The sequence below is a fragment of the Myodes glareolus genome, chromosome 23, assembly GCF_982192425.1.
Source record: "Myodes glareolus chromosome 23, mMyoGla1.1, whole genome shotgun sequence".
Classification (NCBI taxonomy): Eukaryota; Metazoa; Chordata; class Mammalia; order Rodentia; family Cricetidae; genus Myodes; species Myodes glareolus.
Window position 1 is genome coordinate 18,612,338 of NC_142048.1, and position 72,089 is coordinate 18,684,426.

At 38.4% G+C, this 72,089-nt stretch overlaps 1 protein-coding gene across 1 annotated transcript; it reads right to left on the bottom strand.

The window, feature by feature from the left end:
* Positions 1–15,881: 15,881 nt before the first annotated feature.
* Positions 15,882–43,895, bottom strand: Hpgd (15-hydroxyprostaglandin dehydrogenase). Its single transcript, XM_048455761.3, has 7 exons — positions 43,555–43,895; positions 43,212–43,335; positions 39,462–39,568; positions 33,733–33,829; positions 20,162–20,238; positions 18,608–18,771; positions 15,882–16,855 (listed from the first exon to the last, which is right to left on the bottom strand). Exons 1-7 carry the CDS (start codon positions 43,645–43,647, stop codon positions 16,717–16,719), a joined length of 801 nt encoding a protein of 266 aa, XP_048311718.1. The 5' UTR covers positions 43,648–43,895; the 3' UTR covers positions 15,882–16,716.
* Between the last annotated feature and the right edge of the window lie 28,194 nt (positions 43,896–72,089).

Below are 72,089 nucleotides of genomic sequence, written 5' to 3' on the forward strand. Positions count from 1 at the left end.
GAGGGCTTTGCAAAGTCGATCTATGCAGGTGGCCCAGCCTAATGTCAGACCTGAAGGTGACAGTTCTTTCCCTGGGTGATAATTATGTAGGAAAAAGCATAGGGCTTTATTTAAAAATCAAAATCGGTCTGTCATAAAGGAGCAGAGCTCATACCTAGAGGGAAGGTTCAAAAAGTGGCATGACCTTGTGCTATTTGAGGCTTTGAGACATTGAGAGAGAGACCTCAGAAACTGGTCTGTTTATCAACCCAGAGGAGTGAACATTGGCATATATGGGAGGCTTAGATTCCAGACTCAGCTATTAGTGAGTCAAGAGACTCTAAGTATGTCATGAGGATATTAGGCAATCTGTTAAAAACAAAAACATTATGCCTAGATGTTTTAAAGGTAAGATATTTTAAACCCCTGGTGTTATCCACTTTTGTCACTAAACTAGGAAAGCAAAGCTATTTGCTGTAGTTCTAATTTTTTTTCCTAGTCCATCTAAAAAGTTGATTGATTTTTGAAAATGTGGTAGAAAGGTGGTGAGAAAAGTGTTGTGTGGGCTAAAGAGGTGGATCAGCAGTTAAAACCACTTGTTAGTCTTCTAGAGGAAGCAAGTTGGTTCCTAGAACCACGTCTGGTGGCTTACATCCACGCATAACTCCAACTATAAGGGATTTTGTTGCAGGAAGGCTGCTTGTTCATTTCCCAGCTGCCCAGACTCCCAACATAATCACACAGAAACCATATTATTTAAATCACTGCATGGTCCAGTAGCTCTAGCTTCTTATTTGCTAACTCTAACATCTTAATTTAACCCATCTTCATTAATCTGTGCATCACCACAAGGTCATGGCCTACCAGCAAAATTTCAACATGTCTGTCTCCAGCATTGGCTCCATTGCTTCTCCCTGACTTGCCTCCTTTCTCCCAGCATTCAGTTTAGTTTTCCACACTTAGCTCTACTCTGCTTTACCATGGGCTCAAGACAGTTTTTTTAAAATAAGCATACAGAGGGGAATCCGACATCAGAATCTCATGCCCCTTTCTGTTCTCCATGGACACCTGTGCGTGCACCCTCACTCAGACACACATATATACCAATAAACAATAAGAAACGTGTCTTTTAGCCTTGTTGTCTACTGCTGTGAGGCCATCTGAAAGTAAGCATAATAAAGTATTAATAAACTATCATGAGTTTCTTCACTGAAAAGGGTGAGTTTAAGAAATATGAAAATATTCAGCATTTTTTTCCACAAAGAATTTTATAGCTTCTGTAATTTTTCTTTCATTATCTTTAGAAACTTGCCAGCATATTGGTGGTTAGAAACTTCATTTCTTTAAGACTTCAACAAGTACATCTTTTTAATGTTGGCACTTATACAACCGATTTGCCTATTTGAAAGTAGAGGGTTTTTGAGAGAAATAAAAATGAAAAACAAAAACAGTTTGGCCTCATGCTCTTTTCTCAAGGTCTTCCTGTAACTGTTTCACCTATCTTTTTCAAATAGGTTCAGAGTTTCTGGTTCCGAGGTGGCACATGCTTATCAACTGGTGGCCGAATATGGTAAGACTGGCAACTGAGCTTGTGTAACCGACTTTCCGGTCCAATTTTTTTTTTTTTGCCACCATAATTATGAATAACTCACATAGCTCTGTAAATGATCCCTTGTTTTCTGAGTCTAGGATTCTATGTTCCACCCCATTTGATTTAGAAGCTCCAAGTTTCTTTCTTGGATTGCATTACTAATTTGTAGGTTGGGAACAGGGGATGTGGAATAAATAATGAGGAAAATGCAACCTCTGTAGCTCTTATGACTTCAGAAACTTTGATATTTTACCACACTTAGTTTACTTTTGCCAGAATCCCAGGAGGAGGAGGAGGTCAGGCTGCTGGCAAAGGAGATGATTTGAAAACTAGAAGCCTAAACAGTGTAGTGCAAATATTTCCTGATTAAACAAAATAAAAAGAGAAGGTCAGCACCTCAAACATGGAAACATGTGAACTTATTCTGCTGAAAGATTGGCTCCACAGTTCAAATGAGGTTTGCATGGTCTCTCTGGAAGCACACCACAAACTAGACATATATAGTTCAGGTGAGGTTTGCATGGTCTCTCTGAAATCACACCATAAACTAGACATATAAAGGGAGACTTTTCATTTCCAAAAATTTCACACAGGCTCATGTTTCATTAATGCTAGAATTTTAAACCCCAAAGTATTTTCTTAAATTGTATTTTAAAAATAAAGCATTAGATTAATATAAAGTTAGAGTAATTTTATATTTTAATGTATTATCCCTTCTTTTTCTTTCTTATTTTGGCTTAGAAAAAAATGAAAACAATTACTTTTTTGAAATAGTTTTTCATATACCATGATATCCTAGGATGGCTAGGAACGTTCTCTGTTTTGGGAGAATTTTTTTTTTGATTGAGTTGAACAAGGGCAACAACAGAAGACATACAAAAGTAGATGAGGCAAAGCTCTGGAGGGCTCAACCCCACACAAAGAACTATAGGCAACTGGGGATATGTTTAAATTTCTCATGCATCTGTCTTTACCTCCCTAGTACTGGAACTGCCACCACTAACTAGTTCATGCACTGCTGGGGGCAGGTCTACCTTCATGGGTGCTGGGAAAACTCTTCACCAACTGAGCTCACCAGACCAAAATACTTATTTTTAAGACCTTTATTCTAAGAAAAATAGCTTTCCTAAAGTGATTTTTATAAATATTTTCTTTCAAACTACACTACAAGTAGCTGGAAGTCAATCCAAAATCAAATCTATTTGATGTGCTAGAAAGAAAAAAAAAAGGCAGCAAAGGGGTAACAAATTGGGAGGAAAGAAAGAGAAGGGCTTTGTTTTTCTTGTAAAAGTAAAATTTATTAACAACCACCTGAACCAGCTTCAGTTATGTCTACATGCGGTCATAGTACAGATTTATCCTCTTTTATTTTTCCGTGACTTGAGCAGAGCTTCATGAAGCTGGTTAATTTCCAAATTGGATGGAAAAATGCAGCAGTGAAGTCAGGCACGTGTCTTCTGAAGACAGACTGCCAAGACCAGCAATGACTGGTGGGGCGGGGCAGGGTGAGGGCTGGGGAAAGGGAGTAGGGAGGGGAGATTGGAGCTTCAGAATGTGGTGTCTCTTCAGGTTGCTTGTGGCAAGCTTCTGGCTGGCATTCACATATAGTTCTAGAACATGTTCTTATTGCCTTGCCAGTGGTCGGTCTCTGGGTTCGTGTTCATGTAAATAAGCAGTCCGAGTGTTCACACGTAAAGTAGCTCCATTCTCAACACAGGACTGGCATTGGGAAATGGTAATAACTGAGGCTGGACAGGAGATCATTTCTATCACTGCATTACCCACCGCCTCCTGGGCTCATTGTTTGGTCCTACTCATATCTGCTTCCTTTGTGAGTTCTTGTGTCCCAGAACATGTTAAACTTTGGATTCCACTTCCCTAGGCTTCTTATCTCTGCTGGGAAGACTCTGATAAACTAACATCTACTGAATTGTTTAATGTCAAATAATAGCTACTATCTTGCCCATCGAAGACTGTGGTTTTACATGCTAAGAGCATTCAGAGTCTCAACTTGAATGAATAAGGTTAGATATTTTATGTAACATTATGTAATAGTGAAACTGCTTAATAGAGAGAACGTTTTAGACCAAGTAATATCCAAAAATGATTCATTCCCCTTTCTGGACATGCTCTTCAAACCTGGTATCAAGCATTTACAAAATGTAGATGGTTTGACTACTAGACATACAAACTTAGGTTTTATACTTTTTCTATTGGACATAATGCTTCAATAAGTAGGGGAATCACTTTTCTCTTTGAGATAATAATTTAATTTCATTTGGATAGATACCCAGAAGTGAGATCGATGTATCATTCCCAATAGGTTCATCTACAATGTGATCACTACACTTTCACAATCATGGAGATTTGGGAAATTTGGAAGAAAAAGACTGCTATGATATGTGTATTTTAGAGGGCACTGTGCTCATGAAGTCGCAACAACTTAGTCACCCAAACAAGACCAGCACAATGGCAATAGTATTTCACACCTGGCAGAGTAGAAAGAATGCTCACAAGGACTTACCTAGAATGAAGGGCTCTACCCAGTTGCTGAAAGAGGACTATATGTCTTCTGCAGAGAAGAATCCTCTCTGATAGATTATCCAATCCTAAGTGGAAAGCTCTAAATACATACACACATGTGAAACACTAAATTGATTTAGCAGGACATTTTACGTATTATACATACGCTCTATATTAGATAAGTGTGTGTAAAATTAAGGAGGAGTTAATCAGTTTGAGAGGGAGGAGAGGGACGTGAGAAGAGTTGGAGGGTGAAGGGAAAATGATGTAAATACAGTATTCATGTATGAAATACTTAAAAATTAAAGTAGATATTTAAATCCTGGTAATTAGTGAACATGCTGTGGTGAAACCCATTATTTTGCATGCTAATATAAAAGTTAATACAGTATTTTAAGAGATTGGTAGTTTATATGAAAGATTTACTTTTGTTTTTGAATAAAAATTAAAATGCATTTATTTATTTATTTATTTATTTATGCAAATGTGGGGGGTATGTGTGCTGCACTGCATACATGGAAATCCGAGGATAACTTGTAGTGTCAGCTCTCTTCTACTTTGCAGGTCCCAAAGGTGAAACTCTTTTTGACAAGCACTTTTGCCCACTGAGCTTCTTGGAGACTTGTTTCTCTCAGTTGTTAACCATATATATATACTTTGCTGGAATTCTTTGCCTACCTTATAAATCAGTTTTATATTTTCATTTTTTTTACTCTCAAGTTATGTGACTTCTTTATGGATTTAGAATATCAACATCTTATCAGAGCTATAGTTTATGAATAGGTTCTCTAATTCATATGCTGCCTTTTAATTTTGCCAATTGCTTCCTCTGTTTGGCAGCAGTTTTTAGTGTGGTGTAGTCTTGCTTGTTTATTCTTGCCTGTGTTACCAGTCCTTTTGATATCCTCTCCAAAACAGTCACTGCTAGATTAGTATCAAGGAGCTTTTCTTCTTTGTTTCTTCCTGGAGTTCTGTGGGTTTGGGCCTTATACTTCAGACCTTAATCCACTTCAAGTTAGCCTTTGCACACATTGTAGGACAAGGCTCCTTCCCAGCTCTCCTTCTTCCCTCACTCCATCACCCAGCCTCCAGTACCAGCAGGCATTACCTGGGACCACTCCAGGTACACAGGCCAAGGAGACAGATAAACTAACTCCAAATCTTCACCCGTCTCTCCTAACCTGTAAATAAAATCCCCCAGTACCATCCCTAGTTCTGTAGCAAACAATCTCCAGTGGCCTCACCTTCATCCCTGCCCCATCGCCAATGGATCACACATAAATATCTTCCCCTCCAACTGCTAACCCACTGGTCACAGTAGCCAGGAAAGTGGGTGGACAAATTCAAAATCTTTACCCTTTTCTTTTCTCCTCTAAATGCAATCCCCAGTCTCACCCCCATTGCTGTGGCAGACCCCTTGTTGTGGCCTCTCCACATTGTCTTCCTCCATTTTTGAAGGGGCTAAACAGATCTTAGGGGAAATTTCATGCTTTCTTCTCTTTTGTGGAGTCTCTCAGCTCTCCATTCCTAGACCAATTCCATTCCTAAGTGTCAGCTCCCAAAACCTAGAAACAGATTTTTTTTTTTTGGAACCCCCAATAGGAACATGTTGAAGGAACTCAGAAGACTATTCTACCAGAATACACACAGCCACCACACTCTCCTAAGAACCAGAGAGGAAACAGAAACCAAGGAACAAAGCATCCACTCAACAAAGACAACCATATATCAGCACCTAGGGTTACAATCTTCCCAAACACACATGCCCAGCTGCCAGTGTAAAAACACAAGAAATGACAGTATAATATGTCTCCATTAGATCCCAGAAATCTACCAATGCAGGTTGTGAATAATTGCAGCATATCTGAAGCACAAGACAAAGACCTTAAAATTGCCTTTATAAATATAATAGAGGCCCTTTAAAGAGGAAATAAATAAATCCCTTAAAGAAATCAATGGAAACACAAACAAGCCAAAGAGGGGAAAGACACATACACATTTACAGGCAGGCCTATTAGGATAACACTTGAGGTCTTAATGGCGAATTTAAAAGTCAGAAGCTTTCTAAAATGTATACATATATGAAGGTCTAACTGAAATAGATTAACCAAATAATTGTAGGGAGAGAAAGAGAAAGAGAGAGAGAGAGAGAGAGAGAGAGAGAGAGAGAGAGAGAGAGAGAGATCCTTAATTGGACATCTTTTGTCAACCAAATAAAACTTCCAGTATTGGAACTAGGTTACAACTAATTAAATTGTTGATCAAGACTATAGGTTGCTCTTAACAAAGTGATACCAGACTTCATCGCTGAAGATAACACCTGTACAATTCATAGAACATGAAGTCAAACTAGTGCTTACATAGATCCTTCACCCACTACAGGAAGGTATTCTGCATGCTGCCAAAGGAAAAAGGTAAACACAAACCCATCCATAGAAACCTTTGATCTAGATTAAAGGTGGTGCACACTTTAATCCCAGTACTTAGAAGGGCAGGTGAACCTCTGTGAGTTTGAGGCCAGTCTGGTCTACAAGAGCTAGTCCCAGGACAGGCTACAAAGCTACAGAGAAACCCTGTCTCAAAAAGCCACCATCACTACCAAGAAAAAAACCTTAGATCTACAATACTGTCCTACACACAAGTTGTGATAATGCAGTGTTGGTACAAAACTTATGGCAGTAACCACCAATATCGGATGCCCCAGACCCATTCTGTAAGATGGAACCCAACTTACAACCAACACTGTTTGGGTGACCAAGAATGTAAAATTATCTAGTCAAGGGACCTAGTGTAAAACCAAATACTACTGTTTGACAATAAATAAATAAATAAATAAATAAATAAAACAAAAATAAAAAAAATCAATAAAATGACTCCCAATGAGATTGTGCTATACTCATAGATCAGTGCCTTGTTCAGCCGTCATCAGAGAAGCTTTATCTTGCAGCAGATGGGAACAAACAGATTCACAGCCAGGCATTATGCAGGTGAGAGCCTTTCAAAGACTTAGCCTTAAAAGGAATGTTTCCATCGAATCCCTTCATTCTGGGCCCTGGAAACCCCTAGGAAGAGGAAAGTGTTTAAGAGCCATAGGGGATGGAGGACACCAAAAAAAAAATAAGTTGTGCTAACTTCCCATGACTGACACACATATGAACTCACAGAGACTGAGGCATCATACAGATGGCCTGCACTAGGCTGCACCAGATGGGGTCCTAGAGCTGAAAGGAGATGCACTAGGCTGCACCAGATGGGGTCCTAGAGCTAAAAGGAGAAGTAGACACATGGCCGCATAGCTAACTCAGAAGCTGTCTCCACAGGACAGCAGCTGGCACATGGAAATTTAGTTTCCTTCCAGGGAGTCTCACTGGGGAACAAGAATTCCCACCAGTCGATGACCAACAGAAAGTGAACTCAGTGGCATCTGTGGATGTTCTTTGTTTCATAATGTCACAGCAGGGCTTTATATTTTACATTTTTATTTTCAAAAATTTTATCTTATTATTTTTATTTTTACTTTATCTCATAAAGTAAACGTGTGTATATATGTATATACATACTTATATGCACATATGTATATATATCTTTTTACCCTATGTCTTTTGTACATTCATTATGGTTTTCAGTTCAGTGTTTTTATGAGATTCTTGAATGTGTGAACAAATGGGTATCTGTTCTGTGCCTTTTCTTGAGCTCTTTTTTTTCTGTTTGTTTGCTTTGTCCAAATCTGATGAGTTTATTCTAATAGTAACATTTTATTATAACATATTTTACAACAATATTTATTATTATCCTTTAGAAGCCAGTTTTTTTTTTCTGTTGAGAGACAGAGGTATGTTTGGATGGGAGGAGTAAAGGTGAACTGGGGGAACAATAAGAGGGGAATTGGAAATCACAATATATTATTTGAGGAAAACATATTTTCAAGAAGAATAAAAAAGATAGTAGTCATTAGTTTAACCTTTACTATATTATTTCTCTCACTGAGTATGACTTGCTTCCCAGATATTTTACATAGTAGCAGATGCTTATTTGCTGCAATTAACAGATCTCCAAGTCAAGCAAGCATAAGCAGTTAGCCAGATTTATTGCTTTCCACATGTGAAAAGTCAAGGCATACTAGATTAATGCAAATTTGCATTTTTCTGTATTCTTTTGACCGTGACCTCTCCTGAATTCATCTGGATCCATCCTCAGGTCAGGTTCTATCATATTCACAGAATCATTAGTAATAGTTGCTAACCAGAGCATCACTTTGTACAAGTACTCAATCCATGTTTTGAGATATAATCTGATTGCGACAATTGCTGAGCCTGGGGGAATAAAGGATATGTGGATTAATCTGCTTTTATACAAAAGCAAAAGCCCCTATAGAACTATTTTGCCTTAAGTAAAATAAATTTACATAGTTTAGAGTTGGGATATTATCCAATATTACTCACAAAGTTTTTTTTGGATAGAACTTATTCTCTGATTCTCTGAATAATTAAAGAAAAATAGTGGTATAAAGTTCACTGTTTAAGAAGCAGGAACAAGTGTGTATGACTCACATCTGATTTGGCAAAGAGAGTTCCTTGTTCCTCTCTAGAGTAACCAAATTTTCACTTATTTTATAGAATGGGATATACAGACTTAAATTATGTATAAAATTATACCATTTAAATGGTACTTAATATATAATAAATGCTACGTCCAACTCCAATTATCTGGGGGAAGTTCTGAGATGCTTCGTATGACTTATTTAGGAGGAAACAAATCACAGTTAATCCAGCCAAATTTTTTGATTCCATGTGATTTTGTCTGAGATTTGAATGTTTATCCCAAGATTAAAACCAGGGCCTGTGTAAATAAACATTTGAAAAATAATAAAGTTCTCAAGAAAGAACAAATTTGATTATTGCCTCTAAAAAAATCAATTTTTTTACAGTATTTCTAGATTCTATTTGGAATCCTTTTTGGATCATCTAAATTATTGGCTTTCTAGATTCTACTGCGAACATGTCTTTTAATGCTCAATGGCTATTTTTGATGGAGTCCCTATCCTGATTTTGTTAAGAAAAAAAAACATTTCCCTTCTTGGTAGAAAAATATGGACCCATAGTCACCAATTCCAGAGTCCAATTTTATTGGTACCATGGTCTGTATATCTAAAAATACGTTTCAGCTTTCTGGTGTCTACCATTCTTAGCTGAGCAGTCATCTCTAATTTGCTTTTAGACTTGGTCACAATAAGTTGCTTTAAAGACATATTGAAAACATTTCCAGTTAATGGATATGCAAATTGGATCATTGTGTTGAACTACAAAAATGGGGTAGTTTGCTCTTGTTCTTCTGATCGTAGCTATGGAGATATTTTTCCACATTCATATTGCTAAGTCCTTACTTTGAAATGAGAGAACATGTATGAACCCTATTTGCTGCACAGAAAGGGCAAATGTAGATTTTAGTTATATGGTGAATATCTGGGTAGAAGAACAATATTTCACTCACTGCCTCCACATTATTATAAGGAAGCAAAAGAACCCAAGAACCAACCTTTGCCTTAGAAATATCTGTAGTACCTACAGATTAAGGTGAATAAATTTTCTCAGAAATTAATGTTTCTACCCAGCCTGGCTTTTCCCTCATCAAGTTATATTTTAATATATGTCTGTGTGAGTGTATGTCTGTGTGTGTGTGTGTGTGTGTGTGTGGTCTTCAAAGTGTTATTACACATGCTTTTGTCTTTTCAAGTCTTCAGGATTTGAATGTTTTGTGCAGAGACACAGAATTGTGGAATATTAGCATTTTCATTAGCCATTCAGGCCAATGTAAGATATGGTAAATAAAGATAATGAAGAGGTGAGGCCCATTTGTGCTGTGTGGTGCTGTGTGAAATTATCTTGCAGAATGGACGCTGCCCAGCATCCTAGGAGTTTGCCTTGTGATGTTTTAGAACAGAAGAAAGAATGGTGTTGGTATGATAATAGTAGTGTTTCAGATTCTGACTACTAAACTCCTTCTATCATGGTCCAGATCAACTCATAAGATGAATGCATTGTTGTACACCACTGTTGGACAAGGCTTCACCATGGGGAGGCTTGCTTCATCATCCCAAGGGCTATTCTTATAATATGAAAAGCTTACTCTTTGTTCTATTGAATCTGAATGAACAGTGATTGCGAACATCTGTGTGCATCTGTCTTCAGAGAATTGAATCCAGACATCTATTCCTTATGGTTTTAAAATGCTAGATTAAATTGTAAAGACACCTTTCTTTGAGAAATGCCCAATTCTCTTTCTAGTATCTCTACTACATATATCCCATCTCAATTTCAGTTTTCTTCTGCTTGAAAGAATTTCCTACCCCCTTTCCCAACTTCAGAGCAGGGAAGACTTGGAGGCAAAGGAAAGAGAGTGAGCAAACTCGAGCACAGGGTGAGAAGCGTGTCATTTGATAAGGAGTGACTCTGACAGGGACAAGACACTGACCGGTGACCTAATTGTGTATGTCTGGCATGTCTGCCTAGAGGGTTCAGTTTCATACTTCTGGAAAAAGCAGACAAGATTTTAAGCTGAGAAACTACCCAATTAAAGGAGTAAGATAAATGACCCAAATAACAGTATTTGGGCTTCATTGACCAGGGCAAAAACTGCAGGCTTGAGATTAATTACAAGAAAAATAAAAAATAAATTAATGAGTATGCAGTGTTATGGGAGCTAGCTTGGTACGGTAGATGTGGGTCAGAGGGAAAAAATGGTAGAAAAAAATAATAGTTTAGTCTAGAAAGATGACACTTTCTGACATGATGATCCATAGTCCTCAGCTGCGCCTTGCTCATTCCTGTAAATCCCTAGGTGCCTGTGTTATTCCCAGAGATTTACACCAGCCCCTCACTGATCCAGACACAGGAAGAGGAAAAGCATAACCATGTTTTCTCATGGCAGTAAAGTGACCATCTGATAAGGACAATGAAATTACTTAAGACAACTGATATCCCAACATCCTCCCTGATAGAAAACTTCCTGTTCCCACACTTCTGCATGGGTCAAAACAGGGGAACAAGCAGCGCTTCTTAATTCTTTCACTATAAACAGACATACGTGTTTGACTGATTCAGATTTAGGTGGCTACTCTGACTTATCACCGAGTCAGGGTGACTAGGGAACTAGATACCTACGTGGCCGTTATCGTGGAGCTGCCTCAGTAAAAGCGATGTCACGCAACTCCCAAGGTATGCCTACCAAAACACGTCAGATATTAAATGTGTTGGAGATAAGCTATACTATAATAGTTGAAAAGAAAGCAAAGTAGAACAATTCCAGAGCCACGTTTGCAATTAAAAACAAAAAGTATAACTGTAAATGACATTTACTTATTCCTATTGGTTGATAAACGGAGGTCAGGGCTACAGTCTAGACGAAGGATGTGCTTTCTTCACTGTAGGATTAGGACCTGAACAAGGCTCCGGATATGGGAGGGATTCAGGTGGAACTTGGCTCCCAGAAAGAGCAAATAATCGCCAGGTTGCTGGACCACTCTTCACACTGACATTCCAGATGATCCCACGTCATTTACTTCCTTCTGTTGCAGAAAATAGGCCCAGGTGATTGAAAATACTGGTTTCTCCAATGCTCATTCCAAGCTGCACTTCCTACAGTGTATCTATCACTCTTTGGCTGCCATAGAGCTGAAAACTGTACACTGCATGGCACTATGTCAGGGACTGCCTACATTTGTTGCCAGCTGAGTCTGTTTCTCGCTCTTTCTTTCCCTCTTCTGATCACATCTACTAAGTGTTACCAACAATTCTCCTGAATTGACCATTAGTTTGTACTTTTCATTTTCTAGCTTCTACTAGGATTTCCTGGTTTAGTAATATCTGATATTCATTAGTATTAGTATTGGTATTTGTTTCTTTTCTGGGTGCTGTGACCAACGTCGGGCAATAAGCAATGATAGAAGGAAGACATTTTCTGGCTCACATCTCAAGGGGCTAAAGCCTAATTCTGGCGGGAAAGGCATGGGGCATGGGGCGACCGCAGTCAGGAAGCATAGCAAGGCGGGTGCTCAGGTGCTGATGGTCAGCACTTTCTCTTATTTACCCTTTATGATTCGGTCTAGGCCCCCAGCCCATGGCACGGTGCCGACCTTGCTCAGGGTTAGATTTCACTTCTTAGAAATGCCTGCACTGACACATGACAAACTGTGCCTTCCTGGTAGCCATCCAGTCAAGTTGAAAGTAGACGTTTACCATTACAGGATTCTAGTAAATACAAACACCTTAGAAACTATTCCCATTCACCCCACCTACATTTTGCGTTTTCGTGTATTTCAGTTCTGTGGATGTTTTATTTCTGTTTCCTCGAAGTCATGACTTCCATTCCTTAATTCTTTATTAATTCTACCTTTCCTTCTCATTTCCTTTCATTTTCCTTCATTTCTCTGGGAATTTCCCTTCATCTGGAGATCTTATTTTTATTTAATTGTTTTCTTCTTCATTGAAAATCATCCTTGTTTCTCCTTTCTTCCTCCTCTTCCCCTCTTTCTTTCTTTTGACCTTCTCTTGGAAGGGCCTTGTAAATGTCAGATGGTACTTGGTAGTTGTGATGTTGTTCACGTTACTATATTTTACGTGTTTTTTTTTGATTCAAGTTTTTTGTAAGACCCTGTATGGTAACTCGTTGTCAGCCCTCATTTCAAGTAGACTCAAATATCATATATCAGGGGACTCAAACAACCATCTACTTTCCTAGCTTCTGTATGTTGATGATTTGTGTTTCGTGTAGTAGAGAGAGTTTTCTGTTTTGATGTAGGTTTGGTTAACCTTGGTTAAGGCTCACCCATTTTTGTGGAGCAATTTCCTCCAAATTGCAATGTTCCATGTTGATAGGAGGTTTATGAGACTCATGATGTCATCATATGAGGCTCAGTGGGAGTCCCTTGGATATTCCTACCAACAACGCTAAAGAAGGCTTCTCATGTTTCCCACAGTGGAGTGTGGTAGTCTTCACCTTCATTAAGGAGACACATATGGAGATCATTACAGAAAACCGGAACTCACCAAAATGCAGAGTTGCAGAGCCCAGTACCAACAGATCTACAGTTTCACTCCTTCACCTAAGGCTAAGGGATCATTGTGAAAATGGGGCGAGAAGAGTGTAAGAGCCAGCGCATCAGAGAGTTTACTGTGAGATTGGATCTCCTACGAAGTCAGAGGAGGCTACATCCATGAAGTCTTATCAGCGTGACCTCCTGAATACGATAAAGGTGACTTGAACAAGGGAAACATCAATAGACTTACTAATGTGGCTAAGGAAAAGCTCATGAGGACTGACCCTAGACAAAGAACTTTAGGAAACTTAGGACTGCCAAGAACAACAACAACAAAACATACTTCCCCAGGTAAAAGTACAACAACAGTTGACTCTCCAGTTACAAAATTGTCAGCCCTGAAATTGCAGACACACACATCACATTTTACAGAGTGAGTAGGATGTATTTGCATATTTTATGTATTTAGAATGTCTTCCTCCCCTCACACAGGTAACAAATAAAGAAAAATAAGTCATGAATTTGAAAGAGATCAAGGGGAATGGGGCAGTACATGGGAAGTTTGGGAGGGGGAAAGGGGAAGTAAGAAATGGTATAATTATATTCTCATCTCATAAAAAGAAAACATTTAAAATAAAACTCTTACAGATTCCACGAGAACTAAAACAACAGGATTTCCAAAGCCCCTCCCCAAGAATACAAACACGGTAAAAGCATCTGGGCCAAGATTCAGACCAGCTAAGCTATCTAGAGGAGACTCCCATGAGCTGAGCCATATAGAAAACATCCCTCTACCTGCTGAATTGCATAAGACATATACAGAGTCACAGGGTTCCAGGTTTCATGAGTCATCAAAGCCCCACCATGCTGGAATGTGGCTTTCAGCGACACAGCTGTATTCGAGTCATCCCTGCTCCCATCAGGAACTTCTCACCCATATTCCTGGAAGCAATAGCAATACACTCAGGGGTTCATCAAGTTGGACTTTGGGGTAATCGTTACTTCTGGCAGTCATTGGTTATTCTCTGGGGTGAACTGTGATGTGTTTCATGTTTCCCCAGGAAAAGGGTCATGCAAAACTTGTGTATCTGGTTCTGGTTGTTGGGATGGTTGGGAACTGGCTGAGTAGCTATTTCAGAATGAGTAGCTGAATGGTTTAAGAAGTCCAAGTGTACCAAGGCCGGTTCAGGCACCCTCTCCTCTGTCCAGAGAACAATCTGGGGATCTCTCCTTGGACCTGGGATCCCATATATAATCAAGTCTCCTGTAAACGCTAAAATGACTCCCTTAGTTGAAATATATTCTTCCCTGATCCCATAAACATCCTTCCTCCATCCCCCCATCCCGGTCAACCGAGCTTTCCCCATTCCTCCCCTACTCCCTTCTCTCTAACCCTCTCCCCTTCCAACAACCCTCCCCCCCCCATGCACCCGAGGTTACCTGGGACTCTTGACTATTTCCTGCCTCCTGGCGGCTAGCTAAATAATCTTCATCAGGTTCATCTTCTTATTTAGCTTCTCTAGGATCACGAATAATAGGCTCATAACCATACTGATGAATATTTTGCTTATCACCATAGATCCTTTATCTGGCGATGGATGGCGATACAGACGAAGACCCACATTGGAGCACCGGACTGAGCCCCCCAAGGTCCAAATGAGGAGCAGAAGGACGAAGAAAATGAAAAAGGAAATAAGGACTGCGAGGGATGCTATCACCCACTGATACAAGGGGACGGATCTAATGAGAGTTTACCAAGGCCAGTTGGACTGGGACTGAACGAGGACGCAATCCAACCAGATTCTCTGAATGTGGCCGGATTCTCTGAATGTGGCTGGCCCGGAGTCTTTCTGAAAAGCCATTGACAATGACACTGGGACTTGTTTCCTCTGCATATACTGGATTTTGGGGATCCAGTCTGTTTGGATACTCACCTTCCTGGACCTGGAGGGAGGGGGGAGGAACTTGAACTTCCCACAGGGCAGGAAACCCTGACTGCCCTTAGGGACGAAGAGGGAGGAGGAGAGGGAGTGGGGGGAGTGGGAGGGTGTTGGGAAGAGGGGCGTAAATGGAAACTTTTATAATTTAATAAAATTACTTTCAAAAAAAAAAAAAGAAGTTCAAGTGTAGTGGGTAAAGATCGTCAAAAAATCTTCAGGAAACATAAGTGGAAGCAGCAAATTCCACTGTAGTCTATTTTAAGAGAACTTTGTGGCCATCCAATTCTTTAGTAACCAACATCCTGATCCACCAGCTGCTATTAACCTTCATGCAAGACTCTCCAATGACAAACTCATTCAAATTCTTTGAAGGTTCATGAAGGCTCAAGGCATCTTTGGCATCTTATTGTTCACTACATAAAGTATTTAATATATGGATTTTGAGCACAAAGTCTCATAGAGTTAATAGTCGACAAAAGTGCAAATACAAGTTCGTAAGCAGAAACAATCTAACAAATTCCTGGGACTCGTTTTGCTTTGATATTTACTTTATTGGAGGTGTAGCACTGGATTTGCAACACCCCCTAGATATGCCAAAAGTCAAACAGACCTGCTCAGTTTATCTGGCATTAAAGGCATACACCACCATCTGACTTAAAAATGTTTAAATACCAGACAGTGGAGAAAGTGAAGCAGAACTATTTCTCATTTTGTGTTACTATGAATTTGAACGTATGTACAAGAACACTTTTAGTTTTGGATATGGCAGAATTGGTTTTATCATCTCATTAGGTGCACATAAAAGACTAAGTAATTTATGTGAATTTGAATAAAAGAGTTTTATTGAAAGATAGGCACTTTTGAAATTAGTACAAATCAACAAAGAAATAATCAGGAAAATACATTTGAATAATTTCTTAATAAGCATATATAGTACACATAAAATTTTATAATTTCCTCATTTTTTGTTACAACTATTAAAAGTTTCATTCCTGAGGTCTTTGGAATCCATTGAATTATAAAATTAGGAAGGAAAGAAAACAATCTTCCTTGGTTTGAGGCTGAAGTGTGAGTCTTCACTGATAGTACAAGTATCATTTTCCCATACATTAGACGTATTACTGGGACATGGTCACACTGGAACTCATTTCCTAACTACTGGAACCCCCAACACCAGATCTTCAGAGTTGACATGCTCAGCTTGCAGATCATGTGCAAGCTGTTATTACTAAATATTTCCATTGCAAAGTAGCTCCTCCTTTCTGAAGTGCAAACATACATAGTGAATCATTTAAGATGTGTTTTGACTTAAATAACAATTCAAGTATCTCCTTTCTGAAAACCATTAATATTTATGAGTCATGGTGATAAATACATTTTCTGAAAGGCAGAATATCTCTCGAATATCCTTTGTTTTGCCCTTAGAGGACGTAGGTTATAACCTGGTTTTGGCTTGCACTGCATTTTTTGCTAGCTTATCATACATCTTTATCCACACTTCGAACAAATCATTTAAGAAAGATATTGACATCAGATTCGTGCAGATAGGTTTCATACTACAGCATTTCATCTCAAAAGCTATATTAATAAAGATGCAGTTTTAGTGAGTCACCTGTGCTTATTTTCAGTATAGCTGATGCTTAAGACGTTCATGGAGCTTTCACAGTTGTTGGTGTGATGTCATAATCTTGAAAATGTATTCCTTTAGATGCTGTGATCTTCATAATGGCACCATTGAAAGTATCATCTTCAATGAGTCTTATTAATCCATTGGCAATGATTGATGGGCTAAAAATAAAGGAAACATTTGTACTTTGAAACTAAAGACTGAAAGTAATTAACTTCAAAGTATTCTCTTAAGCAGCTGCATGCTTGTCGTAGGAAAATACATTTCATTACCTATTGCTACCTTCAGTTTTTACTCATTGAGATATTAAGCAAATTGTACACCAAATTTAGTGGTCATTGGGCAATGCATTTGACGTCATTAATCTTATTGCTAAAAATGATCTTTTTTTTTCATCTATACCGGATCAGTAGATATCAGACTTACTAGACAGAAACTTCTTTGGAGGAGAAATAGAATCAATTAATAGAATTTATTGAAGATCATTTTTACTAAGTGTCATTTTAAGTACATTTCATGTATCATCTTATTGATCTGCTGAAGATCTTTAAATTTGCTATCCTATCCCTTTACATGTGAGAAAGCTAACACTTACTGAAATTTGATGGACAGTTTCACGGACAGTGGTGGAGTCAAAGCTGAGGTCTGATTTCTCCAATACAATAGCTGTAATCCTGTGCTGAGAAAAACTCACCTAACTCATCTTACAAAAGTTTTATCTACTTTTTTAAATGAAGGATATCCCTTTGCCAGTGCAGTATATTTATACTTTATTACTTATTCTTGTGAAAATTTTTATTGAAAGTAGATTCTTTTTCATACATTATATTCTGGTTATGCTTTTCCCTCCCTCAACTCCTCCAAGATCATTCTTACTTCCCGACCTACCCAAATCCACATCTTTTTTTTCCTTTATCACAGTAGAATACAAATAAAATAGACATGTAAAAAAATAATGATAAAAGAAAATTAAGCAAAATAAAGACAAACCAGAATAAGACAAAACAAACAAACCAATAAAAGGAAAAAAGTCAAAAGAAAAGCTCAAGAAACAAATATAAACACAGAGACACACAGAGAAATCTTACAAAAATGCAAAATAAGATTTTAAAACCCTGACAAAATGTTGACAAAGCATTATGAGACAACCTCTACAGTGCCATTGAGTTTGTTTTGTGTTATTTATCCACTGTGGGCATAGTGTGTGGCTTTAAGCATGGTTTGTATGGCCAGCGAGGCTCCACTGGAGAAAACTATTCTTTCATTTTCAGGTGGTTGCCAATTGGAAATAGCTCCTGGGTTAGGGCTTGGGCTTGTGCCATACTTTACCCCTCCTGCTAAGACCTTATCTGGCCCAGACCTGTTCAGGCCCTGTGCATGCTGTGCGTGCTGCCACAGTCTCTGTGAGTTCATATTTGTGTCGACCGATCTATTCAAACTTAGACACAATTCTTTGACTATGTGCCCATGTGCCCATGTATGTGTCTGTCTCTGTGTTCTTGTGCATGAGAGAAAGAGAGAGAGAGAGAGAGAGAGAGAGAGAGAGAGAGAGAGAGAATCAATTTTTTTTATTAAATTAGTTGAAATTTGGGGGCCATACAACAATACACAAGCTTTACTTGATTTTTGCTTGTAATTTAGGCATATAAAGTATAATTGCATTGAAAGGTGAACAAATGTTATTTAGAAAAGAAATCAGATAAAAGCTGAGGGCACTATCTGTTTTCAAAGCAAAATTCATAACATTTAAACACAATCCTATTTCTCGTGACTGATTTTCCCTTTGAAACATTTGGGAATCCAAATTTTGAGGTTTGTATCCTTTTCTAAAATTTAAAACTCTAAAATGATTGGTTGCTCGGATCAAGGATAAGGCTTTGATACATTGTGTAAAGAAAGAGTCTTTTACTTACTCCAGGATTCCATAGAATTTCATCATAGCCTTGATCTGATCCTTATATTCTATATATTGGCCCATATTTTCTTCTTTTTCAATGGATTCAAGGATGGGTGTATTGACAAAGCCTGGACAAATGGCATTCAGTCGTACGCCACTCTTCATCAGGTTAGCGGCCATCTGCCAATCAGAACACAGTTGCGGGCTTCAGGAACTTTGACGAAGGATAGTTACAGGACAAAGCGAAATGAAAAGTTCTTTAAAAGCTTATCGTAAAATGCATTCAGCAGGTATGCTCTGAAATACGGAACACTTCTCAGTGGGCACATATGGTGCAAACACCCAGAATTCACTCATAAAAGGAGCACCATTAGAAAAGTAGGACCGGAGTTATCTAAGTTTCTCTTCGTTACTGAGCTTTGGGGATTTGAAGCTAAGTAACTGAGGCTGTTTGTTGGTTTTTTTTTTTTAATGCAAACATCATAATAGAAGCTTTGTTACTTGTTAATTCATTATTTCTACAATATATGAAGGCGATTTTTCACTATACAGAAATATATAAATACAACAAGGTTGATATTGAGTGGTTGGCAAAAATGTGAACTCGGGTTTTTAGTAACTTCATCTTTTATTTCTTCCAGAAACGATGGCTCAGCATCAGTCCTTCAGCATGTGCCAGTAACTTCATGACTGTTGTTAACAATGAGAGCCGAGGGTAGAAATATTCGGTCACAAACTTAAATGTGAAATTTCTGCTTTGTAATGAGTTATTTTTCTCTAAAACCTTGGGATACTTTCAAATAAAGTACTGAGGTCTCCTCAATCCAAATTAAGAGTAAAGACTGCTCTCCTTCCCGGGGATGATTAACACTGATCCTTCAGCTTATAATCCCTCCTTGTTAGTGCGAAGCACTTCCTCGATCTGGTCCTTCCATCCTATCCAGCACCATGCAGAGACTTTTCAACTCTCTTTTTTGTTGTTGCTGTTTATACTTCGTGATACATTCTCCACCCAGCATGCAAAATTGTATTCAAGTGTTCTATTTAAGGACTCCTGCGCCGTAGTGGCACAAGCCTTTAATTCCAGCACTCGGGATGCAGAGGCAGGGGGATCTCTGTGAGTCTGAAGCCAGCCTGGTCTACTGAGCAAGTTCCAGGACACGCCCCAAAGCTACAGAGAAACTGTATCTTGAAAAATAAAAAACAAACAAACAAACAAACAACAACAACACACAAAAACTCCGAAGCCCAGTCCTCCTGGCATTAATACTGCAGAAAAGAAACTATATTTAAAAAACAAAGCCCATTTCCACATTGTTTAACCTTAAAATATTTATTAGTGTCACCACCACCCACCTCTCTCCTAGTTTGCAGTGTATAGTCTTTATTTAGTCTTTTACAAGATTGCTAAAGTTTTTATTATAAAGATTTTAGTAAGATGTCTCCTTCATCTTTCAGCTAGGTTTTTTTTTTTTAAAAAAATTTGAACTTCTTTTCTTATAGTCTGTAAAATTTGGGTTTCATCTATGCATGCAAGGAGGAAAAGAGTCTCTGGTTATGATTTCCTCACCGCTGCTGAGCGCGTGAATCCGATTATGCCGTGCTTTGAAGCACAATAAACAGGTTGTTGTGCAACAGGCATGAGTCCTGAGAAAAAGAAAGAAAGTTTCTAAATAAATTGATGTTTCAAAAAGTGGACTATACAAACAATGGTATTTGGTCACATCAATTTAAGATTAATCTGGTAAATACACGCACATGAAACCAGACACTATTGTAAAACAGCAAAATCTAAAGCAATCCCAAGCAAACAACCATCACACAGAACCTATTTTACTTGAGTGACTGTTGCTATCAAGTTTATTTCTCGTGTCTGACAAATCTAAACAGTTCAGTTTAGCTAGTCATTAAATATTTTTGTGTCTACTGAGTTTCTTCCATTCACTACATTTTCCTTTTGAGACAGAGTCTCATTGTGTATCCCAGACTGTCATTGAATTTAGAATCCTCTGGACTTAGCCTTCCACGCACCAGGATTATGATGTGTACCACCTTGCCTTGCTCAGGTGATCCGGTTTTGACAATTCTTCTAAAATATATAATTCTTCTTTGTCAAGAAACAGTGATTGGTCCCTGGTTAGTGTGAGATTCATATCAAATGTCATATTAATGCTAAATTATTCTGCTCAGATATTCCTGTCTCCACCCTGCTAACTAGTCTCACAACAGCTCCCCACAGTTGAGAGTGTCATGCCAAAGTTCAGCTATAAATGCAGATCTTAACCACTCCCTGGGTGCCTTCCAGGCTTCAATTTATGAAGCATGTTTGCTCAAGAGCAGTTTACATCCTTGAAGACGGTAGATCACACCTAGTACACAGTGATCTCAAGGTACAAGAACATGTTGGTTGCCTTGTTGTTTTGGGTCAGTAAAATGTGCAAGGTAATTACATATATCAGTGGCAGTAGCAAAAATTTACAATATCTCCACAGGGTTCATGGGGATGGTAGACATGTAAGATAAAGAGAAAAGGGGTGTAGCCAGATGTACTGTTTGCATCACCTCTTTGTTACAGGCATATGGGACAAAGGTTAGTATTTGGAGGACAGTGCTCATAGGCTCTGCACGATACAAAATGTGACTCTTAGTCACTGGTAGGCTAGGTGACAGAGTCGTAAAAATGACAAGGATATTGTTTACAAATATTATCAAAGATGATGATTGAATGGATTTTCTTACATTTGTAGAGCTAACAAACTTATGATCTCGAGCTATTTCAAGGCATCACATACGAGAAAGGTATTAACTAGTGTTTTGTTGACTGTGGTCATGAGCAAGCACAAAATATACACATCATTTCTTTAGAAGTAGAATTATAAATGCAATTGGACGCCAACGAGCTTGTTTACTTTTATATGTAACTGTAAAAAACCAACCAATCAACCAATCAACCAATCAAACAAACACAAAAACCAATCAAACAAAAAACCAAGGTCCCACTATGTACTCCAGACTGGCCTCAAACTTTCTATGTAGCATAAACTAGCTGCTTGTTGATTCCTGGCTGCTCAGCCGCAAAATAATCACACAAAAACTATATTTTTTAAATCACTACTTGGCCCATTAGTTCTAGCTTCTTATTAGATAGCTCTTACATATTAATTTAACCCATTTTTATTAATCTGTGTATCGCAACATGGTTGTGGTTTACCAGCAAGGTTTGGTGTCTGCCTCTGGTGGTAGCTCCATGACTTCTCTCTAACTCCACCCTTCTTTCTCCCAGCATTCAGTTTAGTTTTTCCTGCCTACCTAAGTTCTGCCCTATCAACAGGCCAAGGCAGTTACTTTATTAACCAATGGTATTCACAGCATTCAGAAGGGAATTCCACATCACTTGAACTTTCAATCCTTCTGCCTCAGCCCTACAAGTGCATGGATTAAAATAAGGAGCTACCATACCCCATTGAACTTGTTCCCATTTAAAAAACAATATTGGGTTTCATGAATTTTACTTTAACATTTGAAATAATTTTCACTGTATTTAAAATTTTACAGCTTTACTGAGTTTTAATTGACATAAATAAACCAGCATATTCCTAAGGTGAATAATTTGATAAATTTTGACATACGTATAAACAAATGAAGCTATGAGCATAATTAAGACAAGGACCAAATCTATCATTTTATGATTCTTCTTAAATCTTTCCTTCTGTTTCTCTTTTTCCACTCTAAAAACAACTGTTTTGCTTTATTTTATGTTAGTATTAGCATTTTCTAGATTTTTATACACATATAATCATTGAAGTTGCTTTTCAGGGGGTTTGATTCTTTCATTTGTGATAACTATGTTTCGATTCTTCAGTATCTTATTGCTATTATCATTATTGCTGTTATTATTCTGCTAAACAGCAATCTACTGAATGATTTAGCATTATTTATACTATCCATTCACTTGGCAATAGATAGTTGGGCTGCTTCCAGTTTTGTGGTATCAAAATTCAAAATAAAGAGGATTCTACCTTCCAGCTATGTATTTGGTCAAACTGTAGATCATTTGGTCAAATGGAGATAATCTTTTTCATCTCACAGAGCATGTTGATTTTAATTTTTGCTTCTCATACTTTGAATGGGTAGGGTCGAGTATTGATCTCAGTGCTTCACACGGATTTGTACTGGGGTGGGTATAGTGTCACTCTGGGATTCTATTTGCATGGTAGTTTAAGCTTCTGTCTTTACCTGGCTTGACCTCTTCCTCTGTAGTAACAATAACAGTTCTGCTTTGGAAACATTAGCATCTCTTCTTGCCTAGATCGGTAAGCATGCTAAATAACTACGGACTTATTCCTGACCCTCTGCTTTATTCATGTTCCTGCTCTGGATGACCTTATCTACTTATAGCAAAAAGACTGTCTCCCTGTTTCTCTCTTTATTTCATGTGCGTGCACACACATGGGACCAATTATTCTCAAATTTAAACTCCAATGTTCCAGCCAGAATCCCTCCTCTGTTAGGCAAGCTAGTCATTGCCACCTCGCCTGCCAATTTTCTTTATGTGTGTACTAGCTTCAACATTTGGGCTGCACTGAATTCATTTCCAGTACATACATAAGTAAAATTAAGCACAAAGGCAAACATATGTCAATTAAAATCCACATAACCAATGGATGGACTAGTACTGTATAAAAATGTCACTTCTAAACACTATTTTATTACTTAAATATGACCTCTTTTTTTCTCTCTAAGAACCTATCAACTTTCACACAGACTGAGAGAAAATACTTTTAAAAGATATATGTAATAAAGGACTGTTAACTAAATATATATACCAGATTTTAAAAGTTAACAAAAAAGAAATGAAAAACTTTTTAATACAAACAAAACCTCTCTGAAGAAGATACTATCTGCGTGGCAGGGAGGTATATGAAAATATGCTCAACCTCATATGTCATTATGAAATTGCAAACTGAAATGAGATGCCTCTCACTTTTTAGTGCTGTCTCTGGTCCTTTTTGTACGCCCTGTTCTTGGATAATACACTCTCAGTTTCTCTCTCCTTGTCACATGCGCACAGGCAGACACAAATTATTTTAATACTTAAATTCTAGTTCTCTAGCTGGAACTAATCAGAATAGCCCAAACCCAGACACTGACAGTCACAAATGCAGGAGAAATAGAACAATAGGCATTCCTATTCCTTGCTGGTGGGAATGCAAAATGGTACAGGCAGGATGGAGTCAGTCTGGCAGTTTTGACAAACATGTATTTTTACAGCACAACTCAACAATTGTGCTCCTTGGCACTGACCCAAAGTAACTGAATATGTTATGTCCTCACAAAAAATCAGCACATGAATGCTTCCAGTGGTCTTATTCGTAATTGTGTAAAGTTGGAGTCAAGTGAGATATCTTTCTATGACTAAACGAATAACTGAACCATTGGACATTGTACTCAGCACTAAAACTAAATGAGTTATCAAGCCATGAAAAGGTGAATCAGAAACTAAACTGTATTATGAAGAAACAGAACTGAACTGCAAATGTGACATACAGTATGATTCCAGCTCTGACTTCTTACAAAAGGTAAAGCTATAGAGACAGGAAAAAGGTCTGTGTGCGTCAGCGTTAGAGGGGGGAGGGATGAATGGGTGGAGCAGAGAATCCTCAGGGCAGGGAATGCAGTATGTACAGTAAGGTAGGAGTCAATCTGCGTCAGTGCTTTCTGTTCAAGCCTACACCTCGTGAACCTTCTGAGGAAGTCACAGTACCGTGACTACCTTCATCATCAACGGAAGGCTAAATTTCAATTAAGTTTGGTGAAAATAAAGACTGGACTTCTTGAGAACCTTTTAATCAAATCAAACATGCATTCTGGTGGTCGTGCTGCTGGTGCTGGTGCTGGTGCTGGTGCTGGTGCTGGCAGGAAAGTGAATCCTAATGCAAGTTATGAACTTCAAGTGAAAATCTGCCGGTGTATTCATTTATTGTAACCAATGCACCACTGTAGAAAGGGTACTGGTAGTATAGCAGACCGTGACCAAGTGGTGGTGGATATGTATGCATCTATGTTCACAATTTTGTTTTGAACTTAACACTTCTTTATTAAAATAAAGTCTACTGAAAACAATATTCTTAGTTTCACTTTGAGACAGGCCCGAATGATTGTATTCTAGCTTAATCTGGAACTCATTATGTAACCCAGGCTAGCCTTGAAGTCAATATTCTCCTGTCTCACCTTTCTTGAGTGATGGGACAACAGGAGTGTACCACTAAGCTAGGCAATGATACCATTTTAATGAAATGTATCAAAAACAATATAGCACAGTGGGCTGGACCTTGGGTATCAGACAGACTGAACTCAAATCTTCAGTCTAGACTTAGGAGCCCATGAGCCATGTCAACTTTGCAGAGAAGTGTTGCATACCGTAATGCTATCTAATGCAAGCCAGGGTATTAATAAAAACAACTGTGAGTCTACAGTAAGTCAATATACATAATATGCTTAAAATAATGTCACGCACATAATAACTATCACTATGAGACTCAATCTTCATTGTCAAGTTGACTAGATTTAGAATCATCTAGGAGACATACTTCTGCCTGTGTCTCAGAGGATGTGTTCTATAGAGGTATGACCAGGAATGCTTCAGTTCTGGACTGACTGAGTTTTGAAAGAAAGGGGAAAAGGGGAGGGGGAGAGTAGAAGGGGTGCAAGGTAGAAGGAAAAGGAGAGAGAAGAGAGGAAGAGAGAGAGGAGGAGAGGGAGAGAGGGGGAGAAGGAAAAGGAGAGAGAAGAGAGGGAGAGAGAGAGGAGGAGAGGGAGAGAGGGGTGAAGGAAAGTGAGAAAGAGAGGGCGTGGGAGAGGGAAAGGGAGGGAGAGAGAATAGATGAATGCCAGCATGCCATTTTCTTTGCCTCCCAATCTGCCCAGTGTAAACAGGATGCATTATTACAACTATACTTCTTTCCTTCCTTTCCTGGCATAATTATTTATATCCCTAAACTCTGAGTTAAACAAACCCTTCCAAACTCAAGTTATTTCATGTTAACCATTTCATTACAGCCATAAGAAAATTAACAAATGCAATTACTATTTGTTATTATTTTATATCAACATATTTGAGTATTCATCATTTTCTCTTAAGATAAAAAACTAAAATTATTCATCAATTGACAGATTTACCAGTTTAGCTGCTTTTAAAAAAAGAAGTTATATTTTTTTTTCTGAAATGTTACAAACCTGGGACAGCATCCTAATTAACAAAACATGGACTGTTACAAATCCTATCTCAAAGAGTCTCATGGAAGTAGATTCATGGAATAACTATGAATTTAGTTCCGTTTAAGAATAAAATATAATCAAGCAGTATTTTAAATATTTTTAGTTGCAATGAGGAATGGGAACTAACTGTCAAGGTGATTCAAACTAATCTCACAAAGAGTTTTGACAAAGCCAGGACCCCTAAGGTCCAATTGCTGAAATGAAGATCTGTTTTGAAGTATATTACGAATAAATTAATTTGGCCTTTTGTAAAGGATTTAAAAGAAACAACAGCATCAGCAACAAAACAATAGTTTATGTTGGAGTTGGAGAGATGACTAAGCAGCTAAGAGTGGATTCTGCTCATGCAGAGGCCAAGAGTTTGTTTCCCAATGCCCATATCAGGTAGCTCATGACTACTTGTAATTTCAGCTTCAGTGATCTAATGCCTCTGTCCCCTGAAGGCACCTGCACTCATATGTACACACACACACACACACACACACACACACACACACACACAGAGAGAGAGAGAGAGAGAGAGAGAGAGAGACCATAACTAAAAGTAATAGAAAAGAAATATTCATTTATTTCACATTGTAAGAAACCTCTGATTTGTGCTTCAAAGTTGATACTTTATGTTTTAAAAACCAAGCACAGTAGTTTGCAGTAATTATAATCCCATTCCTTATGTTTCCTAATGAAATACAGGGTGGTTCTTTTAAAACACCATCTCAAACCTAATACCAGCCTTCACATCTGTCAACAGCAGCAAATTTAAGATAGTTCAGTGGGTGAGGTGCTTGTTGTAAAAGTATAAGATCCCAAGGTCAGATCTCCAGCACCCATGTACAAAGCCAGGTACAGATATGTATACCTGCAATCCCAGCACTGAAGGGTGGACAAAGATAGGCAGATGCTGAGGGCTCACTGTAGATAAGCTCCAGGTGCACTGGGAGAGTGTCTGAAAAGGTAAGGTGTGCACACAGACAGCACACACATGCACATAAAATACATGTTTAGAAAACCAGTAGGGTAAGGAGTGAGGGTACCTCTGTAGGAATAAGCATTTATGCTCATTCACAAACATAGCCATGCCAAGGACTCCCATGCCTCAGACCCATGGAATGGCAGGATCTTTGCCAGATCCGGCTCAGGAGAATGGCAAAGTCTTCCCCTGTTCTAAGTATGGATCTTGACACTGTGTGCAGATAGTATGAAGGCCAGCCTCCTCTTTCTTAATAACTTCACCTTTTGACGGCTTCCTTATTGAGACCCTCCAGTCCACCTCCTGGTTCAATTGCATATAATGAACATGTTTAGTGTCCTGGCTGCTGGCACATTGCTATTGGAGCTCATGCCCCACCCAATCCCAGTTTTATTTTCCTGTAACCCCTCTCCATCTCTCCAGTCAGATCAGTCCCAAAGCTGTGCAGCACACAACACAGTAAAAGGAGAAATTCTTTACACAAAACTAGTATTTGCAATGACCATTCAAGGGTCTACTAAATAATATCCAGATGATAAAATAATTTATATAATATATACAAGAAATTAGAAATACTTGAAAATTATTGATCCAAGTATAAAGCCATTTAGGACCATAAAGTTAAAATTATATTTTCATAACATTTTCTTCTTAATATTTTTCTGCCCATACTTGTAAAAGCCATCCTTGAGATCTATATCTCACAAAAATATTTTTATTTTGTGCAAAAGTTAACATTTTTCTCACAATTTATAGAATCTGCAAGCATATTTGTTTCTCAATAGATAGGAATCGTATAAAATAGACTATGTAAAAAAACTGAAAATAACTCAATTTTGGAATATAAATTCTCAATCCAAATATGCTAATTTTGGAGGTAGAAAAGCAGGATTCAAATCTTTCCCATTTTCTATACTATCCTAAAGGAAACTAATCATTTGCCTGTCTTTTTAAATCTCGACTTCTTTGTGTGAGGGGAAAATGGAGAAATAGTGGGGATCCTTTTATTCATATTTAAAAGCAAACAAAGAAACGTGAGGACTTCCTCATTCTATAATTTTCGACATGACAGAGCATATTATTCAAGGCAGTTTTGCTGTTTTTGTTTGGTTTTGTGTGCTTCTGGGATAGCACACAGGGACTGAAACAGACGAGCCAACTGTCCTCGTACTGAGTTCGTTCCGTTGCTGTCCCTTGGGTGACTTTTCTCATTATTATTAGGTTTACCAAGAAGTTATATTTGAAGGTGTGGCATGACATAAAAAGGGACAGAATCTTTTAATACCTACTACATGTTTTACGATAAAAATCTTTCCAGGACGATAAATCCAAGAATATTTCCGGTGACAAATTCTCAGAAAGCTGCTGTTAACAATTCATAAGAATTGTGCTTCCTAAAGCACAATTGTGTGATGTTGCCAGAAGTAGAGATGTACTTTAACCAGCCAATGAAGATGTCTAGACCAGTGGAGGCCATCTTCTTGCAGTGAGTATCTATGACCTTAGAATAGAGTTTGAGGATCACCAAAGTCCTATTCCTCAGTAAAGCTTGCAGTGATGTTTATACACATTCAAATTTGAGAAGCACAGCTCTGGAAGACGACCTCCCATCCTTTGAAACGGGGAAATTTGCTCACTCCTTTAAAGCCTCACTAAAAACATTTAAATTTCCTTGTCAGACCTTTCTAATATGTGTCTTCTTAATTATTTTATGATTAAATACAACAAAATTGATACTAGTCTTTCTGGACTGGCAAAGGGAGTGTTGGCAGTGCAAATCAGGAAGTGAAGCTCATATACTCATGACAGTGTACATCAGAAGAATTAAGATCCATGCAGCAGGAACAGTTCCTCCACCCTGTGACATTCACTAAAATATTGGAAGATGAGTTTTTCTTTATTGTAACTGGTCATTCCTACAAGGTTTTTCACATTATATGGTTCCTTTGAAATTAATTATTTCAATGAATATTGAAGATAATTCAATGTATTATCTGAATTACTGAATCTGAAGTTTGCTTTCTTGAGGAGCCTGGCTGACCAGTGAGCTCTCGGCCTCCTTCTTTCTCGACCCTTCAATACTGGGGTTACAGACATGAGTGGCCATGCCAAGTTTGTTTGCCTTGGTGCTGAGGATTTGAATCAGATTTTCATGCTTGCATATCAAATGGTCTTACTCACTGAACTCTCTCCCCATCCTAAGAAACCCATTGACTAGTTGGGATGTCTTATGGTATCATAGCTATCCAACCATCAACAGTAAACCACACTTCATTCTCTGTTGTTCCGCCAACAGTTTTTAATACTTAAGAATGAGTGTGGCAAAAATGAATGTTTGCATGCTGTATTTAGACAAAAACCCCTATAGAAGAGTCTTGTGCTCAGTGATGGCCAGAACCTCTTCTGAAGATGCAGAGGGAGGACATTCGTTCCTCCATGCAGGCTCATCTCACTCTGCTTGTTAAACCCATTAACTGCATTTGAAACTGCGTCAGGAGTCATTACTCATTAAGTTCTCTGCCCAAGCCAGTATGACGGCTTGAGGTTTTGCTATGGCAGTGAAGGACTCTGCAAGACTATAAGAAATCATAATGGCTGACCCAGATGAGTTGAATGTGGCCTCCAACTCTGCTTGCACTAGAGTGAGCAGAAAAAACCAAAACCAAAACACTAATAAAGGAAGCTTGGAAAACAAAAGGAAGTAAATGTTAAAAGCACTTTGAAAGGGAAACATAGTCTTCTCCAGGGAAGAGCATTCATTTGGCTAACCAATAGCAAGTGGTCAACCCTGAAAATATAGATACAAGTAACATTATACAGATAAACAAGTTATATTTAGAAATTATATATATTTAATTTATATATATTCATGTAAAAACAATTAATGAAAAAAGGAGGCTATAAATTTGAGAAAGAACAAAACAGGGTATATAGCAAGGACGGAAGAAAGGGAGGGAAAATAATGTAATTATAATCCCAAAAATAAAATTAAAAAGTACTTTTTATTAAACAATGCCTCTAAGGTTTTTTTTTTCTTTTCGTTTGTTCATTTGATGACCTCAATCTATGTACTCAAGGCCATACATCTGTTGACATAGTTTTTGACTTAGGTATGAGTTAAACACTATTTGATAAAATTTGAGACTGTTTGAAAGCTTTTGTGATGATGTCATGCTAGTGAAAGCACTGGATGGGAAGAGCGATAGCATGTGACTGGCTAACGAGAATGAGGACATGATATAAACCATGCTAGGTGCGGAGGGTGCACTGGTTCTGCAAAGGACACTAGGAGAGGCTGAATAGAACAGGGCAGGCAAAGCGAAGCACAGTCCGTTGCTTGGTCTTTTTAAATGTGGGTGCTTACAGGTTAGGATAAAAATTAAAGGGAGAAGGAGTTTGAAAGGACATAATAATCATTATGGCAGTAGGTTAATTTAAAACCAAAACAATCTTGTCACTGAATTTCTAATAATCCACAGTTTCATCTGCAAGAACTAAAATTCATACATAGGTATAGATCTTGTGTCTGAAATAGGCAATCCCCCCCCCCAAAAAAAAAAACAGAAACAAAAAGAAGCAAACAAAAATCTCCAAAGGTGAGTAGTATGATGATGAAGCCAATTCTTAGCAAAGAAAGCAAAATGAACATTAGATTGAGGGCTCTTGGTGACACATTGGAACTTGGGATTCAGGTCAGCTCCCTGTGTGTGTGTGTGTGTGTGTGTGTGTGTGTGTGCGTGTATGTGAAGGAAAAGCTGAAGTTTCCCATAAGTTAACAGCTCTGAGATTAGAGTGTCTCCCTCACCATGAGTCCTAGAGGGATCAGCAAAATGGAAAGATTTATTCATGGCAGGATTTCAATATTCTTTATGTTCTTCATAGGCTCATTATCATGGATAAACAGGTAGACTCATAATTCAACACATATCTGAGATAGATAATGAAGGGCTAGAATTTAGAGGATTTGCATAAGACTTCAGGTGTGAGTTCCAGCACAGTTGTACATTGTTTACATGGACTGGGGCATGGCACTTAACTCTGGCCTTGCTCTCATGTCCACGGCAGGGACTGTGGGGTTTTTCACAGGTTTATGCTGATAACTAGAGGGTTGACAAATACAGTATTTACGATGGTACCAAATCGATTGCTCAGTGTTCTCTAGAGGTTCATGTAATAAGGATCTGATCTTGAGGATGGTGCTACTGAGGGATAGTAAATCCCTTAGAGAGAGACTTTTGAAAAGGTTCTTAGGTTACTGAGGACTCAAAGGCACTGATAACTATGGATTGTGATATTATTGTTTTGGTTATACAGACACTCCATAATGCACTGCCCTTATAAGAGACTATAAATACCTATCTGCTGAACTTAGCCTACAACTTCCAGAACTCAGTTCTGGCCTTTCTCTTTAAATGTTTTTCTTTTTAAGTGAATTATCTCAAATATTTGATTATAGTGATTTAAGAAAGCTAATGCATTTATAAACAATTAATATTCAACAAGTGCTCTTGGTTATGTGTTTAAATATTCTAACTGGATAAATGACAGTAGTATTATCTTGTATCTCCCCCATTACTGCTCCCTGAGGCAATTAATCTCATTTATATAGCATATAATCTTTACAAAGAGCTGAACTCAGTCAGCCTTTCCAGGCTTCCAAAGAGGTACCCAAGGCCTCCACTGACCCAAAGATAAGGGGATCTATGTATCTTTCTGCATAGTGTCCATGGTTTTCTAAGCTTTGCTGACTCAGTTGGCTGTATAGAGAATATCTATAGAATATTCTATTCTTTTTTTCCCTCTCTTGTTTTCTTTCTCATACTAAGAATTGAACCTAGTGCTTTAACCATCCGAAGGAAACAATCTACTATTGACCTATAACCCCCGGCTATGCAACTCACTTATTTTTATAGAAATTCACATTTAATTTTATGCAGGTGTGTGCCTGTGTGTATGTGTGTATGTATGAGAGAGAGAGAGAGAGAGAGAGAGAGAGAGAGAGAGAGAGAGAGAGAGAGAGAGAGAGGGCACATGTGTGCTTTCAGGTGCCTGCAGAGGCTCAAATAGAGCATCAGATTCTCTGGAAGTGGAGTTACAGATGACTGAACTGTCTGATGTGGCTGCTGGGAACTTTGATCTTTGTATGATCAACTGCTTTTAGAACTTGCCAATCCCACCTCTCTCATTTAAAAAGGACATTTGGGACAGGGTCTTTTAGGGTATCCTTAGAATTGTAGCAATGACATTTGTAATAGATTTCATAGGGGAAAGAGCAGCCCAACTATCCTTAATGCTTTATACGTTAGGTCTGTAATAACATTAGGGGTGTCATTTTCACTTTAAGCAGCCTAGAAATGAGATGTCAGTCTCACATCAGACTTCCTAAAGAAGGATATCTATAAATATAAATGGTACTTTTATAATGGCTCAAGCATCATCTGAGAATGAGAATCAGGGATTGTCTGAGTTGTAGATACCTCCAAATACTACTGCTGGCCTCTTCTGTTTCCCCCAATACTATTGGAGGCAGAAATGACAGCAGTGTGTGTGTGTGTGTGTGTGTGTGTGTGTGTGTGTGTGTGTGTTTGTGTGTGTGTGTGTGTTTGTGTGTGTGTGTGTGTGTGTGTGTGTGTGTGAATTTTTATCCTGAAGTTATTACACTGAGAACTTGCAGGTAATTTAAAGTCTTCTCGATTTTTGGACATAAAGAGTTTAGATTTGCTGTCAACAATGATCAGGTTTCTTAAATGTTATGACTTCACAGGCACCTTTCTAGAAACACTGATGAATTATTCCTAGACCTTTTGGTGTTTTTTTTTGTTTGAGATGGGACACTGCTGTTGGCTAAGCTGTCCTCTAACTCTGGACACTCCCTCCTTCCTCCTACCTCAGCTTCTCCAACACATCCATCCTTGACTGGGTTTTTAAAAGTGTAGTTATGTAAGTGAATTGTTCCACACATTTGTAGCTATCATTGAAGAATAAAGTAGTCAGCTGATACTAAACCTCTTGATTCTGAATGTAAGCCAGTTTTGGATTGCTTATGTAGCCTCAACTCTTCAGTCTTCAGTGTGGCAAAAGAACAGCTGTCCGCTGAAGACATTTTCCTTTCATGTACACTTGGAATATATTCTCCAGATATTTCAAGTAGTTAGGTGAACCATAAGATCAAATTCTACACTGGAGTGTGAGCACAGTAAGGTCTGCCAAGGCTTGGGTGGGGTGGAACAGCAGTAATGAGACCTCCACATGCCTTCCTTCTTTCTACTGGACAGAAAGGAGTCTGCCTACTGCAGAACAAGACCAGAAGCTCTGTGATACAGGGGAAGATCTTTTGTCAGTCAGGGTTTTGCCAAATTGCTGTATATAGAATCGGTACCCAACACTAAGAATCTTGCCCTTGATAACATACAGATGCTGCCAAAATTTATTCCTTGAAGCTAGGGTGTGTTTGGATGTGGTTTAATAGCTTAACATACACCAAATAGTAGAGAAAATGTAAACTTTTAAATTACACCTTCTTACTAAATTAACAGGGAATGAGAAATTGTTTATACCACATTAGTAGTTTTCATTTTGTCAAAGGTTTTTTTTTTACATGTTTTCCTATTTGGAAGTAATCTTTGAAAAAAAATAACTGAAAACACACAAGCACACACACACAAACACCCACACTAAAGCAATATCACAGTAAAGATAACTTTGAAATGAAGTAGCAGATATATTGTTCAATTTTTCTGTATTATGTGCAGAAAAATCTAAAAAACCATTAAGAATGCAAACAAAGACTGATTCAACACAGTCTTGTCTTGAGGTTCATATACTTCATAGACTGACTTTTGTGGTCCACATGACCAGTAAGAAAAGTTTCTTGTTTAAATAAGAATCGTTCTTACCTGCTAATGAAGACATATTGATAATGACGCCACCTTCACCTCCATTTTGCTTACTCATGTAATCCAAACCAAGGTAGGTTCCACTGATAACAGAAACCTAATCCAGAAGCAAAGATGGCAAAAGTGATAACAGCTATTAGTCTTTATCATGTGTTTGCATACCAAACAGTGCTCACTCAGGGACATAGGGAGCTCTGCAAATATAATCAGTGAGCGTTTTTGCATGCTTTGAAGTTTTAATTGATCCTGATTTGCTTTTTGCCTTCCTAACATTAGTGTAGGTTATGATATTTCTACGTAATTGCACCAAATTTAGTTGGGCATATCTACTTCTGGGCATGCAGCCTACCAGTTACGGGAAGTGAGACCTGAGGATGGAAAAATGGAGGTGGAGGTCAAGAGTGGGATCTGGTTGCTGTTTTTAGGAAAGATATGAAGAAATGGCTACATTATCCCCTTAATGTTGCTTGGTAAGTGTTCAGTCACTGTAAAGCACAGCCACACTAGCATCATGAAGATGAAATCTGAATGAAAGATGGCAGGTTGGTGAGATGGAAGTGACTAGTCCGTGGTGGGAGCACTGATCTACACTATCAGATAATCCTGAGCCCTTCAGTTTGGGGAGATGACACACCTCTTTTCTAGCTGTAGTTTGAGTAGGTATTTTCTGTTACTTGGACACAGTCTTTTGACATATCGTCTACTTAATGTTACTCCACACTGCTGATGGCTTCATTCTGATCGTCTACTGTTTTCCTGCTCACCTCCTCCGGGGCAAACGCTTTCTACTTTTCTGCTAGCCTTGAAAAAATTACTACTCTCTAAATTAACTTAAGAGAAAACCGATAGGATGTTTCTCCTCTTATTTCTCTAAACTCTTCTCTGTTTCAGCTTAAGCGTTTCAAAAACGAAGATTCACTTTGGACAGTTTTTACATTTTAAAAAGAACTTTCTTAGCAAGTGTTCAGGGAAACTCCTTTTCCTAGTAGTATTTCAAGAATAACAAGAAAACAAAAATAAGTCAAAATTCTATTTGTTTAAGCATTTTTTCCAGTTAAGTGAGAGCATAAATAATTTATCGTAATTGCCCTCTAAACGAATAAAAGAACACCTTACTGGATTATATAAAAAGGAAACAATTATATACATGACTGAGATAAGTTAGATTCTTTTAGTTTCTGCCCAATTCTTCAGCAGGCCTGATTAAGGTTTTAGTTTAAATATACCACTGTATGCTTTTATTCTGGTATTTAAAGTTTTGCTGACATTCTGCATCTGTGTTTCCAAAATCTGCAAGTTGTAGCAAGATATGAAACGTACAAAAGTTTAAGCTTCATTTTTAAAATATTTTTTTAAAATATATTTATTTTGTTTTCTATGTGTATGAATGTCTGTCTACAAGTATGGACATACACATGTGTGTCGCCGGTGCTTTTGAAGGTCACGGGAAGTATTAGATTCCTGGGACTGGACCTACTGGAGTCACCCTGTCGGTGCTGGGAACCAAACCCACACCCTCAGCCAGAGCAGTCAATGCTCCTATCTGTTGAACCGTTTCTCCAGCTCCTAATTCTAAAGTTTTAGAAAGTAAGATTAATTTTTGCATTTTCTGCTGAGGAGGACAGGGGGATATTTTTCTCAACCGTCTGAGTTAAAGAACTGAACAACTCTTTACGTGAAGTGTCGATGGAAGAAGCCTCAAGTGTTATCTAATGTATTGTTGTATACAAGTGATATTTTCATTTCTTTACTATAACAATCTTTTCCTTGTTCCAGATTTCACACACTACCCCCCCCACACACAATAAACTTTTAGAAAAAAATCATAGAATGAAATATTTCATGGCTTTGAGCAATGCTTATAGATCTTATATATTAGATCATTGAATCAAGCATCTAAATAAAATTATATTACATTTCAGGATGAAGCAGAATATAATTTAGGTCTGTGGTATTATTTAAGATACATTGTGAATGTAGTTAAAACTCTGTTCTTGACTTCAAGAAAAAAAATTCTCTAACTTCGAGTAGAGAAAAGAGAAATTCCTTAACTGTTGAAAAATAATCAAATGAGCATATTCAATTTAATACTTTTGGTTGTGAATAGTCAACTTTGTAGATAATACTAAAATTGTAATTCAAACTTATTCCAAGTGTTAGAATTTTGTGCTAATTGCACTGCTCTGTAACTTACGTCCACTCTTTTCAGTTTCTCTCTACTGGGAATAATTCTCTAGTAACAAAGACATCTAGACAGGTGGTAAGATCCTAATTGTTGGTTTCCCATCTTATCATGTACCACATATTTCTACAGCACACATACACAGTGTACATACATGCCCACTCAGAGAGAGATATACACCTGTATTTCGTCACCACTAAAATGCCCAGTCTATCATTTCTCCATTTCTCTTGTCTCATTTTCTTCCACTCTGGGGTACTCCATAGCTTAGGGTTCTTACACTACATTGTAATGAGGGTATTTTGGCATCTAAATCATGTGTTTTTGCTTTTTAGGGTCCTTGATATTTTCTCCAAACCAGTTCCTGAAGAACATTACTAGAGAGGATTATTTTTCTGAAATCCCCTTCACTGTTTAACATTTCATATCTAAGGTTTTAGTGGTTCCTTGTTTTAGAGCTAAATATTATGTCTTCTACTTAGTTGGAAACACTTATAATTTAGCGAACTCTTCCTAATACACTTCAACTAGAACATTCATTGTTACAAGACATCAATGACACCAAATAGTTATCTCGCTGTCCTGAATATCCTTTGGAGCCAACAAAAGGAAACACATTAACAACAATGCTGTTTAAAAATAGCCTAAAGAGAAGAGGGATGGGGGTAATTCACCAGTTAATGAGACAATATATTTTTCCCTCCTAGAATTTTCACCCCAAGAGCAGCACCTGCTAGGAACCATGAGGCTCTGTTTTGGTCTGCCCATGTTTCTGAGTCCTGATTCAGATAGGAGTAACTTTCCTTTTTAAATCTCTTTCTTTTTTAGTTTTTTTTTTTCATGCTGGACAGGGTCTTGTATATTTTGTGTAATACTTTTGGATTTTTCACTTTTTTTTTCTGATGTTGCTCTCCCCGCTGCGTTTCTTGTCTGCCTTATGGCTGACCTCCATGTAGGCTTAACTCAAACAGCATGTTTTTGTCTTTTTCATAAGCTCTCATTGATGATTCCATAATAAATTATTTTTTAAATCAGCAACACTTCTGCCTATTTTCTCAGTTCATCTCCTTATTAGAAGCACAATAAGAGAGAAGAATACACTTCATATAAAAAGGAGATTGTGGATAAATATATATTCTGATACCTAGAGGGGAAATATACTTTATTGAATGTCTTTGTCTTAACACTGAGCTCATTCGTCACACAAATTGTGTTCTATTTAAGCGTAAATGTCCTTAGAGGTAGGAAGTTTAGCTTCTTTCACAACTCAAGATCAGAGATATAAAGAAAGAGTCCTTAAGCTGTTAGATTCAGAACTGAACTTTAGGTTTGACTAATTCCAAATTTGCACCCCATTTTTCCCCAGAGGAAAATCAGTAGTCAACTAGTATTTCTAGAAAGAAAATCATCACCAGCTTTACATTTTGCTTTTTATGTGAATATACTAAAAGATTCAATATCTGTTAATTATATATGAACATTAGATTGCCTTTCGTATCTGAATGGAGATGAATTCTTTATGTTTATTAAAGTTTCAAAATGTTAAAAGAATCAAATTTTAGTATTGTTTTACCAATGTTCAAAGCAAATCCACATACCTACCTACCAAAGTTATTACAAATTTGTAAAGTAGCCAAGTGTCAAGTACAGCACTGACTTACTGTGTGAGAATACAGAGGACTGTTTCACGAGTTTCTTCCTAGGGTTAAAAACAGGAACTATATGGTGCTGGAGAGAGGGTTCATCTGTTAAGAGCACATTTTTTGTTTTGTTTTGTCTTTTTCCTGAGGACTGAGTTCAGCGTTCATATATGCTAAACAAATTTTATTCTATTGCCATATACCTCATCCTCAGTGCCTCCTCCTTCTTTATTTATCTGCAGTCATGGATCTATTTCCTACCATTGACCTATTGCCAGATTCATCATTTGTGATTCTGCAATCACTCGTTCTATCTAAAATATTCCTGGTGAGCTCTGAGGGGTTGCGAATGACCTTACCCTTGCCTTCAGATAAAGGGAGAAGCTCAACAATGACTTTCAGGACAATAGAATGGTCCCTTTTCCTATGTGGGAAGACTGATGAGATCGGCAGGGTGAAGGATAAGAAGGGGGTAATCATGGGAAGTAATGAAAGTGTGAGCACACATGAGATGGTGTGGCAAATCACCAAAGACTATACTAAAACAGAGATGTACACACCACTCCTATGTAATAATTTGCACAAGACTCTTGGTACTTCTCAGTAAGAACACAAAAAGTAACCTTCTGCCTTCAAAGAACTTACTTTGTGCTAGCATGAATTATACATCTAAAAACATACATCTAGTAGAATTATCCAGTGTAGAGTTTTATGAGATTGGTGGGAATATGCCGGATGGGATCTCTGAGGACGATGCATTGGGGATGGAGGTACATGGCAAGAGTTTAATATCTGTTTGATATATACGAACTGTCCTTAGGGAAACAACACAAAACAACAACCTGCTCTTAACAGCCAAGCCATCTCTCCAGCCCCATCTAGTTCCTCTTTTAAAGTTTATCATCCCCTAGAAAGAAAACCATGAAACAGTCCGCTATATTCTCACACGTGAAGTCAGCGCTGTTCTTGACATTTGGCTGCTTTGCAAACTTGTAATAACTTGAGCCAGGGCATGGTGGCCCTGTATAAAATCCATCTGACATTTTGTTTTAGCTACACACTTCTTATGTTTTGTTTTTGTTCTTGTTTTCTTGCAATGCTGGGGAAAGCTTTTGGTTTTATTGAACCTCAATTGCGTTATGTTGAGGATAGAATGTCATAATCGACCCACTTGTACAACATCGGGTGAATTGAAACCCTCATTTTAAAATTTTACCCATAATTTGCTTCAGATATAACTCATCTTCAAATGTGCATATCACACACAAGAGCATGCATGTCAAACACACACACACACACACACACACACACACACACACACACTCCGTCATTCATGCACACCGCCTGAATTACTGAATTACATGCCAAAAGTCTTATTAACGAGAAAGTTCAATTGCCTCTTTAACCTTGTTTTCTGATCTATTTCCAGAACCTAAGGTTTGTTTTTCAAATAAGTAAGTTTGAATTAGGGTTTAGCAATCTCAACTTGTCAAGGACCAGACATAAGTATTTTTAGCATTTTGCAAGCCATAAGGTTTTTATCACAACATTCAATTTGCCATTATTGCAAAAAAACTAGACACAGAAATACATAGCAGTGACTTCGGGGTTATGGCTTAATAAAACTTTATGTGTACTGAAATTTCAGTTTCACTTATTTATGTATTTCAGGTCATTAATGAGCTGTACTTTTTTGCCTCTAATATTTAAAAAAATGCTTCCTTAATAACAAATATCAAATAGCTTCATATTTATGAAAATAATATTTGCTAGCTTTTGCTAACTTATACTTTTCTATACAGAAGGTCATAAGTGTTGTTATATGAATATGATAATAACATTAGTATTATGTATAAAGTAGTGGCATTAAACAATTGTAGTGAATAAAGAAGCCCAATAAAGCTTACCAGATTAATCTGCAGCGTCTGTTCCCAGTTTTTCTCGTTGTTCACCCCTGCATTATTGACCAAAATATCCAATCTTCCAAAATGGTCTACAACTTTTCTAAAAGTATCTGATAAAAGGAGAGATGGATATTTTAATTTTCCGTGTCTGTATCTACATAACTTCCTATGAGAGGGCATGGATTTCATTGTTTTTACTTTTTATTTTACTCTATTTGATTGTTGTACCACAGGTTAAATTTAGGACCTGACGGCCGAGACACTAAATTATATCCCTAACATCTTTTGACGTTTTATTTTGAGTCAGGGTCTCACTAAATTACCTAGATTGTCCTTCAACTTGAAACCCTCATGCATTAGCTTTCATAGCTGAAATTACAGGCTGGCACCACCAGGTTTGGTTGGATGTTTAAGTCTAGTTGCCCACATTGTAAGAATTACACTCATGATCTGGTTCTCAGTAAAGTGGTCTATAGGCCAATTTTGTCACCTAGAGTTACCCAAATATTAGAAACATAGTAGAGTTATTACATGGCTATTAAATCAGAATCTGACTTCAACATATCCTTAGGTGATTTGAATTCATATTAATGCCCTGTAATCAATAAATTGATGGAGTAAATGTTAAAGAAGTGAGCATTCCAAACTAAGTGCTCTCTTGAGGTCAGTTTGGGCAGCTCGTATCTTGCTTTCCTTAAGACACAATCGTAACTCTTTAGTGTAGACGATAAATACACATTTTTAAAAAAATATTTATTGTTTATTATGTATACAGTATTCTGTCTGTGTATATGTCTGCAGGCCAGAAGAGGGCACCAGACCTCATTACAGATGGTTGTGAGCCACCATGTGGTTGCCGGGAATTGAACTCAGGACCTTTGGAAGAGCAGGCAATGCTCTTAAACCACTGAGCCATCTCTCCAGCCCCAAATACACATTTTTTATGTTTGTTTGCAGAAGGGTCAAATCTAGGACCTACACACTATAGAAAAATGATTTACCATAAGAACTATGCCCCTAGCCCCTCAAATAACCCCATTGAATAAGCTGTATTGTATATCGGAAGCATTAAACTAACTCGAGTACTCATGCATTTCAATCCATATTTGAGGATTCTTTGACATCCTAATGAGTAGAAGCCTACTTTGTGTTCTGCTGATTTCATCATGTTCGTGCTACCTTCATGTTTTCTTCTGACTGCCCTCTCACTAGCATCACTACTTTTCATTATGGCTTTATACACAACTGTGTTCGATTGGGAGGGAAAGTCTGTATCGATCACAAGACCTGAATCTCACTCATTGCTCCGTCTAACCTCATATCCAGGTCTTGCCAATCCTCTATAGCGAGTTCAAAGTTGGCTTTACCACCTTAGAATTGGGAAACTCATGTTTCTTAAAGCATATTTTTTTTATACATGTCTAAAGATTTCACAAGTTCCATGGTCACTTTCTTCCTACTTCTATTACTGCAGACTACAGGCAACAACCGTATTGTCTTGGCTCTTTCTCGGGACAGAAATGTATTTCCAGGCCTGCAAGTGAACACATAGGTTTCTTTAAATAGGCAGATCAACCCAATTTTTATCTGGACAGAAATAAGTTTTTAGAGTTATTAACAACCATCAAACATTTTGGGGGGGGAAGCACCTGACATGGAGTTGACTGCTAAGCACATTGTCAAAGTTTTTGCATAAGCATCATTTTACACTCACTGGGCCAAACTGAAAAACAACAAAAGTAATACCAATAATACAAATAATAAAACAAAACTTCTTACATTTTAGTGGAATTTTAAAACCATTTCTTAAGTCTTAAATTGGTTCCAGAAAAGGTCAAGGAATATGAATCTGCCCTGCACCCCTCTGTCCTAGGTTTCATGATCACGTCTCTACAGAGACAGCCCCACTTTGTGGGAAATTATCAAACACACATGTCTGATTCTTCTTTAACTTTTCTTCTCCCTTAGTTGCCATTGCTCTGCTTTCACCAAAGTGCCCTGTGCCATCTGCTTTTTAATGAATCACTGAGATCCTGGCTCACATGACTTAAAAATTTTGCGCCCGCTGACATTTACATGTTATGATACTCTCTGTAATTCATCCAGCTTTCTGTGCTATTTCCAACTGTTAATTTGTACAATAACATGTCTAGATTGTATCCAAGAACCCTTTCAACTCTGTAATTTTACAATGTATCTAAACAGTCTTTTGTTTGTTTGTTTGTTTGTTTGCAAGAAACAAAGTTTCTCTGTATCTTTGGAGCCTGTCTTGGAACTAGCTCTTGTAGACCAGGCTGGCCTTGAACTCACAGAGATCGGCCTGCCTCTGCCTCCCGAGTGCTGGGATTAAAACCCATTATGTGTCACCACTGACCAGCGTATCTAAACAGTTTTAAAAGTTGAGGGCAGCATTATGTTCTGATGTTGTGAGAATGACTGCTATCCTTTCATTTTATGCCTGTATGTTTTAACCAACAGGTGGACTTCTGATGATTGACAAGCCTTCCAGTCCTGAGTTTTCTTCACAACTACTCATGCTTAAGGAATATATTTATAGGCATGGTACTCATTTTAACTACTGGCAAAATAACTGACATTAAATGTCGTGTGTGAAGCCGTACAAATTATCTATACCAGTCCCTATACCAGCGGTATGAGTGGTGGGTCTTCTTTAAGCCTAAATGCCATTAATATGTTATCAATAAAACTACCCACTGGCAAGGCATGCTCTATTATGATGCTCTTAATAAATTGCTCTACTTATGCATGCTATCTATTGCCTAACACCACTTTCATATTTTAATGACATTCCCTTTATCCGGTTTCCCTTATCATTAGATTCACAGTCTCCTAAAGATCAGTCCATTTTCTTCACAGGCTATACTAAGATCTAAGAAACCCAAGACCTTAGTATCCCTTTAATAGAAAGTCTAGCGTGAACCTGGTGGAAGTTTACTGACTTCTGGATTAAAAATGTGCCTACCAACTTCCTTCATTCCTTTGAAGAACACCTCGTGAAATACCAACACGTTTCTTCTTTTTTTTTTTTTGCCCTGGGAAATTTTCTTTATGAAAATTCTTTGAGCCCTCTATACAGCCAGTGTATATTGCTGACGCCAATTTTCTTCCTGATACTTCACAAGTCTATTTTAAGAGATCACAGAAAAACAGGAAAACGTTGGGGAAAGGCATGAGAGTTTTTTCTTCTTTAATTCTAATACCACACAGTTACTATTTTAAGAACCATCTTGTGTGTGGGGGGGTGTGTGTGGGGGGGACCCAGAGAAAATATCTGGCTAAAAGCATTTGGTTTGCCTGTGACCCTGACCCTTGAACTAGTAGTCTGAAGTGTTTAAGAGAAAGGCGAGCCACATATGCTTGTCACTGACTCTGTATCTTCCAGTTGTCTGAGACCTATTGCCACAGTTCCGCAGCCTGTCCCCACACTGAGTAATTACTGTAGCAGCACCGTCTTCGAATACACAAAAGACATTTGATTACATTATGTGCTGCCAAGTAACTAAAATAAAAGGATTTCTTAGGCAGTCCTGTCTTCCCTTAGTTTTTTATGGCTGTTGGATTGTCAGAAAGAAACATAACAGTCCAAACTATCCATCGGAGCTAGAAGGTAGCAGCTTCTCCCAAGAGAGCGATGCTGGCGCTCAGCCTTGTTGGTTCTTACCTAGCAATCTTCAGGTCGCTGCTTGCTCAGGGCGTGTTCCCGAGTCTATGGATTGATTTCCCATGGCTTACCTCTCAGTTGTTCCTGGTCAGCCACATCACACTGGAGGAACAGCGTCTTCTGAGGTTCGAACTGCTCATCCAGGGCAGCTTTACACTTTACACCTGCCTCGAGATTCCAATCCACCAACGCTACCTACGAAGAAGAAGAGAGAGGAAGCAGGTCTTGGGTGCAGCTCCTGCCACCGAGCCGCAGACGCTGAAGCGATGAATAAACAAGACGCTCCCTTCTTAGACCTTAGCGAGCGCTCATCCAAGTTCGGGTTCTCTGCCAGCGGCGTTGGAGGTCTGCTAGCGAGCCTGGGGCTTTGCACTCTCGGGGCTCCAGCGTGCGGGTGGATAGAGAAGTTCTTACCTTGGCGCCATGGTGCAGCAGAGCCTCGGCGAAGGCCCTGCCTATGCCTTGCGCTGCACCGGTCACCAGGGCCACTTTGCCGTTCACGTGCATGGTGGGTCGCGGCTCCGCTAGTGGTGGGCGAGCTCTGCGTCTCTGCTCCGCTACAGCTTTTATAGTCCCCTCTGCGCGCCTCTGCAGCGGCCCTGGGAGCTAGCTCTCTTGCCAGTGGGCGGGGATGAAACTGTCAAACCAGAGCCTAGGAAACCTTCAATGTGTCACCTGCCCCGGAGCTCAGCTCCGGGTCGACTCGAGGTGATTTTTGCCTTCCAGGCTTTCAGCTGTTGCCTGTTCCCCTACAGGAGTTACTCTCGAGTCTCTGGTTGCTTGATGGCGTTTAGCTGACAGAGGAAACACAGAAAGGAAAGAAGAAAAAGTTTCTAAAAAAGTTTCTTAGACTACTGAAAGGCTAATCCTATAGGAGAGCAGAGGAACAGCTGGGGAAATTGTATTGCTCCGCCCACCCTCTACAAATAGTAAGCAAGCAAAGGAACGAACAAAAACAAAATAACAAAATTTTAGGGACGATGTTGAGAGAAAACGAGAGTTAGGGAGGGAGGGAGGGAGGAAGAGAGAGAGAGAGAGAGAGAGAGAGATTTTGAAGTTTTTGCATAACCTCTCATCTCATAAATAGATACTATTGTAGGGTAGGAGTGAAAGATGGTAACTATTTGCTTTTATTTTGTACAAATGTTGGGCATGAGAGTTTAATTTTGCTCTGATCCCAAAAAAACCCGAATCACATTTCAGCGCTAGAGTTTTAAGAATCTTCTTGGTGTTCCCGTTTCCAATCAGTGCCAATTGTGTGTCATCTGGCATGGTCTGCAGTCATGCCTTCGCCTAGACTGTCTGGCATGGCTGGTAGTTGTGAATTTGATGGAAGCTTACTCATTGCTCTGTCCTAGTCTGCGAGGCTCGGTTTCTAGACTTGGGATGAAGGTCCCCCTAGCCGTGAACTGGTGCGCTGGCTGTGTGCCAGGATGCATGTCCCTGGACTCAGCTCCTCCCTTTCTCCTTTTCCCAGCGGCAGGCTTCAAGGTGCATTCTGCCAGTTTAATTTATTGGCATTCATTTTCATAAACACAGAAATCTGAGCACTCTGGGCTGCCTGAGATTAACAGCAGAATGAATTCTTTGTGTACTTTACCTGCTTATAGAAGGAAATCTTCAGGAATGTTCCTGGTTCCTCAGGGAAGTCTTTGGGGCGGCTATATAAATTCGAGTTGGTGTTGAGCCAACTGGTTTCAAAGCTGCCTTGAAACTAGATCTTGAAAAAACGTTGAGAAAAGAGTATAGAAAGATATTTATATTCCAGCATTGTACTGAGAAGGGGGAATGGAAGAACTGTGTGTAATTTTTTCTTTAATCTTGAGAATTCCATGCATGTACACAAGGAAATATGACCACCTCAACCCATTTGCTCCCCACCCACCCCACCTCCTATTTTCTAAGTAACCCAGTAAGTCCAGTTAGTGCTGCTGGTGTCTGCATGGATGTGAGACCAGGCATTGACACATAGGAAACTCACCAGTGAGCACATGAGAGCTAATATTGAAGGGGCAAAGCAGAGAATAATGATGATGATGATGATGATGATGATGATGATGATAAATAACAGAAAATCAGTGCTGATTGCACACATGGCACAAAGGAAAAGAAAAGGAACAGGCCTGTCCCTAGGAAAGATGAGCCAGAGCTGACAAAAGTGCTACAGAAATATGAATGAGGATGTCTGAAGAACATCTCTGCTACACTCAACAGGGAGAAAAGGTTTCCAAGAAGAAAGAAATGGTGGCTAAGGACCAGTGCTCTGATGAACATGGGGGGACAGTCTGACAAATCTTTGGCACGGTGCTAGGATATTACTAGCTAGTCTGAGCAAATTTAAAAGGTCCAACACTGAGTGCTGAAATTTTAGAAGAAAGTAGCTGAGTAGGGAGAGACTGTTTTAGAACCAAGAGCATCATTACAGAACATGGTTTGGGTAGCAATTCGGAAGATTAGAAGACCAATAAGTTTTTCTTTTAAGAAGTGGATGGGGTCAGGGAGGAAAACCAGAAACCTGAGGGTCCAAGGGTGAGATTTAAGGTGACCTTGTGGGTGTTGCTCCTGCTGTCGAGCCTCAGATTCCTTATTTGTTAAGTAAGAATTAGGCAATCATGTGAAGCATTACTACAGGGCCTGGCACCGAATAATAGCACAATAAATACTAATCTTAACAAATTGTTTCTAGATTGTTCATAAGCCGTACATGCAAGATAGGGGAAAACAGGGACCTTGTTGTTGTTGTTGTTGTTGTTGTTGTTTTTGCATACAGAAGACCTAGGATTTCAAATCCAGGGCCTCTGAATCCTCCTCACCAGTTCCCACTTTCCTACTGCTAATTGATTCATTTGAGCCTTGCCTTAGCAAGAGCACTGAGACTCCTGAAATTATCTGCCCTTAAATTTCTTCAATTTGACTTCTATACCAAACTAGGAAACGTTCTAAAGACACTGATGAGCTCATGTTTCCCTGTTCTTGTGATAAGAATTCTTTAACTTCAGGGTACTGTATACGATGGAACCAATGTTGTACATTTATCTGGTAGCCTTTACTACATTCCTGGAAGCAGTATCAGTTACAACATATTCCAATCTCCACCCTCCAGACCTTGCCCTGCAAGCCTTGCTTACTGCAATCTCCTTCTCCTTCCATTTTCTTCACCTGTTTTTGTCTCCAGCTATCAAATCCCCATCCCAGAAAATCCAGCTTTCTACTTAATGGACTTGGTTGACAATCTGAGAGCCTTCACAGAAGAAGGCTGTGTCTTTTTCTCTGGGTGTCTTTCAGTATCTGACCTCAGTGAGTGTATACTCAGTGCATGCCAGATAAAGAAAGGCAGAGGGGAACAGGGGTTAAGTTAAGAGAAGGTGGATAATTTTTCCTGAGTGCCAAGATTTTTTTCACATACTAAGAGCAGAAAAAAAAATATTTTAGGACGATATTTAAAATTTTTAATATATTTTATAAGAAAGGTACATTTTGATTTAAAAATATCTATAGGTCATTGTGTATCCTTGTCTAAAAGATAAAAATGCCCAAAAATTCTCAGTTGGGCGGCAGTGGCGCACACCTTTAATTTCAGTATTCGGGAAGCAGAGGCAGACGGATCTCTGTAAGTTCGAGGTCAGTCTGGTCTACAAGAGCTAGTTCAGGACAGTCTCCAAAGCTACAGAGAAACCCTGTCTCAAAACACCAAAAAATTAAAACAAAATAAATACCCAAACATTCTTTATCCCGTAAAAATATCCTGCCTCTTCTGTGGATTTTGATAAATGCTTGTCCACTTCCCTGTGGATCGTGTGAACTGTATTATTAACTTGTGTTTACATGAGCTGTGTATTTCTACAACCATAGCAAGTTGCTACTAAAAAATGATTCATGGCTGGAAAGATGGGAAATCTGAGGTTTATCATTAATATAACTTTGTGAGAACATTCCTTTGATTGTTTTAGTTTTCAACCAAGATCTCTTAAAATAAAAACAAAATATTGTGAAATTTTAAAAGAATAATTACTCCCTAGGGAAAATGCAAGGATTGAATATTTATCATTTATAGAGGGATGGTGTAACAGAAATCAAAATTTTCAAAATAGTGAAAAGCTCAAATTTCCTGAGGCCTTATTCAACACCTATCCGTTCTGCAAATTATTTAGCATCCTCAATCCTAGCTTCCTCCCTCAGAAAAATGAGGATAATAACAGTATTTATTTCATGAAGTTGTTGAGAAGATCATAATAAGTTAAATACAATTCATGAGCACAAGCCAGTGACTGGTGCATAACACATGTTATATAAATGCTATTATACTTAAGTACCATACATGTATAATTGCATCTATTATTTACAGTCAAAATGTGAGGTAGTTATTATTGTGGTTATTTTATAGATGAGGGAAACAGGTTTGGGTAGTCTGGAAAACTTGGTCCAACACCAACACCACTTATCTAGAAAATTGAAGGAGAAGGTTTTGACTTGGATCTGACTGATTCTTGAGTAGAACATCTTTTATTTTGAAAAGAAAAAACTATTTTGTTTTGATAAAATTATCACGAGTGCATTTAGTCATCTCTAAATATGTTTGCTTCATTTTATTTGTTCAATAGAAATAAGGACAGAAGCAGGCAATTTAGTCAACTGAAATAGACATGCAGTAGCCGCAACAGCATCAATAGCAAAGACATGAAGGAAAATTGGGATAACTCTGGTGTCTTGGCTCTTCTACCCCATCCATTTGTCTTTTTAGAATCCACGTGTTGGAAACGTAGTTCACAAAGTCATATGCTAGTGGTACCTGGAGGTACCACCTCTAGGAGGCAATTCATATCCAAGGAGGTCAAGATGGTGGGGCTCTTCCCACTGCAGCAGTGGCTCTATAAGTAGACAAAAAGAGATCTTGCTTGTTCTTTATCTCTGAGTGTTTAATTCTGGACTCCAAATTTTGCAGGGTCCTAACCTGTATGGATGCAGCTTTTCAACCTTGAACTTCCAGAAGATAATCTAAGCTATTTATTTATGATGTGCCCAGATTCTTCTATTTTTGTTATAGCAGTAGAAATTGGATTAAGATGCAAGCTCCCTTCTAACTTACTGCAATATCTTGCAAATCCCTTTACTTTTGCAAGCTACCTCACTTAATTCATTTATCAGTCTTATAAAGTAAATGTTACTTTTATTTTCATTTTATAGATGAAGAAATTGAGGCTCAGAGAAGACAAGTAACCTGACTCAAGATCACTCTGAAGTTTTGAGCAAATCTGGGCCCTTACACAAGTCGTAAGGCCCCAAAGTCATTGTTTTTCTGCAATGCTCAGCTGGCTTATATCCAGGTTTTGGTTTTGTTTTTTCTGTAGCCTCTCTTTCCCTTTTCTAGCTATGAGAGCACTTAGTAGTGCTTCAGTAGTTCAGCTTCTCTCATTCTGTTTCCTGATCCTTTCATAGGAGAACAAATTGTCATTTCTTGAAACGCCCACTACCATGCCTCTCCTTACTTAATGGTTATGAATTATTTATGTCAGGTTTCTCATTTGATGGCCATATTTCTTTCTGGATTTTAGAGATAATAACTAGTTGCAACCACTAAATTAATGATATGTTCAGATTCCAATGGTAGATTCCAGCTCTAGATTGCGAAGAAGATAGTCCCAAGTTTTCATACTGTATTAGTTTGCTAAACTCTCTACAGGAAAGTGTTATCAATTTGGGGGAGTAACAATAGAAATTTACATTTCACAGTTTTTGAGGCTGATTCTGGTGTCAAGGTCAAAATGCTGAGACACTTGTTGTCTTCTGATGCCTATGTACATTGCTTACAGGTTACTGCCTCTTACAGTGCGTAAGTCTCACTGATGTCTCTTTTGTGGCCAGATTTCTTCATGTAAGGACACCAGGCAGATTGGATTAGAGGCTGTCTGAACGTTTTCATTTTAAGTCAATCATCTTTTTAAAGGCTTTCCTCTATGAAAATACTTTTCAAGAGCCAGAGGTTTGGAGGTGGTGAGGGAGAGAAACTGCCTTCTAAATCTCACAGGGCCACTACATGCAGGGCACTTGCTGCTCAGAGCAGCTGCCATTTTGTCTGCGCAGACTCCAGCAGGGAACAGAAAGGAGCTCTCGAGCCCCACCTCTAACTGAGGAGCTACAGGCAGTAATGGATCAGAGAGACTCACTTTCCCTTGAAGGTACCGTCCAAGGTAAGTTGAATTCCCTCCAGTTTGTAACCCAGTGCCCATATGCACATGGGAAGCACGCAATGGGATTGATGAGTTCACTAAGAATGAATAAACAGAGGACACAAAATTAGGGATTAGGAAGGTGAAGTTGGATCTGGGAATCTGGATCTGAATTACAGGAAGAAATACAAAATGAATATAATTAAAATACTTTGTATGGATATTCTCAAAGAATTAATAAATCATTTTATTAAGAAAACAAATAAAGGTCCCATCTTTATCTGTACTCAAGTTCTATGTTTTTGGGATTAAGACTTAAAGTGTGGCGGTAGCAGGCACAAAATTCCTCACATTCCAATCTGGAAACAGAAGTTTGTTTAATAATTCGAATATGTATTGGGAAACTTCATAGTCTCATTAATGATTAAACCAGTTCTACGGTTTGAAAGTAACAAAAAATTTCATAATTCTCCAAATAGTAGGAACCAGAGAGTTGGGGAAACAGAAGAAAAACTGAGTAGTCAAAGCTACCTTTATCCAGGGGTTGTATGGTGGCAATCTGAAAACAAGAGAAAAAGAAATCTACCTCCTATAAGTAACCTTGAGCAAATTTCTTTTACCTGTGTTCCCATATTACTGACTATCTGTTGCAAACAATGACTCAGTAGCAGCAACAGTTTTACTACATCATGTGCTTGTCATGAGGGTTTGTGTAGGAGAGCTCAATGTAGTGAGGCAGGAGAGGCAGTTCTCCTACGGAAGTGTTATCTGTCTTCCAACTGGAAAGATGAGTAGTGCATACGTTAGGAAAGTCAGAGAAGGGGTAGTGCAAACGGAAGTGGAAGCCTCCAGTGCTGGAGAGAGTCAGAGAATATGGAGATATTGATGGGAGTTGTGGGAATGGCAGAAGATGACGCTGAAGAAAAAAAAAAAAAACGAGGGCCAGAACACACTAAGTCTAGGAGTGTAAGCCAAGGAAATTGATTTCAGATTTTTACCCGCAAGCAGCTGAAGATCACTGAATGGCTTTTAAAGCTGGAGAGCTTTCTCATATTTGGTTATTTACAAGTTTATGTTGGTGGCTTTTGGGGAAGGAACTGCTGTCAGGGTGAAGGAAGCAGAAAAACTTATTAACTCGGTTGCATCGCTGTGAAATGTACAGTATGAGGAAGAAGCAAATAATGGGAGACGCCAACATGATGGCAACCACAAAAATTGACTTGACAGGACAGAGGCAAGGGAGGAACAACAGCCACTCACATCTGCATTTCCTGCTTTTGAGTTCATCGTACTTTTCACAATAATGAAAACAGCGTGTTGTGTATAATACAGTAAGCCTGTGCACTTGCCTTTTAAATCCAAGGAAGGCAACTTCTTTGTGCTTGGCTTTGGGAAGTAATTTATTCCTTTTGAACTGTTGGGCAGTGTCCTTGAAAAATCTATTTGGATTGGCACTTTTTCTGTTTGGCAATTCAACAGTCTTGGTCAGAAATACATAATCACATTACTCTTTTCAAATTTGATAGTATGGCGAGGAAAAAGAAAGGCGTGTTTTCCACACTGAAGGGATGGCATGTATTGTTTTCAGACCTTCTTAAGCTCGGCAGAAACAGTGTCTTCATTCGTTTGGAGGGCATGCTGGAGCCCTTATCAGATGGGAGGATCTCTGAAGGTTCTAGCAAAACCAACCTATGGCTCAGCCTGTTCAACTGAACAACCAAACCCTACATGAAAGAAAGGTTAAGAGTTCAGAATATGACTATGTTGTTGATAGGTTATTAATAATTTGACATTTTTTTCCAGCAGATGTCAAAGGCATCCTTGCTCTGTGTCGTAGTTAGGGCAGCTCAATAGGTTAGAGAGTGTCCTTTCCAAGTGATCCAAAACACTTCTCAGAGTCATCTTTGCTGCCTGGTTTGTCCGAGAGTGACTCTCAGCAGTTTGGGTTGTTTACTCGTGGAAAAGGGGCCTTGCGAACCTGGTCACTTTCAGGGCCTTCCCAAAGCGATTTTGAGTTGTTTATGTTCTGGCTTAAGGAGCTTCCCTGTAGTGTGGGATAATTTCAATCTCAGAGGACACTGTTATGCAATAGAATATGAGGAACCTGAGCCTTCTCTGCAGCCTCCTCTTTAGACCAGGATTTATGAAGAGTCACAACACACTTTTCTTTTTTTCCCCGAGAGGAGACAACCAGATTTGCTGCTAAGACAACAAAGATCTTGCACATTTCTGCCTTTGCGCTGAACTGATTTGTTTTCAAGGTGATTTAATGACAAGCAGTGCTGGTGAAATGTGCTTTAGAGTTTATTTGGTACATGTTGTGAGCATTCTGTCATTGGTCTTGGAACATGCTGAAGCTTGTGAAGCTATCTTTAATCAAAACTGCCTGTTATCCTTTCTTTTGCTACATGGCTCACAAGAGCCACTTATAGAGGAGGCCGGGCAAAAATCTTTGTGGAGATTATTCTTTAAAAAAAAAACAACTTAAAATGTTTCAAGCTTAAAAACACATATGTACATTAAAATAACTCAAAATAATTCAACTGAATCTTGGCATTGAAGTTGTCTTTGGAGGATTTTATTGTAAATACACTGGCTTCCTTGTACATTTACTCTGCTTTTGAATAATTTTTAATTTTTTAAGGATTTATGTATTATATATATACAACTGTCTGCCTCCATGTATGCCTGCATGTCAGAAGTGGGTGACAGATCTCATTACAGATGGTTGTGAGCTACCATGTGGTTGCTGGGAATTGATCTCAGGACCTCTGGAAGAGCAGCCAGTGCTCTTAACCACTGAGCCATCTCTCCAGCTCTGAATTATTTTTCTAATTGTGGTCAGTTTCATGTCCTTATGAATTGTGGTACAGAGTATTCAATGCAGGGCCTAGAGCTTTCTAGCCAAGCACTCTGTCACAAATTAACCCCTAGCCCCTAAAGTTTTGAAACTATTGAAGTGGAAACATGCTTTGTATGGTAAAAGTAAACTTACAAGTTAATGATAGACAAATCCCCAATGCTGAGTCCTACAGATTTTATCTATAACTATGTCAGTAACCTTAGGCATCTTGTAAAAGTAGAATGGACAAGAGAGAGACTTAGACAATAAGGGAATGAAGAGAAAAAGGCAGAGGAAAGGGAGGGTGGAGTGGAAGAAAAGATGAGGGAAAAAGGAAACAAAATGGGAAGGAAAAAATGAAAGAGGATGGGAAAAGTGAAAGGAAGGAAAAAGAGGGGGAAGGGTGGAAGAAAAGAAGGAAAAAAGGAAGGAGCGAGGAAAGGGTGGAAGGAAGGATGGGAGGGAGGGAGGAAGGAAGAAAGAAAGAAAGGAAGGAAGGGAGAAAGGGTTGAGACGTCAAAATTTCCCACACAGCATCTTTTTATGTGGTTGTGGAAGGAGTCCCAGTTGATCTGAAGCACACTCCATGAACAACATGTCTACCTATACAATCATGGTGGGCAAATCAGTTGGTAGTCAGATACAGTATTTCCTTAGTCAGCACTGTCAGTTTTGTGAAGTTTTATTGGCGAAGATAATATTTCATAATTTTGCTAAACATTCTTTTTCTTTAACTAGACTGATGGAAGTTGATCTCGTCAGTTCTGTTTGGTCAGTAGGCTAAATCTGAATCATGCCAAAAGACAAGAAAGCTGCTTGATTCCTCATTTGTTCACCACAATATTTCTCCTCGCATGTAAACAATCTGATAGGGGAGGTTACAACCTAATTTCTCCTATGGAGCTCTTTTCACTTTACAAGTAAGTTTGTTCCAATGATGCAAGTTCCTTGTATTGCACAAGCTTTTCTTCCTCTCTGTAAGATGAGATTGCTTTGGCACATCCTACTTAGATGTTCTGTAGAAATTTTTGTCATAACTGATGATGGAAGGATAGCAACAGGTTAGTACCCTTATTCAAAAGAATGCACTACTAGGCCTATTTGGTATTACATTAATATTTCTGGGTCATTGTTAATTTCTGCTAGATAACGGAAACACATTTTGTTTGTTATTTTTGAAGTGAAGATTTCAAGGATTATCTTTAATAGCTTAAAATCTTTGAGGAAACCTGTAACTGGAGAGCGATTCATTCCTTTGCTATCATAGATGTCAGTTATTTTCCATCAAACAGAACTTGCCAAAGGGATGTTTAAGAACTTTAATTTCAGTGGTGACATCCCTAATTACAATCTCTCCCAATTACTTTATAGATGAGTATATTAAAACAATGATTAATTCAGTTATTATTAAAAGAGTTCTTAAAATTGCATCTAAAAGCTAGATCAACTTTTCTGGGAAGTACTCTTTATCTCACATAGTTTTGTACATAAAACAATGAGATCTACAGTAATTCAGTTACATAGAAATCCTACATTAGAGTAGGCTAATATATATTTTGTGGTCACTTCTTCCTATTTGTAACAGGAATTATATTTAGAGAGCTATACATGATCTCACTTATTCTCTAAAGCATGATATGTGTCTATGAGAGCAGACAGCTGAGTAGAGATATTTGGTATATTTTGTGACCTCACACCCTAAATTAACGGCAGAGGTTGTCATTGTGAAACCACCTTCACCTTATGCTGTAGCACTGCACTGTACTGATGTGTGTCTGAGGCTTTACCAAATGTTCTAATCCTCATCATTAAATAATTACACTTATCGTTAAGATGCATTGCTTGATGGCAAGGATTTTCAAAATGAAGATGATAAGTTTTAAAGAGTTAATCTGCTGAAATGAGTAGAGTCCTTGAGTGACAGCACAGACTGAAAGGTCTTAGTAATTAGAGTGGTATATTTTTGTATCTTTATGAAAAAGAACAATGCATGGGAGAAATACTTGACTTTATGACAAAGAACAATGCATGTGAGAAATACTTGACTTAACTATGGATTGGAAGCCCATGAATTGAATGAGTTTAAAAAGGCACGGTCATAACTCTGGTAAAGTCTCACGCTAAGGATGAACTATTTTGTACACTGAGCACCTCAATACTCCTGTTTGTTAAAGAAATACTAGAACTGGTACTGATCTTTTCACATGGAAGCTGTGAAAACTTCAGCAGAGACTCAGGATGGAACAGGGATGGAAGATTCCTCCCTACTGACTGAAGCCCTCACAGCATTGGAAGGTGCTGTGTAGGCTGATGGGAGAACTGTCATTGACAGTTTTGTTGAACAATGGACCCTGTGAACAGTGCTACCAGCCAGATAGACAAATCGGTCTTATTGGCTCAATAGTGGCAAGTCTGTCATGGTGGAAACCGACCAATTTTATTTGATGGTTATTTCACAAGAAGTAATTCACATTTGGTACTCAATCAATAATCTGTGCTTGTGAAGACCATAGACCCTAGTGATTGAGGCTACTGTTGTTTTACTAAAATGACATTTGGGAGTTAAATTGTTTTTTAAACATCAATGCTCGTGGCCATAGATTAGTGGTAAGTATTGTCAGTTTTGATCAGAGAAGCTGTTTATCTCATTGGCCAGTGGTGACAGAGATTCTCAACTGGTCAACACACTGAGAATAAATGAGTATTGAATGTTCAGCTATGAATATAACATTGGGACTACCTCCTCAAGATGCAAAGAACAGAGTAGAGGAAGGGGGCAAAAAAATGTAAGATTTGGGAAAAGGAGCAGGATAAAATGGTGACTTTTAGAATGTTGGCTTCTGGTCATGACATATTGAACTCACAACAACTCTTTTGGAAGCAAAAGATATGCATAAATTAGGGAATATCAGCACCCTGTCATGGAACTGGAAGGGGCTCAGGGGATTCCATTTCTAAGTGAAGATTTATATCTAGTTAATGGTTGATGAAAAATGGAGAAACATTTTCTTCAGTGGTGAAACTACGAGTAAGGTGCTTTTGGTTCTGTAGACAAGCCCTTAATCTGCCTCTGTAAAATTCTAGTGAATCTGGATCACCAAACAACAAACAGCAATGAATTTTATTCACACACAATTACACTAGAAATGGCAAGTGTCTTTGCCCATGGTCACATGCCATGGGTTCCATTATTCATAGGCTCTCTCTTTAAAAATTCAAATCCTCAGTAAAAAGCACAAAGTAAATGAAATTTTTGTATTCAGAATCCAGTTTTGTTTTTTATTAGCTAAAAAATTCCACATTTTCTTTGAAGATACAAGATTGTACAAATTGATTCACAATGAACATTCAGTATAATGAATTGATTCATAATGAATTTACATGAGATAAAAAATACTCGATTCAACGAAATGTTGAGTTTGCCAGTCTATAAAAATGAAAGCATACTGACAAAGATGGAGCTGAGAAAGACGCACGAGGCCATTATGAATAAAACTATCAACTGCCGAGAAGTGCCGTCTGGATTGTGCTGGCAAGCAGTAATGAGACAGATGCAATTTATGAATTCACTTGCTAAAATATTTTTTAGTTATTTTCTTTTAAATTGATTGACACTGTAATATATTCTATAATGAATTTTCCTCATTCCACACCATATTTGCATCTCTTTCTTCCACGGAAGCTCAAATCTTCCTTTCCCACTTTCATGTCTTTTTGTGGATACCCCACTGTGGTTATATTACAGTTTCTTGTTTAAACAAAATTTTAAACTGCTTTTTTTTTGGGTAAACTCAGGTTAACCATCATAATTCAAACTTCGGAGGACAAAGGTTTAATATAAAATAGTTGTAAAATTAAAAAATAGTTTCTTTCTCCTCCCTGCTATAGATACTATATCATCAGATAATGATGATACTCAGATTATGGTCCTTTTGCAAAAATTTACTGTTTTTAATGTTTTTGTTACATCTGGATGATCATTATATATAAAACATAATTAACATATTGATTTATTTGCAATTCAGTTGTCAAAATACAGCAAAAGTATATGACTTTGCTAACAATTTGAAACAAAGTTTCACATTTAAATACAAATAAATTTTCCTTGTGCCTGTATAATAATTAATTTAATCTACATTCAAACATAGGTTTATGATGAATTCTGTTATTTTTGTTCATGGTAAGGGAAGTAATTTATGAGTTTTCTTTTAATTTGCCTATGACTTGACAAGTATTTGCTATCTTAGTCACAGAATTACTTTAAATGATAGTATTAAACCATGGAAAGAACATGCCAAAATCTCGATAAGCTAGTATTCTATAAAGGCCCATACCTCTGCAGTAATTTTTATTTGGAGATTAACCTTTTTCTTCTACCTACCAAATAGCTGAAGAGAATCTTTTTTCTTTCTGCTTAAAGCTGTCACTCTTTTAAATCTTTTCCAAACGTAAGGTTGCTTATATTTGAATCTTTATTGCTAGTGAGACTGGTTACATTTTATATGTTCATTGAGTATAAAATGTAGCTGGTAAATTGTCAGCTTGTTTACTATATCCACTTTTTAACATTTGGATTTTTTCATGTGGTATTCATTAGAGTTGTGGAAGGGCACTTACCAATTAGAAATGCATGTTAAGGTATTGTCCATTCGAGGACATGATGCCGATATTATAAATAAACTGCCAGTTAGTATTCTGGAGGCAGAAGAAAAAGCTCCTGGCACTGGAATTATAGATGATGATAAAACACGTGGGAAGAGTTCCTGGAGCTTCATAAGGCATGGCTTTCTATTTCCTTTTACTAATAATGTCATGTGTTAATAAGAATAGATTAAATGGAACAAGAGAAACATTTGCTTCAAACGCATAAGAATATATTAAAACATTACACTGAATATCATTAACACAAAGCAGAAATAGAACAAATATCCATTAGCAGATTATTGAAAAAACAGTATGTATTCCTACAGATGTTGTGTAGTGATATCCTCTAAGGTTTCTTGGAGGTAAGCCCATTAGAAGAAAAGATGTTATAAAGTGAGGTGAATTCTATGATGCTGGAGATTTCCTTAATCTCAGGCACAGACAACTCAAAGTCTTCAGGAAGTCCCCAAAACTGATGAGGTAGACTAGGCTCCTCCCTCCCCAAGAATATACATATACATATACATATACATATACATATACATATACATATACATATACAGGCAGCAGAGTTACCTGGAAGAAGCTACCTTGAGATGCCAGAAAGAGACAACCTCCAGTCTATAAGCTGCCTGTGGGTTGTTCACTGTACTCCAGGTTTGATGCTTTTGTGAGTTCTCATTGATGTTTAAGTGAGCTTTTGGTGATACAGCTGTTTTTGAATCATTTCTACTCCCGTATGAAATTCCTCATTCATATTCCTGTAAGTTAATCCCAAAAAAGATAAAAGTCATTGCTCCACCAAGTTCAAGTTTGGTGATATTCTTACTTTGATCTGCTGTTGTTTCATTATCGAGGGTGAACAGACTTGTTTATTTCTCCCCAGGAAGACTGTCACATATTCCAGTGACATCAGCAGACTACTAAGTAAGAGAATTAAAATATTTGTATGGGCCACATTTAAAAATCAGAATCATTTTTTTAAAAGTTGATCACCCAGAAAATGGGAAATAATTTACTTAGAATAATAAATAAATCATTGGTTGCCTGAAGGGCTTGTGAGAACACAGGAAGATTATAAAATGTAACAGGTATAAACAGTGATAGGGCTCAAGCTCCTCAGAGTGATTATAATGGTTTCATAGGTTTAGATGGAGTATGTATCCAAGCTAGTCCAGCTTCAAATATTAGATATAGTTTATCAATTTATTAGTTATACTTCAATAAAGCTTTAAGAGAAAGTTTAAAGCTGATATTTGGTGTGGGAGAATTATCTGTATTCTGTCAATCATGTATTTTAATAAAACGCTGATTGGCAAGGCAGGAAGTATAGGTGGGAATACCAGACAGGAAGTAGAGGTGATGCAATGAGAACAAGAGAATTCTGGAAAGCATGAAGCTTCCTCACCACTCCTGCGTAGACCACCGAAGAGGCAGCATGTAACTTGCCCAGCTGAGAAAGGTACGGAGCCATGTGGCTAATGTAGATAAGGATAATGGGGTAACATAAGTTATAAGAGTTAACAAGAAGCCCGACCTAATGGGCCAATCAGTTTATAACCTTATGGAGTCCTGTGTGTGATTTCTCTTTGGGATTTGCCGGCTGTGGGGTACCGGGTGGGACAGAAACCCCAACAAGCTGGCCCCCTCATGTTACAGATATTTGTTTAGAAACCAGAATATTTGCTAACTCTGGGTTGACTCCACTATGATTGGCTTAGGGAAACCATAAAGCACTATCAGGAAGGACCTGCAAACAATAAGAATACTTTCTCTCTCATTCTTTTGGCTGTCCCAGAATATCACTGAGGTCATCATAGGAGTAAACGAAACCTAATTTTGCTTTGACAATGATGTGTGATCTGGGGAAGACACCAGTATGAAATGAGCCTTCTTGTCACATCCAGCCACAAACCATGGCACACCTGTGGCCATGCTTGCGGGAATGTGTTTTCCCTTCCAGATCATATCACTAAAGTCTTATCTTTCTCACGTCAAATTACTGCACCATTCACCTAAAGCCTCTCGTGACTGGGAACTTCCCGATGTTTCTTCATTGTGGGTGTCGTGCGCTGTTCAGGTCAGTACACAGTTCGCTCACAAGGGCTGTTTCTTCTCAAGTTCTTAAACGCAACATGGGAGGAGGGCTTTTACCGCTGTGAACTGACCAGAGTTGTATAAAGTCAAAGATTTATGTCAGAGAGAGTCCCTGTATTTACTCCATTTTCATGAAGCCTTGCTGTAACGAGGACTCTGGTGAATTTTATCTCGTGAGCTCGGCCACAGTGAAGGGTTCCTTGATACTTGGAATTTGCACATAGGAGATCTTGTCCACATTTCGCCTCCACTGTGTTTTTCTGGTTTTTCTGATTTCGGACCGGGTGTACCCTGAACCTGAATCATTAATAACATGCCCCACACATGTACTGTTCTGGCTAAGCTACTATTCCCCGGTGCTCTGTCAAGCACAATATGTTGTTCACGACTCAGACACACAGCTTACAACGATGAGCTTTTCGGATGGATGGATACCACTGGGAGTCTATCTAACAAAGCGTGCAAAATAACTCCTTGATTATGGCTCCACCCCAACAACCCAAAGAAGAAATGCAGGAAGCCTGCTCCGGAATTACATAGCACAGAACTCTCACTTCAGTATCAAAAAACCCTCTCGTTTCCTAGATGCTAGGGAAGGCCCACAATCATCAAGACCACACGGATGTTTTCTCCATCGATTGCCGAAAGAAGCCAGGAGCTTTGGGTAAGCCAGAAGAGCATACAAGAACTAGAAATGCCCTTCATTGCTCAATTGTTCTCTGAAGCCACCAGAAGCAGATCACTAGAGTGTGGGGCTGACTCTCAGACCAGCCTTCCCACACTTACCACCAGGAGGCAGACTGATCAGAATCCAGTGAGTGTGGTGAGTGTGGGGGCGGGCAGTTTACTCCATTTCTAAAGACTGCTGTTAGATCAGTCCCACCTTCTCAGTGGGTGGACACACTCCTCGCGGTCCTGACTTCCTTGCTCATGTTCTCCCTCTTTCTGCTCCTCATTTGGACCTTGGGAGCTCAGTCCAGTGCTCCAATGTGGGTCTCTGTCTCTATTTCCATTCATTGCCAGATGAAGGTTCTATGGTGATATGCAAGAAATTTATCAGTGTGGCTATGGGACAAGGCCAGTCCAGGCACCCTCTCCTCTGCTGCCCAAGGAACAATCTGGGGACCTCTCCTTGGACCTGAGAATCCCTCTAGAATCAAGTCTCTTGCAAACCCTAAAATGGCTTCCTTAATTGCTCACCAAGGCCAGCTGGACTGGGAGTAATGAAGCATGTGATCAAACTGGACACTCTGAATGTGACTGGCAATGAAGGCTGACTGAGAAGCCAAGGACAATGGCACTGGGTTTTGATTCTACTGCATGGACTGACTTTGTGGGAGCCTGGTTTGTTTGGATGTTCACCTTTATAGACCTGGATGGAGGGGGGAGGACCTTGGACTTCCTGCTGGGCAGGGAACCCTGATTGCTGTTAGGACTAGAGAGGAAGGGAGAGGTAGGGAGGGGGAGGGAAAAGGGAGGCGGGGAGGGGGTGGAAATTCTTAATAAATAATAAAAAAGACTGCTGTTTTCTTCCCAAATGATTTTAAAGAATTAGTAGCTAAATATACAGGTTTGAGGTTACTTAGTTTGGATTCAGAGTTGCACTCATTTTAATGTGAACTAAAGTCAAGTTTGGTCATCTTCTTGAGCATCTATTTTTCTTGTGAGGAATGAAATGAAGAGCAGACAATGTTTTCATCTGTGCTAATGTGATTCAAGAATGAGAATGAATATAGAGCATTTATGTCTGCTGTGAAGCTGTAATAATTACTAGCTTACCTTATGCAAAAATCCGATAAGTTACAATGAAATTCTTCTAAAAGCCAATTCTTAAAGTTCATAATACCATATTTGGCACAATATACACAAAGCATGTAAGTTTTTCAGTTATTTTCTTTCCAATTCCAAAATTTCAAAATCAGAATCCCACAGGAGCCCCAGAAGGAATTCTGCATCTGTATACTTGTCAAATTCAGATGAAAGAGAAACATGTTCATTTCTTAAAGTAAATTAACTTATTTATTTTATAACCTGGCCTCAGTTTCCCCTTCTTCCTCTCCTCCCAGTCCCTCTCCCCACTTGCCATCTATTTCTACCCCCAATCCACTCCTCTTCCGTTTCTGTGTGCGAAAGGGCAGGTCTCCCGTGAGTATCAATAAAATATGGCATATCAAGTTGCAGTAAGACTAAGCACTTCCCCATGAATTAAGGCGGGCAAGGTGACCCAGGATGAGGAGTAGGGTCCCAAATATCAGTAAAAGAGTCAGAGACAGCCCCTATTTACACTGTTAGGAGTCCCACAAGAGGACCGAGCTACACAACTGTAACATACGGAGAATGCCTAGGATAGTCCCATGCAGGCTCCCCAGTAGTCTTTTCAGTCCCTATGAGCTCCAAGTTAGTTGATTCTGAGTTTTCTTGTGATGTCCTTGAACCCTCCAGCTCCTACAATCCTTTCTCTCCTTCTTTTCAAGGATTTCCCAGACTCTGCCTAATGTATGGCTGTGGATCCACAATTGTTTCCATCAGTTGCTAGATGATGCCTCTCTGATGACAATTCGGCTGGGCACCAATCTAGTTATAGGAGATGGCCAGTTCAGGCTACATATCCACTGTTGCTAATAGTCTTAGCCTGGGTCTACTTTGTAGATTCCCGGGAGATTCCTTTGTGCTCCCTTCCACTTTCCAGCAGTATCTTTCAGTTCTCTCCCATCATGTCCCTTCCAATCTGATCACTCATGTCCCCATCCCCACCTTCCCTAAGCCCACTAACAAATCTCTTCTACTTCCCCTTCCCAGGGAGGTCTGGGAGGCTCTCCGTGAAAACTCTTTGTTACCTAGCCTCTCTGGGTCTGTGAATTGTAGCACATTTATCCTTTATTTTACAACTATTATCAACTAAGGAGGTAGCACATATCATATTCGTCTTTCTGGGTCTGGGTTACCTTGCTCAGGATGATTTTTTTCTAGCTCTATCCATTTGCCTTCGAATTTCTTGGTGTCATTCTTTTTAAGAGTTAAGTAATACTCGATTGTGTAAATATACAACATTTTCTTTGTTATTCATTGGTTGAGGGACATCTAGGTTGTTTTCATGTGCTGGCTATTGCAAACAAAGCTCCTATAAATATAGTTAGGCAAACGTTTTTGTTGTATGAGTATGGTTGAGCATTCTTTGGGTATATGCCCAAGATAGGTATAGTTGGTTCTTAGGGTAGATTGATTCCCAGTTTTCTGAAAAACTGCCATACTGACTTCCAAAGTGACTGTACAAGTTTGCACTCCCACAAGCAATGGAGGAATGTTTCCCTTGCTCCACATTTTCTTCAGCATGAACTATCACTTGTTTTTGGTCTCAGGTGTAAGATGGAATCTCAGAGTTGTTTTGATTTGCATTTCCCTAATGGCTAAGGATGTTGAATATCTCTAAGTATTTCTAGACCATTGTGATTCTTCTGTTGAGAATTCTCTATTTAGATCTATGCCTCATTTTTAATAGGATTATTGTTTTTTATTTTTTTGATGTGCATTTTCCTGAGTTCTTTATATATTTTGGAAATCAGCCCACTGTTGGGTATGGAGTTGGTGAAGATCTTTTTCCATTTTATAGGCTCTGTTTTGTCCTTTTGATGGGTGTCCTTTGCCTTATTGAAGATTTTCAGTCTCATAAGATCCCATTTATTAATTGTTGCTCTTAGTGCCTGTGCTGTTCGTGTTCTGTTCAGGCAGTGTCTCCTGTGCCAATGTGTATGAGACTGTTTCCCACTTTCACTTCTATCAGAATTAGTGTATCTGGATTTATGTTGAGGTATTTGATCCACTTAGATTTGAATTTTCTTCAGGGTAGGAGAGATGAGAAAAAAATCAGAAAATCTACACCCTTTACAACAACCTCAAATAATATAAAATATCTTGGCGTAACTCTAACCAAGCATGTGAAAGACCTATATAACGAAAAATTCAAGCCTTTGAAGAAAAAAATTGAAGAAGACATCAGAAGATGGATCAGTAGGATAAACACAGGAAAAAAATGACCATCTTATTAAAAGCAACCTACAGATTCAATGCAATTCCCATTAAAACCTGAGACTCCATGTCTATAGTTATAAAAGAATGTGGCTGTTGCTATTATTTACATGATCTAGTTGTAAGAATGAGCTATCATTTAACTGTCATTGAGATTTCATGCTGAGAGGTGACTGGATGATAAAGTAGCATGATATGATTTAGGTTTCACATTAATTATTCTGGCTGTTATGAAATAAATGGATGTAAATTGTAAATGGCAAAAGTGGACAAAAGGCATCAATTAAAAAGTTCAAAAATGCATATTAAAATGTACCAAGTTGCCATACCAGTGGTTAAAACAAAGAAAGAAGTGGGTGGATGTGAAGAGTGTTTACAATGAAAGAGGACTTATTGGTACTCAGAAGTGCTCTATGGTATGCTAGTGGCAATGTGTATTATGCTGAGGTAGAAAGAAATTGATACTAAATTTCAGGTTATTAGAAACAAGAGAAGTAGGATGGCTGGAGAGATGGCTTAGCAGTAAAGAGCACTGGTTACTCTTCCAGAGGATGGGTTCGATTTCCAGCACCTATGTGTCTGTTCACAACTATCCGTACTCCAGTCTTAAGGGGTTCACCTCCCTCTTCTGGCCTTCTTGGATACTGCATAAACATGGTGCATAGACATACATGCAAGCAAAGCACCCATACACATAAAATAATAAGATATAAATTAAAAATGAAGAATATACAGATGCCTGCATTCCACTCTCCTCAGAAATTTAAAGCAGTACTTGGGAATCAACAAGGGTATTAACAATAATACCCTTACATATTTTGATTCTCAAAATAAAAAGGAAAAAAGAGAAAAAGAAAAATCCCCAGGAAGCATTGACCTAGTGTCTAGAATGGCATGTGATACCCATTGTCCATTGTTCTAAGAATGTTAAGACATATGACCGGTGAGGGCTCTTAAGTCACCAGGTGATTGACTACGTGGAGGTTAAGGAGAGAGCTGTAGAAAGAGAACCACAAGGCTTCTCGTCTATCATGTAAAGAGCTGGGAAGTCATTTCCTTCCTAGAAACAAGTAAGGAGCAAATATATGGAAGAAGCAACAACTTTTCTCAGGGCCAAGTAGACATGATGAGATAGAGAAAGAGCACAGTTCCCAAAGTTCCCAAGACAAAGTGATGGGTGAAATCATTGTTCACCACTATTGGGGGCAGAAGCCTGTGAGGCAACAAGCCAAGGGGACAAAAGCCTTTGGAGGAAAATCTAAATAGTAATTGGTAGCTTGCTGAAGGGTAAGTCTCCAGATTCCCAGACTTTTGAGTTTTAGCTCCACGGTTCTAGCAAGTTCTCAAAGTATTAGGTTGAATATATATATATCTCATATATATTCATATATATATATATATGATAGAACAGAACAAAGTGAATATATATAAACACACACACACATATATATGCATATGTGCACAAACACACACACACACACACACACACACACACACACACATATGGCAGGGGCTGGGGGAGTAACCACTTTGAGTTATACCAGAGCTGTTTTTAGCAAGGTCAGTGATCCGGAAAAACTAAGGAGACTCTAACTGCAAGGGTTTAATTAGAGCATAACTGACTCAAGGGAAAGGAAATGCCCAGCTCTAGTCCACTGCTACTGTCCAGTACCACCTAAAGGGACAGAAAACTGAAACTCCAAACAAACAACAACAATAGAAACAAAACAAGTAACAACAAAACCAAACTCCACAAACAGCTGGGAGATACTTGCAAAATAGTACAAAGCCTGAGTCCTTAGCACAACATGATCTAATAGGAGGGTTGTAGAATGCTTTTTTGCACACGCCGTATAGAGGTATTGTAAGATCTAATTATAGGACTGTAGCTGTTTCTCCCCACACATTCTACAATGGTATTGTAAAGACCTATTTATAGGTCTCTTTACCTAATACATCATATTCAGCTCTCAAGAAACAATTACAAAGGAAGGAAACAAACACAGTTTGAAACGAAAAGTAAGCATTAATTAGTACCAGACCCTGCTATACCAAGGAGGCTGGAACGATCAGACTAGTAAGCTCATGCAGTATAATGTTTGTGTAAATGGTTCTATGTACGTAGTGGACAGTGTACAAATCTGTAGACACTCTAAACAGAGATAAAATTTTAGCTAAAATAAATAAAAATTGTTATTTGTATGCAAATATAAACATTTAAATTTTGTATATGTATAGAAATACAATACAAAGATAAATACAAATGCTGTGAATTAATATTATAACAGAATTGAAGAATGCCTTAAATATCAATTAATAAATTATATACAGATGTAAAATGCTTGGATTCCAAAGAAGACTCAGTGGAATAAGAACTCATTATTGTCACTGTCCTAAAAAAGTGTAATCCATAACTGCTTTCTAAATACTTATCTTTATACCCACAGTAACTGTAGTTCTCACCCCTCATCAGAAAAGCATCACTTTGCAGCAGATGGAGGCCATTACAGAAAACCACAACTGAACAAAATGTACAGAACAGATTGTGAGGTTCCCAAAGAAATTAACATAGCTATAACGCAATATTTACAACTAAGGCTTGGGCAACATCATGCAAGAGGGACTAGGAAGTACTCTGTGAGATTTTGTTTCTTAGAAATGACAGAAAAACTACATCTGTGATACCTCAACAGTATGGCTGCATAAATCAGACCCAAACAATGGCATCACCAATTGGTATCCCAGTGCAAATGGGTCTCCACCCCTAGATGAACAACTACACACAATTAATGATTGCTGATAGAGGAGGAATTAGTCTTCTCTATGGATGAGTCCTGAAGTTAGTTAGTCAATACAGAGTTGTCAACCTTTAAAACATATACTTGCAAGCAATGAAAATGAACTCATTAAGTTGAATTCATATATTTCTTCAAATATATACACACATCTTTAAGAAAGAGGCATTAGTTTGAGGGAGGATGATATGGGAAGGGTTGGCGGCAAGAGAGGGAGGGAGGGGAAATAATGTGATTATTTTTCATTAAAAATAAAACAACTTTTAAAGAAGTTTGCAGAACTTCAAAGGAAAATGACCAGAGAGAGAGAGAGAGAGAGAGAGAGAGAGAGAGAGAGAGAGAAAGAGAGAGAGAGAGAGAGGAAAACAGAATAGAATATCCAAAAATTGTGACACTACTACAGAATATCTAAGTATATATCTTGATAATTTCAAAAGAAAAAGAAGGAACAGGAAAAATAGTTAAAGTAGCATTTGCTGACAATTTCCTCACAGTGATGACACAAACCAAGTCACAGATGCATGAGACACAGAGAACACTATATAATAAGGACTACAATGCAACATCAGCAACCACAGAAAAGCCAAGCAGAACAGGAATGCCTATCACTTTCTAATTGCAGAAATCGTGTGTGTGTGTGTGTGTGTGTGTGTGTGTGTGTGTGTGTATTACTGAAGATGCTACATACAGCAAAACTTTTATCTGCAACTAGTAGATGAAATATTTGAAAGAGAGAGAGAAAAAAATTACTCACCAACTCTGTGCCCTGCAGGAATGACATGAAAAGTGAAGATGACTTCTTCTTAGAGGAAGAAAAAGTGAAGCATCTTGTTGGTAAACCAACCTGTATAATGTGGGTTTTTGTCACCAGATGTATAAAGTGAGAACATGACTGATTCAAGGTGTGGCTGAGACAAAGGTTTTTTATTGTAGATCTGAGGGAAGAGTAGAGCCGGGGCATCTGGAAGAGTTCAGAGCAGAGAGAAAGTAATAGACATGGCAAGTGAACTGAATCAGGGCATGAGAAAAGAGAGAAAAGGGAAGAACAAGAGATGAAGAGAAGAGGAGAGGAGAAGAGAGGAGAGGAGAGGAGAGGAGAGGAGAGGAGAGGAGAGGAGAGGAGAGGAGAGGAGAGGAGAGGAGAGAAGAGAAGAGAAGAGAAGAGAAGAGAAGAGAAGAGAAGAGAAGAGGGAAGAGGAGGGGAGGAAAGTGGAGGCGAGGGAAGGGGAGGGGAGGGAGAGGAGAAGAGAGGAGAGGAGAACTCAAAAAGGAGAGAGGGTCCAAGTGGACCAAGAAGGTCAAGAGAGTCAAGAAAGAGAGCACATGGCTAAAATAGTAGAAATGAGAAAGTGGGGGAAGGAAGTCCATGGGATGAAGAATTTTACGGTAGGGGGCAGGTTTAGAAAAGCTGAGGGGATTCATGATGCCAGTGTGGACTCTGTAACAGATATTTGGGATGTTGAGAAAACCTGGAGACCAGCATGTACTTGGTATACTAGTGGGCACCACGGTTAGTCATTTGTCCTGAGTATCTTTGGTACCTGACATTATCTTGCAGAGAAAGTTTAAAATATCCTTTAGAGATAAGGAAAAAATGCTACAGATAATAAACTTGTATCTGCATAAAGATTCAAAAGAAAAGGCTTGAAAGATGCGGGAGAGTTGTGAAGAACACTTGCTCCTTCAGCTCAATTTCCAGCACCCATTAACAGCTCCCAAGTCTCTGTACATTCAGTTTCAGGAGATCTGACCCAGAGATCCAGTTTGAGTTCCTCTAGTCTCTATGAACAGTAGGCATGCAGGTGGTACACATACATGCAGGCAAACACTCATACACATGAAACAAAAATAAAGAAAACGTTTTAAAAAGAAAAGCATAAAATAAGACATGAAGGTAAAATAAAAACTCCTTTTAAATTCTTTTTTTTTTCTCTTTTGGTTTTTGAGACAGCATTTTTCTGTGTAACAGCCTTACCTGTCCTGGAACTATCTCTGTAGGCCAGGCTGGCCTCTGACTCATAGATATCTGCCTGCCTCTGCAGTGCCAGGATTAAAGGGATGTGCCACCACCACCTAGCTAAATTCATAATTTATCTACCATATTTCAGTTATTTCAAAACAATAAAATCAACAGTCTATTTAAAGATTTGATACAATATAAGTATAAATAGTATTAGCAAAGAATGCAATGTATGGGATAAAGGAATTAAGATTATTTTATTGTCATAAAGTACCACGTTATCCTTGAAGTGGCACAGTTTTATTAGAAAGTAGATTTCTAAATCATAAATTCATATTTATTCCTTTAAAGCAGCCATTTAGAAAAGTGTAACAAAATAAACAAACAAAGAAAATATAGGCGTTGTTGACACATGCCGGTAATCTTCGAGGTAGGAGGATTGTGAGGTTGAGAACAGTTAGTTCTGTACAGCTAGTCCTAGACTAAGTTGAACTGCGTAGAGACTTTGTCTCAAATAACAAAAAAGATCAACAAAACAAAACAATCAGTAAATGAAAAACTTGCTAATGAAGAATAGGAAAACCCTAAATTAAAATTACAAACACACACACACAGGAATTGTACAAAAGTAAGAAAAAAGAATAAAGATCACTAGAAAACAGTAACAAATGTGGCAGATGTGATGGAAGTGTAGCAGTAATCACTCCAAATGTCAGCCAACTCAATGTGTTTAAAGATGATCAGGAGGTCTAGACCACAGAGAGATAAACAGAAGACTCATTTTGTCATTAGCTGAAAATTCACGATCCATATAAAGATGGAGTAAAATATAAGTCGCATGTTTAAAGACCGTGGTATAGTTACATGACTTCAGAGAAGATGGGTTCCATGTTAGGAAAAGTCATTATAGATAAAGAGTTATTTCTTATGATTAAAGGGTCAGTTACCATGACGACATCACAGCCTCCAATACGTCTTCATTCAACAATAAAAACATCAAAACATGTGGGTGGGAAGCCGGAAAAACAGCAAAGACAAACAGATGAATTTTTATTACAGTTGGAAACTTCAATGCCGCACTATCGGAGATAGACAAACAAATCTGGCAGTCAGAAAATCTGCAAGGACAGCTGAGTCTAACACTGCCACAAAGCAAAACAGTGTAAGTAACATTTACAAGGAAATTTAACCAGTAAGAGCGCAGTAAACTTGATAGCCAAGCTCACATGTAATGTTCCCCAAGAGACTCCACACTTTCGGTCCATTAAACACTTGCAAATTTAAAATAAATAAAAATCATACAGTGACTTCCTCAGACAACAGTAAAACTGAGCTAAATGTAAATAAAAGGGTGGGTTAAGGTTGAGAGTCCAGTTACCGTTAGATAAAAGAACTACTTTTAAAATAACATACAGGTCAAAGAAGAACTCTCCAGAGGAATTAAAAAAAATATTTCTAACTAAATGAATACGTGTCTTATCAAAAATGTGGAATGTGATGAAAACAGTACTTAAAAGGAGATTAATAACACTGAGAACACAGATGAATAATCCCTGATTTATGTTGCGTAAACCTCCCATTTATCACTGTACCTGGGAGTGGAAGCTCTCTGCATTCAGTAGAATTTTGATTCTTCCGAGAATGATGATAGGCTATGTGATATTTTCTCTTGGCTCTTGGCAGCACCAACAAGGAGAGAGGGAGAAAAGATACTTTAAACAGAAATTTCTGCTTTTTGCTTTCGACTAACTGAAGAAATGGGCTTCAGAGAATGTAATTTCCCTAGGAATTCCATGCTGGGAGAAGGAACAGACTGAAGACCTGGTGCCAGGCAGAGAAGGAACTTACCTCCCGGGAAGAGATTCCATAGAATTCTACCAACTTATTAAGACCACTTTGGGAGCATACTGCTGGGCAGTCCAGCGCCAAGACAACTGATGGACAGATGATGGGAGGGACCACACATTGACAGTATAGCTTACAGCTTGATTATACATCCCTCTTGATCTCTATTTAAAACTGAGCCTTATGTCAATACCCTGACAACTTGGGAAATCTGTATAGTCCTTTATTTGCTCCTCTTTCCAATGTGGATATATCTTGTCTGTTGTCATCTTGTTCCTTTAATTAGCATATGGAGGATACATAGAGCTGGGTCTATACAACTTGTTGAGGCTGCCGGTGCAGGAACTTTCACCTGAAAACCTCCAGTAACAACTTCTCTCACTTAACTGCTTGATCTTGAAGGGAAATGTTTGGACAATTACAGGGTATTGTGTTGCTACGGTGTGATGGTCTCGTGTAGAGGAATTACTTTTGTTCTAGATGTGCGTTCATTTTCTCCCAATCAGATCTTGCTCTTTATTCAGTGCCTTGAATCTTGCCTGTCCCATTTTTATTGTCTCCTTTCCAGTTTCAGGATGAATGTTGCTTCCCTAAAGCAGACGTTTGGTTATGTTTTATTTTTGACTTACCCCGAGTGTTGCAAAGAGTCTTCTTTCTCTTCCTTAAACAGCAAGGAGAATTCCAATTCCATGGTCTCCATGTTCCTGCTTGAGTTCCTGCCTTGGCTTCCCATGGTGATGGATTGTAACCTGTAAGTCTAATAAACTCTTTTCTCCACAAGTTGCTTTAAGATCAGAGTGTTTAGTCACAGTAGCAGAAGCAAACTAATACAAAGAAGAACCTCAGTGGGTGGCAAATGATAGTCTCTGAAGCTGTCAGTGGAGAGGTAGAGTCAGAACAATATGACATTAACTTTTATTCATTGCAGTACATTGTGTTTCCATTTTGTTTCTCTTTATGAAATCCATCCTCCAGACTAATATTCTCTCTCAGTCCTTTCTCCTGTCTGTCTTACTTCCTGTCTTCCTTCTTTCCTTGTCCAACCTTCCTTCCCCCTTCTTTCTCTCTCTGTTCCTTCCTCCCCATTTTCCTCTCTCTCTTTCTCCCTCCTTTTCTTGCTTTCTTCCTTTCATTCTTTCTGGATCCCATTCATCCCAGACAGCACTCAAATTCACAGAATAGCCAGAAGAAAGAATCACAGACGTCTTATCATCTTGTCCCTACCTCCTGAGTGTGTTGAAATTACAGCTGTGTGTGACCCTTAGTATAATGGTGATGGGAATGGAACCCAGGGTTTTGTGAATTCTAGACAAGCACTCTGCCAACTAGCCATATCCCGTGTCTTCCCTTTATCTCTTCATGACACATTTTCTTAACCTTGAAATTTTATGAGCCTACATAGTGGTTTTGATTTTCATTTAATAGTTTGGCCTTTTGGGGGTTCTTGTATAATCTTCTTTTGATTACCATTTGTCTCAACATCTAAATGTTGATGGTTTTTTAGAACATGCATTTAGACCTCCCATTCATTGTACAGTCTTCCTCAGTATACATGCTCATTCCTGTTGCACATTTCAAGTGAAAAATAGGTGTTCATCAAATCTGCAAGTAAAACCCAATTTGTATACTCAGAATTCTCAGTTCACTGCTCTCTCATTCTTCCTTTCAACTGTCCAGAGAATTGAGTCACCCCTTTTGCATTCCATGGGCCTGCACATCATAGATCCCTTTCCTCCCTTTTCCATTTCACAGATCATGACAGTTTCCAACCCTAACTCTTCAGTGAGCATCTATATCTGGTCTGCTCTAACTCTACCATACTTTGGATCATTTGTATTCATAACTAATCCAACTTCTCTGTTTAGTGCAACAATAATTTTATTATGCTATAATAGCTTCTTTGTTTCTTTCACTCACAAATGTAATTTTCTTTTCTTTTTGTGTTAATTGTTTCTTTTTTATTGAAAATAGAATACTTTTTCTCACATAATATATCCTAATTATGACTTCCCAGTTCCTCCCCACCTCCTTTCCCATAAGGATCCATTTTATTTCTGTCTCTCATTAGAAAACAAACAAGTTTCAAACAGATAAAAACAAAATAAAATATAATAAGATAAAGACTAACACATTGAAACAGGACAAAACAAACAAACAGAAGGGGGAAAACTCAAGAAAAGGCACAAGAAATGGATACAGAGGCAGAGAACAACTCTCTTGTACACTCAGGAATCTCATAAAAGCCCTAAACTAGAAGTCATGAGATATATGCAAAGACCTGTAATGTAAAAAGAGAGAAGAAAAATATAAATAAAGTAAAATAAAATAAAAATAAAATAGCATAAAATTAAAGAAAGAAAGAAAAGGGGGAAAGAAAGAAAGAATAAATGAAAGGAAGGAAGAAAGAAAGAAAGAAAGAAAGAAAGAAAGAAAGAAAGAAAGAAAGAAAGGGAAAAGAAAGAACAACCCCGGCAAGACACTATGAGACAAAGAACTTCCAAAGAAGCACTGAGTTCATTATTTGTTGGCTTTCTATGGCTGGGCCTGTAGCCTAGCCTAAAGAATAGTTTGTT

Coding starts and splice junctions, on each gene's coding strand:
- Hpgd (XM_048455761.3), bottom strand. CDS start 43,647: ATGCACGTGAACGGCAAAGTGGCCCTGGTGACCGGTGCAGCGCAAGGC. Junction 39,569..43,211: donor TGACCAGGAACAACTGAGAG/GTAAGCCATGGG, acceptor TCCTTTTATCAG/ATACTTTTAGAAAAGTTGTA. Junction 33,830..39,461: donor AGACGCTGCAGATTAATCTG/GTAAGCTTTATT, acceptor CTTCTGGATTAG/GTTTCTGTTATCAGTGGAAC.